Below are 51,900 nucleotides of genomic sequence, written 5' to 3' on the forward strand. Positions count from 1 at the left end.
ATTAATCAGTAATTTTGGATTATTGCCATGATTAAAGCCAATAGCTTGAAGTCTAAACACAATTTAGTATTCTTTCTACCATTATGTTAATATAGAAATGAAATAGGATGCAATTTTATAGGTATTTTTTTTGGCGTTATTCTTTAATTAAAACTAAAAGTTTATCTTAATAATATAAAAAGGTTTGCTCAAGAAATTAACTTGGATTATCGAAGTGGTATTCCCCCCCCCCACACACACACACACACACGTAGAAGTCGCCTTGTAACATTGAAAATGTAACCAACTTATTACATAGTTATCTTAGAAAAAAGATTTACACAATCATTAATTAGTAAATAAGTTTACTGACGTAATTATCTTAAATAATTTGATTGGATAAGACTGTTTTATGTTTTACTGTATAGATATTAAACTCGTCAATGTTTCTATCTTTCTATATTCATAATTTTAGTTTTCATATTTAATAAAAATATTTAATCCTATAATTATATAAAATTTACTATTTTAATTATTTCATTAAATTTAAAATATTGATCGGTGAAGAAATTAATCACGATTCAAATTTAGTGATATGATTTAAAATTATTTATTTAATTAATGTCATACTTAATATTAATGTATTAATAATTAATACTTTTAGTTTGACAGAAAGATTAAAATCATATATTTTATAAAATTGAGAAATAAATATCTCTATTTTAAAATAAGAGAATTAATATTATCGATTTTGAAAATACAACAACTAAATATCTTTATTTTAAAATAGAGATATCAAAATTATGAATTTTAAAAAATAAAAATATCAAAATTACATTTAACCGTAAAATATATAGAATTTCGATGTACAGAGAGTGGAAAGTTAATAAATAGACAAAGCAAGGAGTAATGGAAATATTAACATTCCATAATTTATTACTAGGCGCAGTAGGGTCTGAAAATGGAAAAAAAAATCATAAAAATATAAAACATACATGTCATTAAAACTCAGAACAAATAACATATTTTGGATATTCAAATAGTGACCGGACAAAAATATTAAATAAATTACTACCAATTTCTAATGGAAGGAAAAAAAATCACTCTTGAATCGTTACGTGTGTTCATAACCTATAAATGGATTCATAAATTTATAATTATAAATAGATTTGTGTATGTTGAAATATTTTTAAATTTTAAATTCTAACCTCACTCTTCAAAACTTATGAATGTAGTAATATTTCATAACTGAATCAAATGTTGACGAAACAACATATCATAAATATATGTTATTCAATCTTCTTTGTAGCTTATAAGTGTATTCTGAGCCTTGAAACTTTTTTATTGAATCACCACACATGTAATTTTAACTTATAAATTGATTCATAAATTTATAATTATAGATAGATTTGATTAGTTAAATTAAATTGGACTATATTAGATTATTTCACAAAAAATATTAGATTAGATTAAATTTAATATCAGATTATTAGATAATAATAGATATTAGATTTCTCAACTAAAAATAATCTAGTCTAAGTAATTCGACACTGGTCCGTAATTGAATTCAATTACCAATTGACGCAACTAGAAATTGGAATTTTTTCTAGAGAACGCGGCACATCACAAATGCACAATAACGATTACTATGCTTGGTTTTATCTTAAAATAAAAAAGATATGACATTATTTTAAATTAAATATATTTTTTTAAAAATCTAAATCTATTTTTTTAATACTATAAATAAGAGCAAAGTAATTAGAAAAAATCAATAACAGTCTAGTGTCCTGAAAGGTAGAAACATCAATCTCAAATCTCAAATGTGGATAGGCGTACATTTTTCACACACACTCGAAGAATAGTTCTAAATTTCTTTATTTATTATTGTTATTTGGAACATAAATAAATTTTTTATTCCACAGTACAGTAAGTATTATGAACACTTTATTAAAGTATCAATGAATTCCAAACAATGAAAAAAATTGATACAATTAGAAATTGGAGTTTAGGTGAAGAACACGTTGCATAAATAGTTGAAGTCACTGTTCTTCCAGTGTCCTCCTCGAGCCGAACGATCAACTCCCTGGTCTTTCTCTTTCTTTCAGTTTCCACATAAAAACAACAAAACATTGCATGTACTTACAACCATTACAGCCTGTCATCACAACGGTCACTTCTCCCACTTTTTCTTTTTATTATCAAATAAATAAAACAAAATTGCTACTTCCAATTTGAAGAAAGAGCTTTGCACTCTGAAGTCTAAACACTCCCTCTGCGTTTGTGGATGATGCCATTGCCATGACATGAAGACCTTATTGCCTTAGCCTTCTTCTTGTGCTCAACAATGGGTTGTTTTCTTCATTGCTTTGGTTCCTCCAAGAGCACAAAACCTAGGCGCAAGGCACACCATCACCATGTAACAACAAATACCCTTTACCTTCTCTTCTTCAAAGCTTCTATCTTTTTCTCAAATCCCATTACCCTTTTGTTCGTTTGATCCGAAACTGCATGGAAAAGGCCTTAATCGTTATTATTATTTATAAAGTTTAACACTTGCACCTTTCTCAATTTGGCTTTTGATTTTTTCTTTTAATTGGCCAAACAGAGCTTATTTGATGAGCATTTTTCTAACCTAATTGAATCTTTTCAATGTTGTTGCAGCGACTCGCTAGAGACAGGTTAGAGCAATGCTCTATTCAGGATTACTCCGAAACGGTGGTAATTGGCACTGCATCACAAGAAGTCCAGTAAGTAATTTACTAATTGAGTTTCTAATATTGTAATTTTTGTCCTCACAACAAAGCATGTTTGATTTTGGAATTGAAGTTTTTTTTTTATGATTCTGATAAATGGGTTTGGGGTCTAGGGCTAAACCTTTGGAGCAGATAAACGTGAGCCCCAAAAAGAAAGTAACTTTTGATGTCAATGTGAAAACGTACGAGCCTGATGAAGTTGCTGATTTCCAACTTGAGAAAAGTGAAGAGGGTGGAGAGGAAAGTGCTTTGGTTGAAAAGTTAAGCCGAACAAAGTCTTACTCTGAAGAAAGTTCGGTGACTTCAGCGGGGTCTTACACTACAAACCATAGGTACCACAATTGTACGTGTAGTGATGATGAAGATGGAGCAATGGAGTATTGGGATAGTGATGTTACTGATGAGGATGAGGATGAGGATGATGATGGTGGTGATAGTGACATGGGAGAAGAGTATGATGAAGTGGAAGAGGACTTTGAAGATGGAATAGTGTACTCAAGGTCAAGAAATGGTGATAATCAAGTGGTTGTTGGAGAGGTGGAAAGTCCAATTCTAATGCATGATAAGGATTTGAAGTCAATTGGGTTGAACCCAAATGTTCGAGATAGGAGTGTGTATGTTCTTTCTGTGATGAACCCTGTGGAGAACCTCACTCAATGGAAAGCAGTTAAGGCTAAAAGGGCACCCCCATTGGCGTCTCAGAAGGAGAATTTGGTTTTGAATCAAGAGTCTAGATCTGCATTTGCTGCAGAAACTCCTAAGAAGTTGAACCGAGAAATCGCGGTTGATGCTAGCCTTTCAAATTGGCTGGGTTCATCAGAAACTACACCTGTTAGCAAAGGTTTGTACGTGGGTACCCTGGAGAGGAGCAGCTCACAAGGCTCAAATTCAGTGGTGAGCCATGAAAATAGGCCTATTTTAGGTGCATTGACAGTTGAAGAGCTCAAACATTTTTCCGCTTCTTCTTCGCCAAGAAAATCACCAAAGGATGAGATGCCCATTATAGGCAGTGTTGGGGGCTATGCCGAGGATTCTGGCTCAGCAAATCGAGTAAGATCAAGAAGGGTACATTTGAAGTGAAGTTTGGATCAAGTATTGGTGGGGAGGGTCAATTTTGATTGTGCGGAATAACAGAGTGAATTGGCACTCAGCTCCATCTGAGACAGTATTAGAGAGAGAGAGAGTTGTTCCTTGTGAATGTTAGACAAGCTTCCAATGATGTGATTTTGTGGAGTGTGCTGTGTTGGGGGTGCATTTTTTTTTATTCTTTTGTGAATGTGATAGTGTGTTTGTTTGCTTTTCTTTTGTAATATGCGGTTGGATATACTATTTGTCATGTAGTTTTTATCTGTGCACTGTGCACTGTCTCCGCATTCTCTTCCAAGCTGATGATTGATGAAGTTATAGGGGAGAGAACAACGTTACATGTAGGGTGAACATAACTTACCCTGAGACATAATATGAAGGCATTGAATTAGGTTAAGTAACCTTGAAAAAGAAAAACTTATTATGATCTTCGGCTCAATTTACCGTAGACTATTTTATTTAGTACTAAAATAATAACTCAGGCTTAGGCAAGAAAAATCTAATTTAATTAGATAGGGTAATTCATATATTTTAAAATGGTTGATCTAACCTATAAGACTTACCATTTTTTTTTTTATACTCCCTGGGATAAGACTTGCCTATAAGTCTCTATACTCCCTGAAATACTGTTTTGACTTTTTATTATCGCTTCTCTGTATTTCAAACTTAGTTTAACGCTTCGACCTTTCCTCAGGTTGAAAAATATTTCATACACCCAAGATTCTCTTTGCTCTATACACACCTTGGAAATTTTAGTTCAAATTAATGATGAGACCTACCAACCACTTATATGTTTATTAACTCAATCTTATTATTACCTTGGCATTTTAGTTCAAATTAATGATGAGTCCTGCCACCCACTTATATATTTATTAAAACAGTCCCGTTTTGTATCTTAAAAAAAATGAAAAGTAATAAATATATTAGACAGTGATGAGTCTACGTCTTCCGCCAATTAGTTTTCAAATATCAAAATTTTAAACGAGTGACACCCCACAACGTGTAACAATTTCTCCCGTTATTAGAAATCACGTTCAGCTCTTGTTGTTCAATTATTTATTTTGTGATGGGATTTTTTTCCGCATCTCCCACTTTGAGATCAAGACTTTTTCCTCGGGCTTTCTTTGTGATACATGGAGGGTTCAAAATACATATAATTGTGTCTCTTTGATAAGAAAATTAAACAATGTGTACATGTCACTACAAGAGCTATTATATCTACAAACATTGAAAGTTAAATAAAAGTTGCTATCTCAATCTCACAGCCTAGTTGTGGAGTAGATTGTGCAGTGTGGACATGTTGAAAGCTAGGGACAGTGAGTGTTAGCAACTCTTGGGACACATAGTTCATGGTTGGTCGACACAAAGGATTTTTGTGAATACATTTTAGAATAAGTCTTAATACCAACATTAGGACTTGAGCTGCAGTACGTTCAGGAGGAACCCGCCTTTTATCTAGGAAATCTACGAAGTGTTGATCAAATTCCCCAGACTCTAAACACAAAAGGACCTCCCGAGGGTACCTCCCCACCAGAATTTCTAGTGCAACAATCCCAAAACTATAAACGTCACATTTTTCTGTCACCTTCATTGATAATGCAAGCTCTGCAAAACATTACACATAAAAATGCCAAAAGTATTAAGAGCAATACCAGTATATAAAATATTAACAAAGTAACAGTTTGTGATGTTTCTAGGGGAATGTTGTAGGCCTTAGATTGCTGCTAACTGATAATTCTCAAAAAAATATTTAATTGAAATATGTGAATTTAGATAATTATTTTATTTTTCTTCTCTTTTTTAGGACTTTAGTTGTCTCTTTTTGTTGTTAAATTTGTGATTGTATAGTTTTTTTTTCTTTTATTATCATTTTGGTAGGTTGCACATAGTCATGGATGGATTATTTTCTAGAAAATTTGACAAAGTTTGTAAAAGCTTGAAGTGAAAAATTGTAGCTCAAGCTAGGAAACGAGTGCCTAAACTGAAGTGTTCTTTTTGGATAGAGGCAAAGAAGCTGTAGAGGAGAAATTAGTTTAAGCCAAATAGCTTTTGACTTAAGCTGAGATAAGACAGAAATGTAGAATTGCAAAGCTGCAGAATTTACTTAAATGATAATAAAAGTTTAGATTTTTTTGGAATTATATAAATAGATTTCATGTCCATTTGTGGGCGTCACATTCTAAGCAGGTAAAAACAATTCCTTTGTCCATGTTTGTGCTCTTCAATTTCCTTTCTTTCATTTTCTTCCTTCCATCTTGCTTTTGGATGCTACCCATGGAGATGGGTAGCTAAAGATTATATCCGGACCTTATACTCTCATGTATTTCTTTTGAAATATTGTTATATATTTTCATTTTGTTCATCAGTGTTAGCTTTTTACTTCTATGTTTTATGCTTGTTATGGATTGACCACCGGTAGCTTGATTTTTAGATGAGATTGTGATTGAAGAATGATTTCTTTTTCTTGAACTATGGTAAAATATCCATTATACCTCGGAGTTGGGAATAAGATGAGGATTAATGGTTATCTTTAGGTCATTGAGCTTAAAGCAAGTTTCTTTGTTAAATGTACAAAAGATTGACATTTAATGAAGGAACTTAGGTCTTTTCACCTAAGGAATTAGAGATTAGAATACCGTTTTTAAACTACGACCGATATTAACATTGGATTACAAGTTGAGTATCATGTTTTAATGTAAAGAGAGTTTAGTTCGGGAAAATCTAACCAAACAATTTTTGTCATTTGAATTTCATATTGTTTTATTGTATGTTTATCTAAAATTCCAAAAATATTGTAACTTGTAATTTTGTTTTAATTTATTTTTATTGTTGAATGTTATGTTCAAATTCTCATTGTTCATTTGTTAGTTTAGATGGTAAAAACTTGTAAAAATTGTCAACTATTACACAAATCCTCGTGTGAACGATATCTCTTATTGAATACTATTTGATGACTTGATATGTTTGCCAATGAGTCATCACTAAGTTATTAGCAAAAAGAAGTTACTAAGGCTGACAACATGCCCTTATGAAAGTAGTCTATGCATTAACAGTATAAAAGATTTTACATTGTCATTTAATGATAAATTTGATATGTATGATAAGTTTATTGATTTTTATAATAACTTATTTTAAAATTCATATTTATTGTGATTTCTGATTGGTTGACCTTGTATTTTTTTTTATACTCATGATAGTACATAGAAATTAAGCTCAAAGAAGTTATGTTCCAAGTTTTGGACAAACCTGGTGCCATGTAGCCACATGAACCCGCTGGTGCTGTCCAATTTGATTCTCCACTTTATTATTGAATGTTATGTTCACATCCTCATTGTTCATTTGTTAGTTTAGATAATAAAAACTAGTGAAAATTGCTAAGTATTACGCAAGTCCTCATGGAAAAAATATCTCTTATTTATTGAATACTACTTGATGACTTGATATGTTTGCCAATGAGTCAACACTAAGTCATTAGCAAATAAAAGTTAATAAGGCCAACAACATGCCCTTATGAAAATAGTCTATCCATTAAGAGTATAAAAGCTTCTAGGTCTGGGAGGGGGCCTTCAAGTTTGTTGTGGGATATATCCATTGACTAAAGGCCGATTAGTCCTTTGAGACTAGGAGGTATTGTCCCAGAAAGCTGATTATGAGAAAGATTCAAGACCTCCAGTGATATCAAATTTTCCAGCTGTGTGATTATCTGCCCGGTTAGTGAGTTATGACTGAGATCTAACAGTCGCTGCAAGTTCACCAAATTCCGAAGCTCGTGTGACATATGTCCATCTAAGTTGTTCATACTTAGTTTCAAGAATATAAGTTTCCGGCAATTTCCTAGTTCTTTTGGAATTGGACCAGTCAGATTGTTTGCTGATAAGTCCAGATACTGGAGCCGTGAGAGTTTTCCTATCCCTGCTGGTATCTAACCTGAGAGATCATTGTTGCTCAAATTTAGCTTGTGTAGTTTTGAAGATGAGCTAAAAAGCTCCACTGGGATATTTTTGAGATTGCTTTCGGACAGGTCAAGATTTGGCAAACTTTGCAATTTTCCAAGCCCTGGAGGAATATTTCCTTGTAGCTTATTGGCAGCTAAGCTGAAACTTGGTTTAGAGCTGAACATTTCCACTGGCGTTGAATCAGGAACAAGCAAAGAAATTACAATTATTATGAGTTGTTTTGAGAGAATTTTGAATGATGGATATGATCTTGTATATATTATATAGTATGTTTCAATTCCTATATCTTCAGGTGACAACCTAAGATGAAGAAAGTTTAAATTGGTGTATGCAAATTGTAATTTTTTATTATTATATATTTGTAATTCATGTTAGATGGTTAGCTTATAATATTGTTACATTTTATAAATTTTGTCAGTAATCTATCTCCATTTAAGCAAGAAGCATAAATTATATTGTCAAGATGTGCTTGCTTTCTTATTAATGAGAAATTATATAATTTATTTATAATATATAAAAGTTAACCCTCTTAATATTATACTGTTACATTAATAAAATTAGTGATTTAAAGAAAGACGAATATTTTATATTTTATGTAATTATATTAATTCAAAATAACATTGATCAATGATCAATATATTTAAATAAAATCCACAACTTTTCATATTAATAATAATTTAAATTATTTATAATATTTAATTTTACATATTGAATTAATATGAAGGAAAAATTATTAAATAAAAAAAATGTAAAATTTTACATTAACTTAATATTACTATTCATACACAAATTTATTTATATTATAATTAGTAACTTTAAAATATATTTCTAAAAAAATAATAAATTAAATTCATCACATTAAAGTTACAATATAATATGAAAATAAAAAAATATAAAATTTTATATATATATATATATATAATTTTTTTTAAATATTAATAGTTATATTCAATATTAATTATTTAAATTCGAACTAATTAGATAAATGTAAATTAATCACAGAAGACTAATAGTTAATATAAATATAAGAATTTTTACATTATTTTTATTGAAAATTTTATTTTATAAAATAATTTTAAAAAAAATTATAAATGTAATAATTAGATAATAAATATTATTGTCTTCACTTTTATATAAAAATAAATATATTTAAAAATATATGTTACAAAATTTATTGCATGATAAAGTTAACAATATTTTTCAATTTTAAAATATGTTTTCTAAAATAATTTTTTGTTCAATGATAAAAAGAATTAATTATATTTTGAATTGTTTTAATACAATATTGAAGTTAAACAATGAATATCAATAAGATTTAACGGTTACATGTATTAAAATAATAATGAATTATATTAAACACAATTTATATATATATATATATATATAAAAGTTGAGTTTTTCAATATCACAATGTCATGTCACCAAGATTAGTGATTTGAAGGAAGAAGAACATTCTAAATTTTGTATTAGTATATTAATTCAGAGTAACATTGATCAATAATCATTGGTATATTTTAATAAAATCAATAACTTCTCATGTTAATAGTAGTTTAAATTATTTGTAATATTTAATTTTACACATTGAATTAATATGAAGGAAAAATTATTAAATAAAATAAATGTAAATTTTTACAATAATTTAATACTATTATCTATGCACAAATTTATTTATTTTTATATTTAGTTACTTTAAAATATATTTCTAAAAAATAATAAATTAAATTCATGACTTTAAATTTATAAAATAGAATAATATAAAATATTATTGACTTAAATTTTATATAAAATAACTATATGTAAAAATATATGATACAAAATTTTGTCTAATGATAAAATTAATAATATTTTCAATTTTAGATTATTTTAATATCACATTAAGTTACACAATGAATATCAATAAAATTTAACGGTCACATGTATTAAAATACTATTGAATCATATTAAATAAGATTGATAGAAAACTAATATTTATACATGAATGAGTTTTAAGATTAAATTTTATGTAAAATAAATAAATAAATCTAAACTCTAAATTTATTTATTTGTGAAATATTATTTTCAATTAAGTTAATCCATAATCATTTAAATTTATTAATCCTAATTATATAGTTTTAATATTATTTTAAATAATAATTTTCATATTAATAGTAAATTAAATAATATTTGACTATGCTTAATTTTATTTTATTCCAAAATAAGGTACATTAAAATATATATTTCACAAAATAACTAAAAATATTAATAATATTATATAATGTAAAATAATATATACTAAAATTTTCTAAGACATTATTATTAAATATAATAAAATAGTAGACATTATTATTATTATTATTATTATTATTATTATTATTATTATATATTAAAATGGTTTAATATATTATTTGTTTCTTGTTTTTTTTCACTTGGTTCTTTATATAAATTTACTATTATTTAAAGTTTTTAATAATAAAATTATTTTTAAAATCAATAAAATTTATAGTTATTGATTATAATTAAAATTTTATTATGGTTTTCATCATTCATTATCAAATTGAAGATTTTATTTTCTATATAAACTCTACTTCAAAGGGTTGTAAATATCAACCCAATTTCTTTTCAATGTGTTTTCTATCTTCTTCTTCTTTTCATTATTATAATATCATTTTTTTATTCTTTATTTTTAATTTTATGTATGAAAAATGATACTTGAATGTGTTATTTATCATCGTCAAAATTGAGAATTTAACTCTTTTAAATCGATAATGTATAAGGTGAATATATATTCACAATTGATAAAAAAATCATCTGTTTAGTGTTATTTATATTTATATTTTGATTTTAGGTCTAGATGTTTTTTTGAATGTTTTTTGTGAGATTGAATAAACATATGAATCAATATCATGTTTTTATTAGAAAGTTCTTATATAAATCATTCATCCAATACATTTTGTGAGAAATGAAAAGTGAAAATTAAAGACCATATTTAATCATGTATATCATCTAACTCTTTCTTTTATTGTTTTTTTTTGCTGTGTAAGTATCACTCTATGTTAGTTTGGTTTTCTTCATTTTATTGTTATGTTATTATATGTTTTGATATAATATCATTTCTTTTATTCTTCATTTTTATGTATGAAATGATTCTTTGAACGTGCTATCTATCAAAATTTAACTAGTTTAGATTGGTAAGATATAATGTGGATCTATATCATGATTGATAAAAAAAATTTGCTTAAATTTTTATTTTAATTGTTTTTTATATTTATATTTTGATTTTATGTCTAATTATTTCTTTAAATAATTTTTGTGAAATTCAATAGACATGTGAATCAATATCATGTTTTTATTAGAAAGTTTTACATGAATCGTATTTTTCTTAATCTTTTATTATTCTTTTTTTTTTGTACAAATTCCTTCTGTTTTTTTTCCTTTTTCATTTTAGTGTCATGTTATTATAAGTTTTAATTACTATTATTGTTAAGGTTTTTTATATATGTTTCATGTTTTTTCTTTGATTACTATTGTATTTTAAATCTAACTTTTACATTATATTGTGATAATTTTTATTTTTTTATCTATCATATTTTGAATAATTCCATTAAATTTTTTTATTTTTCCCACTCAAATCAATTGTCGAATGATATGAATGATAATTAGAAGAAGAAGAAGAAGTATCTTTACCCATAAAAGATAATAAATATCAATTAAATATCGTTAATTTAAAATAACTAACACATGTAACAATATAATTATTATTACAAAGAAATCAGTAATAGTTAATAGTATATTATAGATTAGTAATAAATACAAATGATTGGTAACATCTTTAATAAGTTAATAAATATGTAAACAATAATATTTAAAGTTTAAAATATATAATTATTTTTATAAATAACTTTTGAAAATTAGTAAGTAATAAAAATAAAACTAAAACTTAGGGAAAATAAATAATAATAATAATTATTAAATCAAGATTATTCAATTTATATTACGTCATAGTTAACTAATTCAAACTTTAAAACTTTAAAAATATTACAAAAAATTAATATATTCAAAATAAGTAAAATTATAGTTTTAAAAAATAATTGATAATCATATCTAATTAAAAAATATTTAAATTTTTATGGTAAACACAAAATTTAATTAAATATTGTACATTAATTATATATATATATATATATATATATTATATTTATTATTTTTTAATTTCTATGTTTCATATTAGTATTACATTAATATTATTAATTTTGGAGAAAAAATAAATTATAGTAAAATCTAACATATTTAATAAATTTAAAGAGAATAAGTGTTCATTAAAAATATAATATTTAACATTAATTTTCAATTTTAATATTTATATATTTTTTTCACTACTAGATAGTTCTTTAAAATGAATAATTTTATTTATGCACATTATTTTTCAAAAGATATTGCGTCATTATTATTATTTGAATGAAGAAAAAATTATAATATATTTAATTTTTAAGATAAAATTAACTCAATTGAAAATATAATTAATCAATTTTTTCATTAATAATATAATTATGTTTAACGTAATACTAAATATTTTAATTTTTTATTTATATAAATAAATCAATGTAAAATGATATATATAATTTAAAAAAACCAGTGGAACGCGGGTTCAAAGTCTAGTTTATTTCATACCTCATCTTAGAAAACTTCAAATAGTTGACTGACTGCTAAATGACCACAAAATGGTTTGGACTACAGAACTTTACACGAGAAAGGGAAGTCGAAGTTGCATCCTGTCATTTTGATTTGAAACTTTTTAGCGGGTGTAAAAATAAAGTAATTAATTTTGGCCTGAAAGACTAATGATTTTATCAATTAATCACAATTATTTTATAGTTGACTAACAAATAATGTGATTGGCCCAGTTAGCTTCTCTATTCTAAAGTTTATGTAACTGTTTGTAAGAATTGTTGAATTTTGCCTCGGACAGTTTAAACTTGATTTGTGAAGTTCAGAAATTATCTTGGCCTACTCTATACCAAATATGATCAAGTTGTATTGGACATAAAATAAAGCACTTAATGTAAATTTATATAAATATGTAAATTATATATGTTAATATGAATATAATTTTGACATAATATTTAGGCTCAAATTCAAATTTTGGTCTCCTATATTTTTCTTGCAATAAAAAGTGTTTGAAGTCTCCAGTAATTAAAAATAATCAAACCTTTTAATATTTTAATTTTTTTCCTAATATTTTTTACGACATCTTTAATTTTAAATTTTATTAAGATAATTAATATTAAAGTATTTACCAGAAGTTATGTTCCAATCCTTGTCAACTGGACCAATTTTTATTGACTGATTTTAAAATTTGACATTCAAATATATTTGAATTATGCATTTATTGCCTATGTTGGCAGCAAAAGAGAAAACTTTCAAGATAGGACATTTAAGAGGAAAAATGAAATAAGAAAAATAGTAAAAGAAGAAAAAAGTTATTTGATGTTGTTATTGTTTAAAAAATTCAAATCAAGATCGATTATACTTTATTAATATAATAATTACATTAAATGATAAAGTCAATAATAAAATAAATCAATTTCATATTGACAAGATCATTTAATGTCAATTGATTTTAAATTAAAATCTATAATATAAGGATTATCCTCCATCTATATACTTTATCTTAAAATTATCTCTAACAAATATAAGACTTAGATTTTTTTCAGTATAGACATGTTACACTCTATAAGTAAGTAAAACTTAACATAGAAGCCATGCCATATACTAAACATGACAACTTTTCAAAAGGTTCATGCTCTTCTTTTTCATATACTCTTGCTATCTCTGCTTCCATTGAAAATCACTTCATCACCAACAACAGAGGCAGAAGCCCTTATCAAATGGAAAAACAGTTTATCTCCTCCTCTTCCTCCTTCTCTAAACTCATCATGGTCCCTCACAAACCTTGGCAACCTTTGCAACTGGGATGCCATTGTTTGTGACAACACTAACACAACAGTCTCACAGATAAACTTGTCTGATGCCAATCTAACTGGGACTCTCACTGCCTTGGATTTTTCTTCCCTCCCTAACCTTACTCAACTCAACCTCAATGCCAACCATTTTGGAGGGTCAATACCATCAGCAATTGACAAACTATCCAAGCTCACTTTATTGGACTTTGGTAACAACTTATTTGAAGGCACACTGCCTTATGAACTGGGCCAGCTAAGGGAGCTTCAATATCTTAGCTTTTACAACAACAATCTCAATGGCACCATTCCTTATCAGCTCATGAATCTTCCTAAGGTATGGTACATGGACCTTGGATCAAACTACTTTATACCTCCTCCTGACTGGTCCCAATATTCATGCATGCCTTCCTTAACTCGCCTTGCTTTGCATCTCAATCCAACACTCACTAGTGAATTCCCAAGTTTCATACTGGGGTGCCATAACTTGACATACCTTGACATCTCTCAGAATCAATGGAAAGGCACAATACCAGAATCCATGTATAACAATTTGGTCAAGCTGGAATACCTCAACCTCTCCAGTTCTGGGCTAGAAGGAAAACTGTCTTCCAACTTGTCCAAGCTTTCTAATCTCAAAGATCTTCGTATAGGTAATAACATCTTTAATGGTTCTGTTCCCACTGAGATAGGATTGATATCGGGGCTTCAAATTCTTGAATTGAATAACATTTCTGCCCATGGTAATATTCCTTCTTCCTTAGGCCTACTCAGGGAGCTTTGGCATCTTGACCTAAGTAAGAATTTTTTTAACTCATCAATCCCTTCTGAGCTTGGCCAATGCACAAATCTATCCTTCCTGAGTTTAGCAGAGAATAATTTGACGGATCCTTTGCCTATGTCATTAGTTAATCTGGCTAAAATATCAGAATTGGGATTATCAGATAATTTCCTTTCTGGTCAACTTTCTGCTTCACTCATCTCTAATTGGATCCGGTTGATCTCCTTGCAACTCCAAAACAATAAATTTACAGGAAGGATTCCTACACAAATAGGCCTGTTGAAAAAAATTAACATCCTCTTTATGCGCAATAATCTTTTCTCTGGTCCCATTCCTGTAGAGATTGGAAACCTGAAAGAAATGACAAAGTTAGACCTTTCACTAAATGGATTCTCTGGTCCAATTCCATCAACACTTTGGAATCTGACAAACATTCGAGTCGTGAATCTTTATTTCAACGAGCTCTCTGGCACCATTCCTATGGATATTGGAAACTTGACCTCATTGGAAACCTTTGATGTCGACAACAATAAATTGTATGGGGAGTTGCCAGAAACCGTTGCTCAACTACCTGCTTTAAGTCATTTTTCTGTGTTCACCAATAACTTCACTGGCAGCATTCCCAGAGAATTTGGAAAGAATAATCCTTCTTTGACTCATGTGTATCTTTCACACAACAGCTTCTCTGGAGAACTACCTCCTGACTTGTGCAGTGATGGCAAGCTAGTTATTTTGGCAGTCAATAACAACAGCTTTTCAGGGCCAGTGCCAAAGTCCTTGAGGAATTGTTCATCACTGACTAGACTTCAGCTTCATGATAACCAGTTAACTGGAGACATCACAGATTCATTTGGGGTACTCCCAAATCTTGATTTTATTTCACTTAGTAGAAATTGGCTTGTTGGGGAGCTCTCCCCGGAGTGGGGCGAATGTATCAGTTTAACTCGGATGGATATGGGAAGCAACAATCTTTCTGGAAAAATTCCATCTGAGCTAGGTAAGTTGAGTCAATTAGGGTATCTGAGCCTGCATTCCAATGATTTCACCGGCAATATCCCACCTGAAATTGGAAATCTAGGCCTGCTTTTCATGTTCAACTTGAGCAGTAACCATTTATCAGGAGAAATCCCCAAGAGCTATGGCAGATTGGCTCAGCTAAATTTTCTTGATTTATCAAATAACAAGTTCAGTGGAAGCATTCCTAGAGAGCTCAGTGATTGCAATCGCTTACTGAGTCTGAATTTAAGCCAAAACAATCTATCTGGGGAGATACCATTTGAACTTGGCAATCTGTTCTCACTCCAAATCATGGTGGACCTCAGCCGCAACTCTCTTTCTGGAGCTATTCCCCCAAGCCTTGGAAAGTTAGCATCGTTGGAGGTTCTCAATGTCTCACACAACCATCTTACAGGAACAATCCCACAATCACTGTCAAGCATGATCAGCCTTCAATCCATTGATTTTTCTTACAACAACTTGAGTGGTTCAATCCCCATAGGTCGTGTTTTCCAGACCGCAACTGCCGAAGCCTATGTTGGGAACTCGGGTTTGTGTGGTGAGGTAAAAGGATTAACTTGCGCCAATGTATTTTCCCCACACAAATCCCGAGGGGTTAACAAAAAAGTACTTTTTGGTGTTATCATACCAGTTTGTGTCTTATTTATTGGGATGATTGGTGTTGGAATCCTACTTTGCCGGCGGCATTCCAAAAAAATAATTGAAGAAGAGTCCAAAAGAATTGAAAAAAGTGATCAGCCTATTAGCATGGTGTGGGGAAGAGATGGAAAATTCTCATTTTCTGATCTTGTCAAGGCCACCGATGACTTTGATGACAAGTACTGCATTGGAAATGGAGGATTTGGAAGTGTTTATAGAGCACAATTACTCACAGGCCAAGTTGTTGCTGTTAAAAGGCTCAACATATCAGACTCTGATGACATTCCAGCAGTGAACCGCCATAGCTTTCAGAATGAGATAGAATCACTTACAGGAGTGAGGCACCGCAATATAATAAAGCTTTATGGGTTCTGTTCTTGTAGGGGACAAATGTTCTTGGTTTATGAACATGTAGACAGAGGAAGTTTGGCAAAAGTATTGTATGCAGAGGAAGGAAAATCGGAGCTAAGTTGGGCCAGAAGGCTGAAAATTGTGCAGGGAATAGCTCATGCAATTTCATACCTGCACAGTGACTGCTCCCCACCAATTGTGCACCGGGACGTAACACTGAATAACATACTACTAGACTCCGACTTAGAACCTCGTGTTGCAGATTTTGGCACTGCAAAGCTGCTAAGCTCAAACACTTCAACATGGACCTCAGCCGCTGGATCCTTTGGCTACATGGCTCCAGGTACATCATCCAACCTATTTGAATTCTAGTGTATGCACTATATAGTACAAATTATCTTAATAAGTGGCATCAAAACTCTGGTTTATGCAGTATTAAAAATACTTAAATGTTTTCTAACAACTTAAATTATTTATATTTTAGATATAATAAATACCAATTTAATTAGAATTTCCCAAAATTTGTAGAAGTTTTTTATACAATAATTTATTAACAAGTCATCATGTATAAAAAATTTATTGGCTTTTATAATAACTACTTAAAAATTATGTAGTAAACATGATTTTTCATTGAGAGTGTAAAATTTCCACTTACAACGCATGACAGTTAAACTCAAACATATATTTTCTATCTTCATAACTTTTATTTATTTATTTCGTCAACCATTGTCTTAATTACACTCTTCTGTCATATAATGTGCCTTAAAGGGTGAGATTACTCTAACAAAATTTGGAATTTGCAGAACTAGCACAAACAATGAGGGTGACTGACAAGTGTGACGTGTATAGTTTTGGAGTGGTGGTGTTGGAGATAATGATGGGAAAGCATCCTGGAGAACTCCTGACTACAATGTCTTCAAACAAGTATTTGCCATCAATGGAGGAACCACAGGTGCTACTGAAGGATGTGCTTGATCAACGGCTTCCACCTCCAAGGGGCAGATTAGCAGAAGCAGTAGTGTTGATAGTGACCATAGCTTTGGCATGCACACGTTTGTCTCCAGAGTCCAGACCCGTGATGCGTTCTGTGGCTCAAGAACTGTCGTTGGCTACTACGCAGGCTTGTCTTGCAGAGCCATTTGGCATGATAACCTTGAGCAAGCTTGCAGGGTTCCACAAATACTGTGTCATGTAGGACAGTGGGATCTGTGTCCTAATTAGTTTTACAAATATGTTTTGTTTTTATTTTCCGCACACAGGTATGTATAATCGCTAGTAGAATTGTATTTGAAGTTGAAATTTAAAATTACAATAAAGGATGGGGTTGGTGATTCGACATTGGAGCATATGTTTCTAGGTTTGTACTACACTAGTCTTGCGTATTATTTCTAAATCTTTGAATGTTGCTATTCTGATATTTTGAACTTTGATTTAAGAAAAATTCCAGTTTTGAAAAATGTAGTGTCATTATGCTTTCTGGCAGAAAGTTGTTCTTTTAGTTCACATTGATTTCTATGGCGATATCTCGAGATATATTTAAATTTCATTTGTTGTCTAAAATTGAACTTTGTTATTATGGTTTTGTTACTGACGACATATGAGTGATATGAGGCTAGGAACAAACTCAACCTTTCAGTGAGCATTTTCATCTCGTGCATTCTTTCTACAGAACTTGACATTACAACCTTAGAGATTTATCAAGTATATGGTAGGGAAATGCTTGTTGATGATGATTGAGCATTTACATGAACCTTAAACACCGAGTAAAGCGTAAACATTTGATCTGATAAGGAAAGTGAAAACAATCTTGCATTACAAGGAAGTTAAATCCATTTTTTAGCATTGCATTGCTTAAATCATAAGCAATATCATAATTGAAATGCGAATTGATGCTGGGTAAGTTTACTTCAAATTATTTAATTGTGAAATTGGTCCATATTTCATAGAGCATATTTAATTCCCAAAATTGCTTGACTCTTTTCCTTTCCCTTGTCTTTTGCTTGAGAAAAACAAATCTTTAAGTTTACGGTTGTGATGAATCTTCAACTACAACTTATAAACAGACATTTTGTGCTATTTTAAGGGACCTTTTTGCAGATTTTCAAATTTGTGGTGGATTTCTCCAATTTCTCACAGCTTTTGTGTCTAGTGCAACAGCTTCTAATAAATTATTTGAGTTTTGTGTAAGCTTGGTGAGAGAGAGAGAGAGAGATAATGCCTTTGGTAAAGTGGAAACCAACCAATTGTAGCTAACTTAGAGTTAACACGGGAATGAGATTTTTGAGTTAGAGATATGAAAAACCAGAAATGATTTTCATAGGCTTTAGGAAGGAGGTACGCAAGTTATGTGCACTCTTAGAAAATCTGAAACATTATGCACCGGTGCTTAGCTAGTGCGCCTAAGGAATTAGGGAATTTGCTTTGACAACTAGGATACATTGCCAAGGAATTAGGAAGAATTTCCAAAGTGAATTTAAGTGTTGAACTATTGTGTGAGGTTTGGGGTTTGAGAGAGCAAGTCTAGGAGGTAGGAGTGGTGGGTGACACGAGTTACTTTGCATTTAATTTGTGTATTGTCTTCATGTTTTTGAGTATTTTTGGGTCAATTTGGTGGAATCTGAAGTCCAACTTAGGTTCAAACTAACATTCCACAACTAATTACAAGTAAGATCCGACCCAGTTGATGGATAGCCAAATTCTTTAAACATGTTGTTATAGGGCTTCAATTCTTAATCATGTGAATGGAATTGAGAGTACCTTTTGAAAGGAATTAGTCTTTGACTATTGATTTAGGAGTATATCCATGGTGCAAAAAATCTCTTTTAAGTGATGCAAATTTGCATACTTAATGAATAAAAAATATATTATTACTAGAGTTTGACTATTTAGTATGAGACGAAATTATACGGAACATAAAGGATGAGATAAAAAAAAATACTTTCCAATAATTGACTGGAAAAAGAATGTGAATTCGGTTCACTTATCGATTGACTAATTGGTTTTACATACTATTTAGTATTATCCTTGCAATAAAATAGCTTTCAAACTTCAAAGTCATCCGTAGGGAGATTAGAATATAGCGTATTGACTGACCAATTATGGTTCCATGGACTTGCTACGACCAATAAACTGAGAACAATAAATGAATGTTTAGAAACTTTTGAGCCACTGCGCCTTCAACCCCGTTTTTAGTCAAAGAGAAAGGGAGAAATTCTTAGTTCCAAACTGACAATTACTTTTCTTTGACTTTGAAAATATTTAGGGACACTTCGTTTAAATTTTAATAGAATTAATTTTGAAAATGTGATATTACATTAATCTATTAAAAAATATTAGTTTATGTTTAAAAATAACATTTTAATAATAAATTCACAAATTTATTTTTATATTAATAAAATATTGAAGATATATATTTTAAATATTAGAAAATTAGTTATGTTTGAAAATTAATCTTTAAAATAAATTAAGAAAATATTATTTTTTAAATAAAAAGAATAAAAGTTATTTTAAAATATAAGTGTATGTATATTTTAAAAATTATTGCACGTTTAATCTTACAATAAATTGTACTCACTAAAAATTATTTTATTATTTTTCTCAAAAAATAATTCTTTTCAAAGTATATGCATAGATCCGTTTGTTTGTACTTAAAAAAACTTTTTAATTAAATATATGTTTGAATAATTTTTAATAAATATGTAATTTATAAAAACAAAAATTATTTTAGCGCTCTTCTTTGAAATTAAAAATATGATAGTTTCTAAAAAAGATAAGAAAAATTATCATAAAATTATTTTTTAGTTTAAAAAATCGATTCATAATTGAACTTCAGAACTAAAAATTCAAACAAAACAAATATGAAAAGTGAAAGAAAAGTATGAAGCGACCATGGCAACAACTTGGACCAGAACCAAATAAATTTTAAATAATTTGATATATTTTTAGTGAATTCGATACAAACTTTCCATATAGAAGCTTCGTTGCAAGTGCGGCTAACACCGGCAATCGTTAAAGACGGAAACATGTAAAATATGAATACACTGCTTAAATACAAAATACAAATCATAGCTAAGTTGGGCTGCAAGGATTAAAATTGTACAGGGAATAGCACATGCTAAACTCAAGAAGGATAGATTTGTGCATAGGCCAAGCTCGGAAGGGATTGTAGAGTTAAAAAAACTTGTACTGAGATTAAGACGTCGTAGCTCCCTGAGTTGGCCTAAGGAAGAAGGAATTTTACCATGGACAGAAATGTTATTCTATTCAAGAATTTGAAGCCCGGATATCAATCCTATCTCGGTGGGAACAGAACCATTAAACTTGTTACTAGCCATACGAAGTTCTTTTGAGATTAGAAAGCATGGACAAGATGGAGCCACCAAAATGGTTGGCATTGAGGTTGATTTGGGTGAGGTTTGAGAGGGAAGCAAAATCCAAGACACCTATAGAGTTCCAAATCAAAAGATAAATGCATTTAATGCATAATGACAATTGAATTTTTATCACTAAGATTTAGGTGGTTTAAATATAAAATGAAATATTATATTTTATTAGATAAAATTTATTTGAATGAATATATTGGAAGTTATTTTTGTTTTAACTTCAAAGAGAACTTATTTATTATACTTAGCGATAATTTTCACTATAAATAGATAAAAGAATTAGTGGAAAAGATACACATGTAGAGAGAGCGTGTGAGAAGAGAGATTGTGAAATAAAATCACTTTATTGAGAAAAAAATATTTTTGTGTGAGAGAGAGTGTTATAATCTCTTATAACTATTGAGTGAAGTATTTGAGTTTGTAGAATGATACATAATTTAGGGTGAGTTACAATTTTATAATCATTTTTGTGATAATGAAATACTTTTGAAACGATTTTGTAGACGTAGACAAAAGGTGTCGAACCATATTAAATTTTTGTATTCACTAGTGTTGTCACAAACAATGGCATCCCAATTGCAAAAGTGACCAAGGTTTGTGAGGGACCATGATGAGTTTAGAGTGGGAGGAAGAGGTGGGGATATAATGTTTTTCCATTTGACAAGGGATTCTGGTGGAAGCAGAGATATCAAGATGAGTATATGAAAGAGAAGAGCCTGAACCTTCTGAAAAGTCGTCATCATGTCTAGCATATATGGCTTGGCCTATATGTTAATGTTTTACTCTCCTATATAGCACAATCCATTTCTGTTTTGGTTTCGGAAATGCCAAGCACATTCTGACATAAGAATCCAACTTAGTTAAGCCCGTTTCTGTTCACAAAAGGCAGAGAGGTAAAAATTTAAATATCGGTACTGATGTTTAGTGTGGAAAAAAAAGTTAAATTTGTTTTTTTCTTCTAATTTATTTTTTAGATTTAATTTAATTTTTTATTTTTTTTTTGTTTAGTTTGATCCTTTAATTTTTTTAAATTAATTTAATTTTCTCTTTTAATCTAAATCGTAAAAAATCATATTTTGTGATAATTTAAAATTATTACTAAATAGTTTTAAACTGCTACAAAATATATATTTTAAAAAAAATAATCAATTTTAAAAATTAAAAGATCAAATTGAATTAATTTTAAAAATTAAATAATACTAACTCTTGGTGTTTTACTCTCCCCCTTGAGCAACACCCCACACAATCTCATCCTTCATGTCATCACTTAGAAAGATATTAGCTACTTGTTTTCGATATTCCAAAGGAACCTGAGTAGCTAGCATATTCCAGTTCCAGACACCATCAAAGTAAATAGTATCTTTCAACAAGACCTGAGTGTCCTGAATGTTGATGATACTTGCCCGACAAAGCAATATTGTTCATATCTCTAGCATTGCGGATACCAACAAGGCCACCATTTCTTTTAGAGTTGGTAATCATATCTCGGTTCACCCAATGGCAAGTGGATTTATTCCATATGAATTTTCTAATGGTTGCATCAATCGTTGTTGCACACACCTTCAGGTATTCATATATAAAATTTGCATGGAATACACCTGGATAGATGAAAGCACAGACTTGGCTAGGGTAACACGCTCAGCTACCCAATAATGTTTATTTCCACCCTGTCAATCTATTGTCCATGCTGTCAATTATTAAGCCATTAACTCAATTCATTGTCATCATTCATTCTATATATTTTATGTATATTAAAAAGTTAAAAAGACATATAGGAGGAGCAAAGTGGCCTTAATGGCCAAACCTTGTACACAGCCCCTGCACTTTCTTATTTATCCATCGGTACACTTGTCAAATTAGGTTGTGATAATTCATTATTGACATACAATTATGTTCACCATATTACTAATTAGTGCACCAACAAGTCTATGATGGAATTTACTTATCATTATTTATTGGCATTATTTAGTTCTCTTTAAAAATAAATACGGTTGTACTGTGCCTAAGGAAGCAATGACAATATAAGGGATGAGTTTATCGTAATTGGGATTAGAATGACCATATGTAAGAGTTCTTAGAGGATTAAATTGAGGTTTATTTTGAGATGTTTATTGAATTATAATTCTCTTTTACGATTATAAATACAATATTGTTGTGTGTGACAAACCAATTGATGTTCTGATGTGAATTGGTAGATAAACTTGAGTGTTCTTGATGTTTTCGTATTTTTTACTTATGATTTTGATTCATTGATTTTAATATGATTGTGTGGAATTGTTTGAGGGATTTTACTCCCCATGTTGTGAGAAACATTTTCTATAAATTGTTATATTGAGATTATGAGATGGTGATTCAAATTGTGAGTAAGTGATAAATTGAACCTGTAATGAATGGTAAGATACATGTGTATTGAGATGTTATATGTATTAAGTTAGGAGCTATGAACTGTGTAATTACACAATTGTAAGACCCTTTAAGGGTAATGAGTTTTTGCGCGAGGAGTATTGTGATGAGATCCATTGTGGGAACCTGACGAGTTGAATCACTTTGAGGCGCGACGAGTTAAAATAATTTTGAAAACAATTGAGTAGTTGTGTGTATTGCATAATTCATAGGTAAAGTGTATATTATTCATGAGGTGTGATAACATGTTACTTTGGAATTATATCATTGTGATTGAGACCGAGTGTATGATAAATTGAGTATGTATTGACTTGCAATATATATATGTGTATTGAGATGTTGTGTGCATTGAGTTGTGAGCTAAGAATCGTACAATCACACGACTACAAGACCCTTTAAGAGCGACGAGTATTGTGATGAGAACCACTATGGAGACCTGACGAGTTTAATCACAAGCGCAACGAGATAAAACTATTTTGAGAACAATTGAGGAGTCGTGTATTTTATACAATTTATAGATAGAGTCTGTGTGCTAAAATGTTTTTTGGGTTGGACTTGAATTAGGAGGGAGAGACCCTAATAGACTCTTCGGAGTGTAGACCTTGGGGGTAAATACATCTGGTTTGAGTGCTCCTTTAAATCTGTGTTGATCCCACATGGTTGGAACATTCTTGCAAAACAACATGACCGTAACTGGTCTCCTTATGATTTTATCTAGTGAGAGTGACTTGACTTATTAGTGTGTGGTTTGTCTTGTCATGTACTCTTAGGTGTCCGACGAGGTTTTTAACTGACATAATACCACATTGCATATAAGATTGAATCTTAGTGTATTTGTTGCATAACGCTTATGTATTGATCGATATTGATTGATTTAGTAATATTGTATTTTGATCCTTCAGTACGTGAATGTTGCAAAAATGAATGAGACATGTTGTGTTGTGATGTGATGTTACACGACAAAGTGGTGAAATGACGTGAGTTATGTTTAAGTAAGTTGTATCTCATTTATATGAAATGTATATCTATGTTGTTTCGTTTCTCTCTATTAGCTAGGAATGTGATAACTCACTCCCCGTATTCTATTTGTGTTTGGATCTTGTGATGATCTTGAACTTTGTGTTTGTGGGAGCAGATGATTAAGTGGATGACTATGAAGAACCTAGAGGACGCGAGAATACAATGCTTTGATAGAATGTGACATTGAGATATAAATTTTTATATTAATTGCATGAAGTCTTGGACGACCTTGTTTTGAGTCAAGATGATTTATTAATTATTTGGACAAGTTTTATTATAATGTTAAAAAAGTGAATATGAACCTTTTATCCTTTTGAAATACTTTTATTTAAATGTGTTTTAAATTTTTTTAATTAATTATAATTTCTTATTCTTTTTATTATTAGTACATATATGTGAAGGGTAAAGGACATTACAAAAAGTCAAAAGGAATATATATGAAGCGACCATGCATGGCAACGAGTTGGAGGACCGGCAACGAGTTGGAGGACCGGAACCAAATAAACGTTCAATAATTTGACATTTTAGTGAGATCCAAACAGAGCACAATCCTCTACAGTTGTGATATAACGTTACTGCACCTTCATGCAGTTCCATCTTCTAACGTTAATAATTTATAAACAAGCATTTAGTTTTATAATTTTAATGAATAGAAAATATTTTAGACGGTGAAGATTAGTGCAGTTGAAATTTCAACCATAGATAATCCAATTCTGATCCACAATGTCCTACATATGGAAGCTTCGTTGCACATGCTCCAAACACTGCCATTCTCTTTAGACTGAAACATGTGAAATATATATAGTATCAACTATCAAATATGAATAGACTCTTTGGATGGTGGAAAATAAAATCGAATTGTGCTTGTTTAAATAACATTAAACGATAAAAGCCAACCACATAAATCAACTCCAAGTAAGACTATTTAGCTTGCAATGCATTTCTTTGATTAAAAAACATGGGACACAATTATGATCACACCACTACAAGCCACATACCTGGACCAAACGATATAGTTACGTTTTCCCTATATTTACATTTAACTCTGTCTTTTACGAACAGAAACATGCTACTAATTTTATATGTCAGAATGTTTGACAACTCCAAAACCTAAAACAGAAATTCATTGTGCTATATAAGAGAGTAAAACAATTAACATAAAGGCCACGCCATAAGCTGAACATGACAACTTTTCAAAAGGTTCATGCTCTTCTATTTCATATATTCTTCTTCATATCGTTGCTTCCATTGAAAATAACTTCATCACCAACAACAGAAGCAGAAGCCCTTGTCAAATGGAAAAACAGTTTATCCCTTCTTCCTCCCTCTCTAAACTCATCATGGTCTCTCACAAACCTTGGCAACCTTTGCAATTGGGATGCCATTGCTTGTGACAACACTAACAATACAGTCTTGGAGATAAACTTGTCTGATGCCAATATCACCGGGACTCTCACTCCCTTGGATTTTGCTTCCCTCCCTAACCTCACCAAACTCAACCTTAATCACAACAATTTTGAAGGGTCAATACCATCAGCAATTGGCAACCTCTCCAAGCTCAGTTTATTGGACTTGGGAAACAACTTATTTGAAGAAACACTGCCTAATGAGCTAGGCCAGCTAAGGGAACTTCAATATCTTAGTTTTTACAACAACAATCTCAATGGAACCATTCCTTATCAGCTCATGAATCTTCCTAAGGTATGGTACATGGACCTTGGCTCAAACTACTTTATAACTCCTCCAGACTGGTCCCAATATTCAGGCATGCCTTCCTTAACTCGCCTTGGTTTGCATCTCAATGTCTTCACTGGTGAATTCCCAAGTTTCATACTTGAGTGCCAGAACTTGTCATACCTTGACATCTCACAGAATCACTGGACTGGCACAATACCAGAATCCATGTATAGCAATTTGCCCAAGCTTGAATACCTCAACCTCACCAACACAGGGCTAATAGGAAAACTGTCACCCAACTTGTCTATGCTTTCTAATCTCAAAGAACTTCGTATGGGTAATAACATGTTTAATGGTTCTGTTCCCACTGAGATAGGATTGATATCTGGGCTTCAAATTCTTGAATTGAATAACATTTTTGCCCATGGTAAAATTCCTTCTTCCTTAGGCCAACTCAGGGAGCTATGGCGTCTTGATCTCAGTATAAATTTTTTGAACTCTACAATTCCTTCTGAGCTTGGCCTATGTGCAAATCTATCCTTCTTGAGTTTAGCAGTGAATAGTTTGTCTGGTCCTTTACCTTTGTCGTTAGCTAATCTGGCTAAAATATCAGAATTGGGATTATCAGATAATTCCTTTTCTGGTCAATTTTCTGCTTCGCTCATCTCTAATTGGACTCAATTGATTTCCTTGCAAGTCCAAAACAATAGTTTTACAGGAAGGATTCCTCCACAAATTGGCCTGTTGAAAAAAATTAACTTCCTCTATCTCTACAATAATCAGTTCTCTGGTCCCATTCCTGTAGAGATTGGAAATCTGAAGGAAATGATAGAGTTAGACCTTTCACAAAACCAATTCTCAGGTCCAATTCCATTAACACTTTGGAATCTGACAAACATTCAAGTGCTGAATCTTTTCTTCAATGATCTCTCTGGAACCATTCCCATGGATATTGGAAACCTAACCTCACTGCAAATCTTTGATGTCAACACCAATAACTTGCATGGGGAGTTGCCAGAAACCATTGCTCAACTAACTGCTCTAAAAAAATTTTCTGTGTTCACCAATAACTTCACTGGAAGCCTTCCAAGAGAATTTGGAAAGAGTAATCCTTCTTTGACTCATATCTACCTTTCAAACAACAGTTTCTCTGGAGAACTGCCTCCTGGCTTGTGCAGTGATGGCAAGCTAACTATTTTGGCAGTCAACAACAACAGCTTTTCAGGGCCACTGCCAAAGTCCTTGAGAAATTGTTCGTCACTAATTAGAATTCGGCTTGATGATAACCAGTTCACTGGAAACATCACAGATTCATTTGGAGTACTCTCAAATCTTGTTTTTATCTCACTTAGTGGAAATCAGCTTGTCGGGGAGCTCTCCCCGGAGTGGGGTGAATGTGTCAATTTAACTGAGATGGAGATGGGAAGCAACAAACTTTCTGGAAAAATTCCATCTGAGCTAGGAAAGTTGATTCAATTAGGGCATCTAAGCCTACATTCAAATGAATTCACTGGCAATATCCCACCTGAAATTGGAAATCTAAGCCAACTTTTCAAGTTGAACTTGAGCAATAACCATTTATCAGGAGAAATCCCAAAGAGTTATGGGAGATTGGCTAAGCTAAATTTTCTTGATTTATCAAATAACAACTTCATTGGAAGCATTCCTAGAGAGCTCAGTGATTGCAAAAACTTATTGAGTATGAACTTAAGCCATAACAATCTATCTGGGGAGATTCCATATGAACTTGGCAATCTGTTCTCACTCCAAATCTTGTTGGACCTCAGCAGCAACTCTCTTTCGGGAGACCTTCCGCAGAACCTTGGAAAGTTAGCATCATTGGAGATTCTCAATGTCTCACACAACCATCTATCAGGGCCAATCCCACAATCATTTTCAAGCATGATCAGTCTTCAATCTATTGATTTTTCTCACAACAACTTGAGCGGTTTGATCCCCACAGGTGGTATTTTCCAGACAGCAACAGCTGAAGCCTATGTAGGGAACACAGGTTTGTGTGGTGAGGTAAAAGGATTAACTTGTCCCAAAGTGTTTTCCCCAGACAATTCTGGAGGGGTTAACAAAAAAGTTCTTCTTGGTGTTATCATACCAGTTTGTGTCTTATTTATTGGGATGATTGGTGTTGGAATCCTACTTTGCCAGCGGCTGAGGCACGCCAATAAACACCTTGATGAAGAATCCAAAAGAATTGAAAAAAGTGATGAGTCTACTAGCATGGTGTGGGGAAGAGATGGAAAATTCACATTTTCTGATCTTGTTAAGGCCACCGATGATTTCAATGAAAAGTACTGCATTGGAAAGGGAGGATTTGGAAGTGTTTATAGAGCAAAGTTACTCACAGGTCAAGTTGTTGCTGTTAAAAGGCTCAACATATTAGACTCTGACGACATTCCCGCTGTGAACCGCCAGAGCTTTCAGAATGAGATAAGATCTCTTACAGGAGTGAGGCACCGCAATATAATCAAGCTTTTTGGGTTCTGTACTTGGAGGGGACAAATGTTCTTGGTTTATGAACATGTAGACAGAGGAAGTTTGGCAAAAGTATTGTATGGAGAGGAAGGGAAATTGAAGCTAAGTTGGGCTACAAGGCTGAAAATTGTGCAGGGAGTAGCACATGCAATTTCATACCTGCACACTGATTGCTCCCCACCCATTGTGCACCGGGATGTTACATTGAATAACATACTACTAGACTCGGACTTAGAACCTCGTCTTGCAGATTTTGGCACTGCAAAACTGCTAAGCTCCAACACTTCAACATGGACCTCAGTTGCTGGTTCTTATGGCTACATGGCTCCAGGTACATGATCCAACAACTTTAAATTCTAGTGTATATACTATATAGTCTATGTTATTAATGTTTCTAATAATTTAAAAACATATGTATTAAATGGTTTATATTTTAGGTACAATGAATAGTTTATTTCTTACTACAATTTTTTTTTTATTTCATTTCTTTAAACAATGTGTTAATATACTCGTGTCATATACAGTGGTTTAGAGTTGCATTCAGCATGTTTATACTCTTGGTATACATATATAAATTAAAGGGTTAGATCAGTCACAAATAAAATTTGAAATTTGCAGAACTAGCACAAACAATGAGAGTCACTGACAAGTGTGACGTGTATAGTTTTGGAGTGGTGGTGTTGGAGATATTGATGGGAAAGCATCCTGGAGAACTCTTGACTATGCTGTCTTCAAACAAGTATTTGTCATCAATGGAGGAACCTCAGATGCTACTGAAGGATGTGCTTGACCAACGGCTTCGACTACCAACGGACCAATTAGCAGAAGCAGTAGTGTTCACAATGACCATAGCTTTGGCATGCACACGTGCGGCTCCAGAGTCCAGACCCATGATGCGTGCTGTGGCACAAGAACTATCGGCTACTACACAGGCTTGTCTTGCAGAGCCATTTGGCATGATAACAATGAGCAAGCTTGCAGGGTTCCAGAAATAGTGTCATGTAAGACTGTATTTAAAATTACAATAAAGGATAGGTTTGATGATTGGAGTATCTGCTATCTATGTTTAAATTAGTCATGCTCCAATACACTAGTCATGTGAAGCACGGACACTCCAGTCCCTTGTCGTGTTCGGTGTCCGACACGCGTCCGTGTCAATGTTCGACACCGACACAACACCCGTATTACGTTCTATATTTTGGACATTACAGGTGTCCACGTGTCCGTATCCGTGTCGTGTCCGGTGTCCGTGTCGGTGTTGGTGCTTCATAGGGTGAAGCAAACTTGCTGATGTAGTGATGTGTGTGCATATATATTTTAGCCTTATAGATAAAAGAGCATTTTGCATACAGAAAACTTTATTTCTGTCCTTTATTTTTTATTTTCTTTGTTCTGAGTCATGAATGTCTTTCACTTCACTGATAAAAGAGTACTTTGTATTCATGTTGTGATGCATGACTGTCTTTTATTTTTTATTTTCTTTGTTGTGATGCATGACTGTCCTTTATTTTTGTGATGTATAACTGCTGATGGTCTATGGAAATTTTACCCGTAGGGAGATTGAATACAAATTTTCCTATTAAATAATCATTCTCCCACATATAAACGCACCAAAGCCTTACGTTACTACACCAAACCTATGAGTTTCTATCTTTTGTTTATTTATTTATAGTTGCCCTTTAATTTTTTAGTTATTTAAAAAAGGTTAAAGTATTTATTTGGTCACAATTTTTATTTTTTTAGTTCCTATAGTTAAAAAGTGGTTTTTTTAGTCTTATAATTTATATTTTAATTATCTTTTAATCCCTATAGTTATGAAAGTGATTTTTTTAATCCTTATCATTTGTATTTTAATTCCTTTTTAATTCCTATAGTTTAAAAGTGATTTTTTTAGTCCTTATACTTTATATTTTAATTTTATTTTAGTCCTTAACATCAAAATATAAATAATATTATCAACTACAATTAAATATAAAAATATTAATAAGTAATTCGTAACTAATTTATCATAAGATAATTTATAATAAAAAAATAGTTGATAATTTATAATTAATTTATAACTAATTATTTTTATATTTTTTAAAGTAAAGATTAAAAGGTAATTAAAATACAAATTATAAAGACTAAAAAGATCACTTTCAAACTATAAGGACTAAAATATAAATTATAAAGACTAAAAATAACACTTTTAAATTATAAGGACTAAAAGAGAATTAAAGTATAAATTATAGAACTAAAACGCAAATGATTAATTTAACCTTTTAAAAAAACTGAAATCTGGCGTGAATAATATTGGGACAGATTCGGCCCTCACTCACTCTTTAAGATTTAATGGCTTTAAGTTTTTGGTGAAGTGTTTATGCTTAGAAGTTCCTTTGAATTGAAATTCAAATGTTAAGAGTTGACTTTGACATATGTAGAATGCATAAGGTGGGAGAGATAAGTGGGATACGTCTGAATCAATAAGTGTGATGGAAAAATAACTTTATATATCCTACTAGTTAATCAAAGGAGATATCATATTGCACTTCAGAATTTATGTAATATTATTGATATAATTGAGAATAGTATTCCTAAAACTCTGATTTGTCTTTGCCCAGCAGTGGCTTCAACACATGGTATTTTCTTCGATGTACCTGTTTTCTGTGGTCTATTTCAATTACAACCACCAAGAAAAGAACACCGGCATTTACATCAAATCAGTCTTTTAAAACAAGAGGACACATAAGGAGAAGAGACTGATCATTTTTAATGGTGTCATGATAATATATATATATATATATATATATATATATATATATATATATATATATATATATATATATATATATATATATAGATTCATATTTGTATTGAATTATAATAGATTATATAAAATAAATGATATATTTATTCGACTTGACTGATATTTTTAATATGATCATTTCTAACAGTATTATGATAATAAAAATATATATACAGATTCATCTTCATATTGAATTAAAGGAAAATGGTGTTATATCTTATTTTTAAGAATTTAAATATTATCTGTTTGGTTTCAAAGATACCAACCAAAAAATGAACCGAACCAATAAATTTCACTAAAAAACAGTCCAATAAAATTTTTAAAAAAATAATTTCCTCTGGTTTTCAGTTTTTCTTTTCTTTTTTAATGGATTAGATTTGAATATCTCCACTTAAAAATTATATCATAGATAATTTCTTATTGGTTTACAGTGATAACCATTAAACTATTTAAGAAAACACTAACGTAAATGTTTCATTTAAAAGTAACCATTTAAGAAACTGTTACAAAATTCTATCTAATATGTAATGCAATTTATCAGATACATTGCGTGCTATGAGATTTCTCCGCTCTCTCAAGTCTCACCCGATCCATAGTGTTGACCCCTGAAACATGAAAAGTCAAAGGACAATCAAAGCATGAAGGGACCATGGCAACGGGCAACCACTTGGACCAGAACAAAATAAATGTTCAATAATTTCATATTTTCAGTGAAACCTAATTCCGATCCAAACTGTCCATATGGAAGCATCGTTGCAAGTGAGGCAAACATATGAATACACTATTTGGATTGTGGGTAAACTGATTCAAAATAAAAATCATACTAAAAAGTCAACAAAACAAATCAACTCCAACTCCAAGTAAGACTATCCAGCTTGCATGCATTTCATTGTAACAACAATGCATTCCTTATTCCTTATATTTACATTTACTTCTGTGCCTTTTATCAACAAAAAACTGACTCTAGTGATAACTAGTTGGATTATCATGTCAGAATATGTTTGACAATTCCGAAACCTTCCCAGAAATTATACAATTACGCTATATAAGCGAGTAAAACATTAACAGAGGCCATATGCCATATGCTAAACATGACTAGTTTTCAAAAGGTTCATGCTCTTCTCTTTCATATACTCTTGCTATCCTTGCTTCCATTGAAAATCACTTCATCTCCAACAACAGAAGCAGAAGCCCTTGTCGAATGGAAAAACAGTCTATCGCCTCTTCTTCCTCTCTCTCTACACTCATCATGGTCCCTCACAAACATTGGCAACCTTTACAATTGGGGTGTCATCGTTTGTGACAACAATAACAATAGTCTCAGAGATAAGCTTGTCTGGTGCCAATCTCACTGGGACTCTCACGACCTTGGATTTTGCTTCCCTCCCTAACCTCACCAAACTCAACCTCAATCACAACAATTTTGATGGGTCAATACCATCAGCAATTGACAATGTGACATTTTATTTTTAAAAAGACTTTTTAATAAAAAAAATAATCAATAAAGTTTTAGAAAATGATAAGATTTTTATAATTAAATAAATAAAGAAAAATAGCTATATTAAAATAATGATCTGAAGAAGAAAAAAAATATATGATTTATTCTAGGAAATAAAATAGAGTTTGTTTTTATAAACTAATAAAAATAAATAATAGGATATGAGTATTCTAATAGGCGTAGTTTTCACATGTCTCCTCTTTCTCTCAATTTTGTTTTCCTCTCCCCCTTCCAAAACTCTCTCATTTTCCTGCATACCACCAAACTTGTTTCAGAAAAACAACGATCTCGAACTCATCCACCGTTAGATCGTCATGAAATTTTAGCACCAGGTTTGGAACTCATTTTCAAAAATTCTCACAATTGGGAATTTCGAAATCGAAATCATGTCAGAGCTAAGAGAAATACATTTTGCATCGTAGCCTTTTCTTTTCCCGTAGAAACCAAAAACGTTTTTGGTAAAACTACAATCTCGGATTCTTTAACCGTTGGATTGTCATAAAATTATAATATGTGGTTAGTGATTCAATTCCTCACACCTTCACCTTTGGGATTTTCCCAATAATATCCATGGAGAGAAAAAACAAAATCGCACAAAGACAGTATAAAATGGAAGTTTCAATCTCTTCTTCTCTTTGACGTTTGGGAACCCTATCAAAGCAATCAGAGAAAAAAGAACTTGCTAGAGATGCCGCTATCGCTATTGGAAGACACGTGAGCCCGCTTAGAGGTAAGGGACAATTGGGATGAAAATGAACATGTGTAAGGATCCTTAGAAAATTAAATTGAGTTTATTTTGAGATGTTTATTAAATTATAATTTTTCTTTTATTATTATAAATACAATATTGATGTCTTGATGCAAATTTGTTGATAAAATAGAGTGATCTTGGTGTTTTTATTTTTTTTATATCTATGATTTTGATTAATTGATTTTGGTATAATTGTGTGAAATTATTTGAGGGGTTTTACTCCTCATGTTGTGATAAACTTTTTGTATCAATTGTTATATTGAGATTATGAAATGGTAATTCAAATTGTGAGTATATGATAATTTGAACCTGTGATTAATGGCAAAATAGATGTGTATTGAGATGTGGTATTGAGCTGTGAGCTATGAACTGTGCAATCACACAATTGTAAGACCCTTTAAGGGCGACGAGTATTATGATGGGATTCACTGTGAGAACCCGACGAGTTAAAATAATTTTGAAAACAATTGAGTAGTTATGTGTATTGCATAGTTCATAGGTAAAGTGTATATGATTTATGAGGTGTGATAACATGTTAATTGAGATTATACCATTGTGATTGAGATCGAATATATGTGATAAATTATGTATATATGTATGTGATTGAGATGTTGTGTGCATTGGGTTATGAACTATGGATTGTATAATCATACGACTATAAGACCTTTTAAGGACGACGAGTTAATACTAAGTCCCTTCAAGGGCGACGAGTTAATGCTAAGACCCTTTAAGGGCGCCGAGTTAATGTTAATACCCTTTAAGGGTGACGAGATAAACTATTTAAGAACAATTGAGGAGTCATGTGTTTTGTACAGTTCATAGATAGAGTCTGTGTGCTAAAATATTTTCTGGATTGAAATGTGTTTTGTTTTTATTTTCTGACAAATATGTTATTCGGTAGTAGAATTGTATTTGAAGTTGAAATTTAAAATTACAATAAAGGATAGGTTTGATGATTGAAGCATCTGTATCTATGTTTCTATTTTACATGCTTGGTTACACCAGTCTTGCGTGAAGCAAACTAGCTTGGATGTGTGTATTTATTTTTGCCATATAGATAGAGCATTTTACATTGAGCACATTTTGTTTTTGCCTTTTGCTTATATGTATTGGCTATAAGTTTTTGGTTAACTATTTTTGCTTAAAAGATGCTTTGAACTGAAATTCTATTGCTAATCAAGAGATGACTTTGTTGTGTAGAATGCAACAAGGTGGGGGAGTGGCATGCGTCTCAAGAATCAGAAAGAAAAATAACCTCATAACTGCTTCGCAAACATGTAACAATCGAAAGAATGATTCTATTCCAAGTGAAACAAATGGCCAAATAATAACAGAGGATATGCTGACATTCCTAGGCTACCTGCAAATATGCACTTCAGCACTATTTGTTAAAAACAAACTTAAGAACTAGAATTGTACCCTTCTTTTATTATTTTGGTACAGTTAAAATAAACAATTCATATTGGAGATGTACGCACTAACATAGAATTTTGGGTGGTAGTATTTGGTAAGATACTGTCCTAGTTCAATCCTCACTTATGATTTGAGTTGTAGCCATTATCTGTACTGTACACTAGAATCTCATCCTAACATGGATGCTAAATAAGAAGTTCGAAGAACGTCTTGGTCAAAAATTTGACTCATCATTTTTGTAACAAAATGACAGACACACATGCAAGTCCTCATTGATCACAACAGGACAGGGGGAACTCAAGCTATGGAGCTCTAGACATTAATCTACCAAGTCTTCCTTACTAAATAAAAATCTTAAATGAATCAGTATCGTCTTGTCAGTTCAATGCTGATTCAGTAGACCATATGGCTTACTCCTCTGTCCTTGGACGCTTTGAGGCTTTAGCACTATCTTCACTAGCATGTTGCTCAGGATTCTCAGAAGCTTGACTTTCAGGAGCATCCTGCTTCTCACCCACTTCCAATGCGCTTTCCTCAACTGTGGTAATGCCATTAGCCTGATCAGCTCCTGACTTGCAATGGTCCACCTTGATGGTTTCTGATTCAGTTTTGGCTGGAGAATCTTTGATGGCATCAGAAGACACTCCAGATTGACTTTCGATGGCAGACGATGATGCCTTAAATGTTTCAATGCCAGGTTTGCACTGCTTCTCAAACATCATTTGAAGGTACCTTCCTTGTTCTTCTATTCGCAACTGTAGATTTCTTTGAATCTAACATAGAAAATAGGAGAGAACTGTATCAGATCATACCGTGGAAAAAGGAACAACCATAAGAGAGAAGTGAGTATGCCTTGGAAATTTCATGCATGGGATATAACAAAAGTCCCATACCCCGAAATTCTATTAGGCATAACCTATATGCCAAATAATATTACAGAAATTAGTTTCATGCTCAAAGAAGAAACAAAAGTTCTCACCATTGTAGTCAGGGATACCCATAGTCCACATGGCAAACTATAGTAACCATATTCTTTTATTCCTCTTAAAATTAAAAGGGTAAAAAAAAAAAAGGTTCAAAAGAAAGTTTGCAAGACTTAATGAGCATAGTTCTATCTGTTCTACAAGTAGTCAAGGGTATGGGCATCACCTATAAATTAACATGCTGTGTTTATGTTTAGTATCTAATTTTTAAGCAATAGCAAAGAGAAACAACCTAATTGATAAGAACATAAAGAAAATTAATATCACCTCTTTTTGTTTTGTGAGGTAGCGTGGCAAGTTTGTTGCAAGGCTGTAAGCCATTTCGGCTGTTCAGAAATTACCAAATGTTGCAGGTTATGAAGGTTTCTGGAGTAGAAAGAACAAATCAATGCTATGGAAGTGTCCACTTTTCGAAAGAACCCAGTGTATTATGTTAGAGTTTAATTCCTCCTCAACTTTTATGGGACGCACTTTCATAGCCTCTTCGCAGGTTTCCCTTGTGGTTTTTTAAGTGTAATTCTAAGAATCCAAGACTTGCAAAGGGGATGGGTTGTTCTTTTGAGCTGATTTTTTCACTCACTCTCTTTGCTGTTGTTTGCTTTGTAGCTTTTGGAAGATTCAGGATTCTCCTGATTTCTACCATTTCCTTTCTTAATGAATTTATTGGAAAAGCCACCTTAATTGTGGAAACTCCTTAGCCCGCCTTAGTTGCAGCCCCTTTGGGGGTTTTGCCTGAAGTGCAACACTAAGGGTGGTGGTTTAATGGTTTAGTCCCACATCAACTAGAGATAAGGCCAAATTAAAGTATATAAGTGGGGGGCAACCCTTACCTTACAAGTCGGTTTTGCAAGGTTGAATTAAGTTCAAATTCACATTCTAAGACGATACCAGAGCTTATCCTAGATCCATTAAAAGAGCCACCCACCATATTATCCATGCACCAAGCCCAAAAGTATTAGGTGGAGGGGATGTTTTGAGAAAAATCCAAGTCTTACATCGGCTAAAGATAGTGTCAAGATAGAGTATATATGTGGGGGGGCAACCCTCCCCCTATAAGCTAACTTTTTGGGGTTAAGTTAAGCCCAAACCCACATTCTAAGAGAATTCTTCTCTACTTAAAAGGTACCGCAATTATCTACAATGATATGAAACTAATCTAATGATTATATATTGAGACTGGTCATTTATTGAGATTTTGAGAATGATATGCCACTAAGAAATTAGACAACTTTTGTACTTAAACAAAAAAATAAGAATAAACAGTAAACAATATTAACTCCTTTCTTTATAGGCAAGTTACTTTCCTCAATTCCTTTCACCATGCTCACAAACATCGGTTGAAGTTCATAATGCTAGTAAGTCCTAAAAGTTCATTCTCACTATTTCCATTAAGTTATAAATGATGAATTTTGATAGCCATGACAACTGTGGCAGAAATGCAGCTTGCAAACGAGCCTTTGAATCAAATTTCTAGTCTTTTAACAATCAATGAACACATCAGAAGGAAATTCCTAAAAGATCAGAGTTCATACCTCAAGCTGTTCATGCAACCGCTTCTGAACCTCCATCTGCAGCCTCAGAGCTTCAGTGATCTCAATACCACTGTCAACAATTCAGTCATAAAGTCAGCATAAAAATTAGTATTCATGTCTCTGCATGTCAAATATGCCCAAAAAACTTTACATAGTGCCATTAAATATTAATCCTCTCATAGCCCTAATCCGGGATGGCTCCTTGAAAATACTCAAAGTTCTTTCATGATTCTTACATCATAACCCACTAAGAACCTTGATGAAGACTGTATTGACGGTCTATCTAAAATCCTCCTCTTTTATTTTATTCCTTATATAAGTTATATTCATCGATAAAGCTTCCCCTACCTTTTTGTCCATCTATCTGTTCTCTTCTCCAGTTAAGTGATAAGATTTGGATAATTACTGCCAATAGAAGAAACAAAGCATACAGGGCTAAAACTCCATTAAAGTTGCATGCCAGTGCTGTGAGTGTTAGTGTCAGTCTCTAGGATGCAATCACTAGCTAGCATGATTGGATATGCAACTTTTCCCGCCAAACAGAACAAATAACTAACATCAATGATGAATGGAAAACTTAAGCCCACATTTCAAGTTTTAAAAGCCATGTTTTCTCATACCTTTAGATTGATTTGGACGGTGATGGTAAAATTTAAAGATAAATGTATAAAATACTTAACATCAGAGGAGAATACTCGTATTAGCAAAGTCACATCAGAGAACAAAATGTTGCCAAACAGTTTGATGTATCAATTTCCATGGAAATACAACACGACATAAGAGAAGTTACTTAAATTAAATAGTAATAGAATCGTTTACGTACGTTTTCAAATCCAGAGATGACATCTCTTCAATTGGACTTAGTTTTTTCTCTGCAGCTCCTGCCAACAGTATTCAACAAATTGTGCATTATAGGACTACATAGAGAAGGAGCATTGCTCTAGATTTCAAGGAAGAGATTTAAGGCAAACTACTTCAACACATCAAATGCAGAAAACCAGATCAATAACAGACACCAATAGAGTTAAGTCTCACAATCTCTCCAATTTATCTTAGCCTAAAACTAAAATAAAGGAAATACAGTTAATGTGCACTTGGGTAGTTATTTGAAAGTTCAAAAACTCTTCTATTCTCTTTGATTTTCATATAAAAAAAAAAAACAAGTATTATTACATATGTGCTGGAGCATACCAAAATACTTGAATGTGAGTTCATATACATGGCGTTGTATCCTAATTTTCACCATATTGCCAAATTCCACTGTCTTACTTTACTGGATACAAAACTTGTATCTGTATTGGTCATACATGTGCAACATTCACTTCTAAACATGTTCACAACTAGGTTATGCAGAATATAGGAAACGATTCCATGGGAACTTGCATCTTAAACGGTTTCATAATACAGTAATTAGGAGGGGGAAAGGAAGGAAAAAAAGTCTGATACCATAAACAAAAGGAGAAGCCAAAAACATATAATCAAAATATTACAGACAAAGGGCTTAAGATCCACTAGAAACAATGTAAGACTTCACTTACACCATTCAATAACTTACTATATAACTAATATAAGGTGAATAGATGATTTTCTTTCTTGTTTGTTTGAAAAGCATATTTTATGTAAATTCCAATTTTTTTTATATACACCAAACTAGTATCCAATTAATATGAAATTTGATGAGAATTATCAACTTGGCATACATCCAAAATTTATTCAATAGCCAATGATCTCCTCATCCTAACTAACACGCAAAACATTACCTATACAGTATACATAAGGAATATATAATACAATGCATATGTTACTTGAGTACCTTCAGATGACTCAGGTCTATATCTAGCTGTCCTGTACTTCTGCATTTCATGGAGCAATATTTTTCAACAAAAGCACGAAAGGAAACAAACTTATGAAGACAAAACGAATTGTTTATACCTGTAGGTGGCTTTTAACATGGTATATAGTTAATCCATCAACTTTCATGAGCTTCAGCACACCTTTAGGGGTAGCTCCTGTAAAAAGATAATGGGGAAAAATAAGGAGGCAGAAGTTTAAGAAACTAAGGCCTTGCATTGAAAAGAGAGAAAGATAGACATACTTTCACTCCCACCAAGTTGGTTGACAGCCTCCACAAATGCCTCATGAAGCTCAGGTGTCCAGCGCATCCGTGGCTTGGCAGGTGCAGAATTTGTTGAGGAAGTTGGGGCAACACCAACACGATTTTCTCCAGATGAAGCAGGAAGTTGTTGATGGCTTTGGGATTGGTGTCCTATTGGAAGTTGAGAAGATGATTTTGCGACCTGGTACATCGCCTTAAGAAACAAATGAGTTTCTAACATATTGCTTGAATAAATTGCTAATAAGTATACTCTGCAAGCTCATATTGGTTTGAGAAATTAAAAACTTAACCTTTGGTTCAAGATCTTGAATGTTGTCAGCAAGAAGATCATTCCAATTAGAAGTCAAAGGATCAACATCACTGATTAATTGGTCAGCCCACTCCTGCCAATCATTTCGCTTAGAATACTCTTCAGTTGCCATGATATTGCAGTCACTGCTTTCTACTTGACTATTACCAATGGAGGTATTGGCAGGGAAATCGAGAAAGCTAGGCAAGGAATCTGTATGCCAGGAAACACTGTTTCCATTGGAATAAGGGGTTGATGTTGTAGAAGGTATCGGTTCACTATTTGAAGAATAAGATAATGGCAATGAAGCCATGTTACTTAATGACTGTGAAATAAAATGAGTATTTCTAGGTTGTTTTTCATGAGATGAAAAGGATGAGTGATGAAGATCAGTTGAATATCCAGGAGAAGATGAAAACATATGCCCAACTGCTCCGCTGGAAGTTAAATGACTTGAATGTGTATAAGGTTTTGTTTTAAGCTCTTTTTCCATAAAAACTGGTTTAGAATCAGATAATTTAGGGTATGTCTCTTCTAGAGGCGATGGAAGGGCAGGCAATGATGAGGGAAATGCTTCAGACATCCCCATGTTATTGAGTTGCTTAGCATTTGATCTGTCAATAGAGAAAGCAGAACGTGCTTCCATAATTTTCCTAAATTGTTAGTTGAAAAGATAAAAGTGTCAGTTATCTAGTCAAACTAGTAAAAGCTTTAGACTTTTCATTTTCCCTTGGATGGCAATGCTCACCAGTAAAATTCTACAAAGCTTGTTTTTTGTTCTTGATGCCCAAACCAGACAAGTTGTCATCAATCTTCACAATTATGAAAGAAAAAAAGCTACTTTAGCATCAAAAGTTAACCAAAAAGAAAGCAACTTGCTTGTGAGAACATCGTTTCTTTAGATTATAAAACCTCGTCATGAATGTAAGACTATAAACAGAATGGGTAATCTTAAACACAAATCTAAACTTGATAAAAGGAACATATGAACAATTTAAAAACCTTAAACCACATAGCTGTTAATCATAAACCTAAAAGTTGAGTATAAGATAATATTCAATGCATTGGGTTTGCAATATGAAAAATAACTTTCTGGAAGTTAGTGTTGATTACACTTACACCCTTCTTGATTGGAAAATAAAACCTACCTCATTTGCACCTCCCTTGCTTTGTACTATGTGTACGGTTCAGATATAAAAATTGGGAGGTATGGCTAATTTACTTAAAACAATGATTGTCAATGTGTAAGAATAATATATAAAGTAAAGGAGTTACACTTCTATTGGAGATACAATAGTTTAAATTATGACTCCAAATAATGCATTGGTACAATTCTATTTGGCACAATAAGCTGCAAAACTTTGATACATGATACAATAAAACCAGACATCTTTGAAATGCTACAGCAATCAACAAGGAAAAAAATAAACTCCTTGCTTCCAAGTATCACAACATGAAATGAAAAAGAAGGGGGGTAAGTGAAAATTTTGGGAGCATGCTTAATGATTCCTTTAGTATGATAAAACACCAGCCAAAAGAACAAGAAAAAAAACATTACAATCATCATGCAATACAAACCGAAGTCTGAAAATTACACATCCCATTGAAATGTTCATATAAGTAAGAACATCTTTGTTCATAATAAATTTTGCCATTGATATTGCTCAGTACAGGTTTAGTTTACTAACCAAACACATCAAGAATGACGAGCTTAAGCAGAAAAACAAAAGCTGCAAATATATATTATTCATGATAGACAACCAATAAGTAACACGAAATGCTCTCAGTATCAAACTCTACCAATTTTCAGTTTCATCCCCACTATTTTCACACAGTTCAAACTTCAAAGGGTTGGTCAAGACTCAGAAAACAACACATACACCCAACATCTAAGCCACCACTACCAGGCTCCCAACAACAGGCACAGCACGCAAGGAAGCATAATTTATTAAAAATAATCTAAAAAAATGTGAAAACTGGTGATTAAACATCTCCTTAACCAATAATAAACCAGCAGAAGAAGAAAAATTCCTTAGAAAGCAATTCATACTACACAAACAAATCTTCAGACGATGTACATAACAACACGCATGCAAACGAATAACCCATTGAATTGACAAAAAAAATTGGGTAAATTAGGAACGGAATTCCTGCCAACGCTAAAGGGTGAAACCAAAAACACGAAGAAAAGGAATAGAAGTGACCCAATGCAAATTGGACCCAAAATCAACAAAAAAAAAGGGGGGGAAATTGAAGAAAAGGGTGTTTTCGCAAATAACAGACAAGACAGAATACAACCGAAATTTCACGAAATCAGTCGCGTCAAAAATCTTACCCGAGAAGGGTTTCACGTGAAGCTGAAGAATTCGATGCAGACTAGGGCGGGTGCTTTTAATTCCGTCACCGGCAAGGCGAAGAAGGTTGGGTGCTCGCGAGAGTGAACGGTGACGAACGAATGCGCTTTGGCTTTGGCCTCTTTTGGTTGGAGGAATAGCCGCTGGCAACCCTACGCGCCAATGTGGCGCGTGAAGCTCACTCTCGGTGATTGGATTGGTGGTGGTGTTGTTGTAGTAGTCGTAGTACCATGTACATTCCCCAATGTAATAATTTACTAACGTACGACTTTGTTTGAGGTGGTGATGTGCTGTAATGGTGATTAGAGTGAGTGCGAACAGAAAAATATCTAACGGTGTACACGTGAGGTTTGCTTTGCACCGTATGATTAAGAAAAATGTTCTTTCATTTTCCTCAAAAGGCAAAAACCAGACCCAAATTACCATGCTTGGAATTTGGAAATACCTTTTCGGAAAGATTGAAATTAAAAAAAAAAACCTCAAAAATAAGGAATTATTAAAGATTAAAGATAAGTATATTTTAAAGATGTACTCCATTCATTAAAATCTTAGTTACTATTTTTGAAGTGTATTTTCTAAAAAAGTAATAAAATCTGTTTTTTTTTTTAAAATTGAGTTGCTTCTATTTTAAGCAATATAGTAATTTTCTAGCACAAAATGCATGCAGGTGGGAGGCTCCGATTAGCTGTCTTTTATTTTTTTTAACTGCGTGATTTTATGTGATTTAAAAATGTTAATCAGAGGTCAAAGAAATCCAGAGTGGAACCCATCAATTTTTCTGTTAGTTTTTTCTTCCTATGGTCACTTTTACTTGATCAAATAGTTAATTACTGAAAATATATAACACATTTGCAAACTATTAAACTTTTTAATAGCACCAATTTAGTTTAATTGGTTAAACATGCGTAAATCATTGTAAATTTTATTATAACTTTTTTCAATTTTTACTAACAAAAAAAACTATTATTTTTTTATGGCAACGACAGATTGAAAAATATTAAATGTATCTCATTTGTTAGGTGAAGGGAAAAGAAACAGAAAATTCGAAAAAAAAATAAAGGAAAAGGAAAAAAAAACTGGTACGTGTAATTAATAATATAATAAAAATAAAAAGATTAAATTATCCGGTTGGTACCTATAATTGTCCCTAAACAGTTAGAAAATTTTACCCTGTGTTAGTAATAGAGACTAAAACTAACTTTTGTGAATACAAAATAACTGATTTATATGTAAGGACTAAAATTTGTAACTTATATATATATATATATATACTAAAACTTAAAATGAGAAATTTTAAAAACAAGTCAACAGTTTAACCTGAAAAAAAAATAGGATTGAAATCAAACTAATATAATAACTATTCTGCTTTATGTTGTCATCATTAAGACCCTCGCCCACCTTCCATTGGGCATTTTTGTTTTCTTATAAATAATGCTTTGACAATGAGAGAGAGTGCACTTTGTTTAGCTAGCCTAGAAAACAAGACTAGGACAATTAGCAATTTGACATGGTGAGAAACATTTGGGCCATGGTGTCCTCATTGTTTCCACATTTTATTAGTATCGTTAATTGTCAATGTTAACCTTTTTAGAATCCAATTAATTTTTTAATTATTCTTTTACAACATCAAATAGGTTATTGAAGAACATGTCAGCAACCATGTGACACTTGAAAGATGCTTTTATATTATTTTGTTTTACGGGCATCTATTCCGACTGAAGAAAATAGATACTACGAGTTATGTTACTTTGTCGTAGCAAAGAAATAAAGCTGTCAACAGCGTCATGACCCTTTTAAATAGCCTTTTCTCTTCCCACATAAAAGCCCATTTTGATTTTGTGCAATGGGGTAAGTAATAGAATATCAAAAGTTCCATAATTCATAAACCTTTGCAATGATGAAGGGACAATAGCTTATGGGTATTATGGCCTCATGCTTATGCTAATGCCAATAAAGTTAAAAGTATGTTCATATAATAGGCAAACAGTGAGAAATTAATTTATGCTTTATAGTAAATGGAGTTGGGTAGTTTGAATGTTCTCTTGGCCATTGGAAGTCCATCAAAAGTGCTCCATTGATCTCCCACAATACCCCATATGTTGTAACCTTCATCAACCAATTGTTGCCTCACCATGGAATGGTATTTTTTCACTTCCACCAATTCATCATCAAAACCCCTGCCGACATAATAAAGGTAATTTATTAAGAATTGTTAGGGAAATTTTATTAAGTGGTTTATACTTTAGACCACTACCCGTTTATAGACCGATCAATCTTTATATCACATGTACTCAAAAAAATTAATTTATAAAAAAATAATAACTCTCAATTATATATTATGTAAAAATCAATGGAAATCATCCAAACCACTTAACTTAATGAATAAATATTGAGTGGACACAATAACCGCGGTCTACATTCAAGAACTAGTAAATTGATATCATTGTATAAATATGAGATTGTTTAAATAATTAGATGCATATTTTAAGTCTGATTTATATAAGAGGGTAAAATAGTTTTACACTAACAACATATAATTATTAAATTCAATAGTCATCTTATCTTTATCGGACAGTTAATTAGTTTGCCGTATAAATGTGTTAAATTTCTGATTGTATGAAATTTGGCCCCATAACTCATTCTCAATTGCTGATAAAAGGAGAAAAAAATACAATAAATTAATTACCTCAATGTAAGCCTAGTCCATCCATGGTATCCAACACTCACAAGGTTGTCTACGGTGGGAGATCTTAGGTTTTCCTTTCTTGAAGAAATCAGAAAGATTTTGAACCCTTTGTTCTTGATTTCATGGAAGAGCTCGAGTGTGTGATCAAGAGCTGGTGCCTTGCTTTTCTTCATCCATTCTTCTAAAGATGTTACGTTCAGCTTTTCTCCCCTAGAGTTTTTATTCCAATAGAGTATTTAATATTAATATAAGACTATAAAATTAATATCCGGGTATTTCAAAATTAAATATCCCAAGACTAACAAGTAACAAAATTCAATATACATCCCCCACCCCCCAATAAAAAAAAATCAATATAGTCTTTTAAAACACTATATTTTTGTATTTTGGGTGGAAGTTGACACAATCATAAGTGATGCACATAATTACAATGTTGTGATTAAGATAATTGTTCTTCACGAGTCAAATGTAAGTTGATTGATTGCCCCAGTTACATCAGATTAGCTAGTTACCTAACTCACAGCTTTTTTCATTCTTTGAATAATAATCTTCACAAAGACGGGATTTTGGCTTAAATTCTTGAAACTTGAAACAACTTTGAGAAGGAACCTTCGTCAATGGAAATAAAAGAAGGTTAGAGTGACTTACACACGTCACTAAATGACGCATCCCAGATTGCACTTCCTAGCTAAAAGACAGAGCATAAAATAAAGAAATTGAATCCACAAAATTGAATTGATTCCGTTAAATCTTAACTATTAATGTCATGAACCAGTTTTGCACCACTTGGACAAAAATAGCACCAACTAAATCTACTCAACATTCAACAATCAACATGACAACATATCCTAAGTAACCCATCTGATAAAAGTAGCCTAAACATTATTTTTTTTTATTGAATAAAGTTTCCATGCGTTTTTCTTAGAAGTCTCATAATGTCAGGACATGTCTCAAAATTTATTAAGTGTTTATAGAAATACATATAAATTACTTACTAATAAAGTTTTCACATTGATAATAAGATTTAAACTCACATTTTTATAAAATATAAATTCAATCCTTACCAATCGGAATAATATTTATTGGTAAACATTATTATTCGGACTAGTAAACAACAATAGCAAGAACTTTTTGGTGAGACTAATCCAATATCTCCTTATTGCATCGTGGACACCTAGTCGTAGTCATCATGGTTACTAAAAACTAGCTAATGTCTGAACGGTTCCCATGATTCTAGATTATAGAGTAAAATAAAACCAAAAACTAGTTACATGTGTGTGCACTATATATATAATAATAAAAACATTAGGCACTTACCCAAAACCATGCTTCTTATAATAAGGAATTGTGGACAAAAGGGTCTCATCAATATCAAAAATCCAGGAATCTTTGCCATCATCTTTTAAAGTGCAGAATCCACTCATGTAGAGCCTAATCTCCTCCACTGCCCTCACAGAATCAACATTGTATTGAGATGAAGTCATGTACTTCTTCACATGGTCCACACATTCTTGAGGCACAACACTGAACCCTCTAATGTTGTTTAGTTCAACATTTATCCTCCAACTCTCGCAGTAGTTCTTCAAGTTGTCTCCAACAACCCCTTTTCTCAATCTTTGATTCAAGATGTTCCATTCTGGACGATTCACTACTTCAACACTTTTTCCCCATTTTGGGTTCAATATGTTCCATTGTGGACTCACCAAGCCAATGAAGAGGCCTGCCATGATTAGTGAGAGTGCCAAACATTTGGCCATTTGCACAAAAGAGATGAAGAGGGAGAGGGATTGAAGAGTTGTGTGAAAAGGGGTAATGGGTGAAGAAATTACATATAGGCGTGAAATGGAGTGTGGGACATACCGTGATGACCTTCCTCTTTCCTATACCGAAAATCATACTATTATTCCTATGTTTCCCAATTCTGCTAGGTGATATTCTTGTCCAACACGTTAATACACAATTTGTATGAAAATATTCAAGACTTAAGTATAATACATTGAAATGTCTAGCTAGTTGAAGCATAAGTTTTTATAAACTTTTGGAGTTATAAAATTAACTTAATGATTGAAAGGAGAAGGAAGAAAGGAAGAGATTGTGAATTCAAATATTTTTCAGTAATAAAATACTTATAATTAACATTTATTGATAAAAAAAATTATAATTTTTCTATTACCTACTTTTGATTCTTAGGGTAAAATGTCTAATTACATGCCTCTTTAAGGATGTGACTAATATCGTATCCATTAAATTGTTGTAGGGGAAAGCATACAAAAAGGTGATAATCAAATTGTGCTATGCATATAATTTTAATCAGTGGTAAATGTAATATACAAAATGTATGAAAGTCCGAAAAACTAATGTGGATGACATTATACTCTAGTAAATTACTACTACTATACTGGTGGCTTTGTAATTCAACGTTTGGGGGTCAAAAGTACTACCACTGCTTACAGTTGGAAAATAGACAACTTAGGTTGTCCCCCACTTGTGGATACGTATTATTATTTAGTTTTACTGAGCTATAATTACAATGCATTAACTTCAATAGCACTGCATTAAATGACATGCATGTGATCCTTAATTATTATTTCATTCCACTTTATTGGTTGTATGAGAATATGTATCTAATCATATTGGTTTAGTATGTCAATCCTTAGTTTGAGATAGGGAATTTTACAAGAACCGTGTCCTCTTCAGTATACTTGTCTTAGACCGTTTGTGCGTTTGAGTCGTATAACACTATGACCTATCAATGTCATGCTATAAACCATGTTGTAACATACATAAAATTAATGTAAAAATAATAGTTTTAATGTTTTTATATGTAAATACAAGAGATGGGTATATTTTACTAATTAATTAGTAAATAAACTACCGTTATATACGTTTTTATATGAAATCCATTTTTCTTTATGCTCGCAATACAAGATTCAGTTTAAAAGCTCTAGATCATGTTTGAAGATGAATATCAATATTTCTTGTATGTTAGATGTGCTTTACTTTTATATGGATTTTATTTTTTATATCCAAGCGCAAAATATCTATACATTATAACAAGTCAGGCATGTAACGTACATACTTAACCTTGAAAATAGGCTAACTTTATTTAGATATAAGATAAAAGAACATATTTAATAACTTTAATCATACCTTATTGCACCTCACTTATTAGTAAAGATTTAAATTCTTGATCTGTCTATTCATCAATATTCCAGGTTGGAAGAGAAACTTCTTTCGGCTAATGTTACTAATAAGAATATAGGTACATCATCATTGCCACACATCACGGGCTCCTTATTTTAGATTTTTAATTAGGTAAGACGTGAAATTTTATCATCCATATAGACATATCATGGTACTTCATTAAGCTATTTTCAAAATGTATCATTTTTTTCCTCCACAACGTCTTAAACAGTTATATGTATTAGTATTACTTCATTGCAGAGAGAGAAATTAAAGGCTTAGATATTAGAAAAAGTTTAAAAATAAAAGCAAGTTGAATATGTAATTATGCATAAGGATGAAAAAAACACATTCCGGTCTTGTTTTACAGGAATGCTCGGAAAGTTTGCATCGATTCTTTCTAGGTAAGACTCTTTTAAATTATTTACTATCATTTTTCTTAAAAAAATAATCTTAACTATTTAATATTTTTTTTAGTTTAATGATCTTGACAGTATAAATCATATTTATATTGTTATTCAATAATCAGTATTTATATAATTTTTAAGATAATTATTATAAAAATCAACATATTTATTATACATGTGATTTGTAATTTAATATACTGTAAAATTGTTTTACATTATCAATTGAATATGTATTTTTTTAGTTAATAAATAATATTTAATAAATTAATTTTTTAAATTCTTATTTTTATAAGGATAAAAACTTAAATAGATACATTAATTAATTAAATATAAAGAGATTGTGAGTTTTTTTAAATAAAATGGGATAGTTTGCTTTTAAAACTACCAAGTAGTGTATTTTAAAAATAAAACTTACACGAGATAAGTCCTACATTTTTAATAGGAGTTCGCATTCATGGACCTATTTTTTTATGGCTTATATACAGCTTAAAAATTTATAGCTATTTTTAACTTCTACAAAATAAATAAGAAAAACAAAATCATAGTTAATAGTTTACCAAAAAAAATCCATATTTACGAAAGTGACTTATCTCATTTGGATAAAAAAATTAATAAAAAAAAACTATTACTTACAAGTAAATTACTACTCTATCCTAATAAAAAGGTCAAAAATTAGAAAAATTATTAAAGTAGTCTTCAACCACCACTCATTTATGATATCAACTCATTTTTATGTGACACATATTTAATTTATTAGTTTACAAGAAAAAAGTTAATAATACTTAATTAATTGTGTATCATGTAAAGATTGATTAAAAGTTGAAATCAAAAATCCAGTGATAGTATAAAATTATCTAATAATTTCTTAAAAAATAGAATCGTAATGATATATTTGATGGATAATTTTAAGGCAACAATACAAATCATTAATAAATTTAATATTACTACTTAAATTAATTAAATTTCTTAATTCATTTTAATATTACTCGAATAGTATTATTTTTGCCATGCATGCATCCACTATATCCCTCATCCGAATCCTGCCTGATTCTGTTTGATAATATGTGTATAGGTGGGGGCATAAAGGAAACAAATTAAGCTAAATAATGTGTGTTCCAGCTATGGGGAGCCGTTTTGCCAACTTTTTTTACCTTTATTTTGTTGAAAAACGAACAAGGTACTTATCTTGGCTAGTCAGTCTTTACTCTATTTTCTTATCATTAAGTTTCCAGATCCTGCCTAAAATGTAGATATGAAAAACAAAAAATAAACTGCATAAAATAAAAAGGCTATGAAAGTGGTTAAGTGGATAATCAAGAGGACAACTCATCCATGTGGTCACTTGGAGTGAAAGGCATACCACTAAAATAAATCGAGGACAGATCCCAAAAAGAAGAAAAAAGGATGTAAATGATGACTAACACACTGAAAACATGCAGTTCTATAATCACAATGGCAGAAACTGAACAAGATTGTTTATAAATATATATATAACTCAACAAGATTAAAAATCATGTGCCATGTGCCTTATTCCAAATCTTAACTTATGAACCGACGTTCATGATAAGAAAAGATCGAGTGACAAGTGGGTGAAGCAAGCTTACAATTATGCAATTTGCAAAATATTATCATATGACTATAGAATGACAATGAACTGCAGAGATTATTCATAGGGTAAAATGTAATTTACGCTACTCAAGATTTAATTAGCGTAAAAAAATGTTTTAATCCCTATCTTTTTAAAAATAATTATTTTGATTATATTTTTAAAATGTGATGGATCTCATTCGCATGTGTGTGTTTAGAAAGCAATTGAATCCAATATTAATGAGCTTTCAGATAAAAATTACAATATAATTTTTACATTATAAAGAACTCAATTTCTCGTTTCAACGTGATTTTAACACTGATTCAAACATAATATTTCATCTTAACTTGATCAAGAGCGAAATTCACTATATTTTTAAAAACATGATGATTAAAATCACCATTTTTAAAATATAAAAGACTGGAACTAATTTTGACCAAAAACTTAAAATACATTTTATCCTTCTATGGCCAAAGGAGAAGGTTACAAAGAAAAGATATATCTTCATGCAAGATAAGGAGGGATATGAATATGGTCGTTTGAAGGACCATCACTGAAGTTAAGACAATAACTGAGAAAATCATAGCTGTATTGTGGACCTCTCTTGCGCCATCCCATGGTTTGCTTCCAGCCACGCTTCAACTTGCAAACTAGCTGTCTCAGAACGCTTGATGAAGAAGGGCCATAGCCAAGTAACCTCTTTCTTGGAACATTACCAAGTGTCACTAAAGGGCTAACTCTCATTTTTGCTATGAATAGAAGCTTCAAGAACTGGGTGATTTGAGATATATAAAACTATATGGTGTTTTCATTCTGTTGTGCTAGCTAGCTATCTTGACACTTAAGGTCAAGTGAGATGTGAGATGTGAGATGTGAGAGTGTTGCTATAACAAAATAATGCATCGTGAGGAATTGGACTGGATGAAAGCTTGTTATCAATTGTACACCGCACAAGGAAGGAACCAAGTATAGGATGTCAATTTTTGATTTGTTGGGAATGAAAAGCATTATTATCATGAACAAATGCATCAATTATTTGGTGCAGAGTGATGTAAGATCTTATTGTATTTTTATATTATATAAAATTTTCTTAGATTAATAGCGGTCATACATCACAAGTAGAATTAGTCTCTGATCCAATAGATTAAAAGACATTTGTCTCTTACCCAATAAAAAAAATGCATCAAGTAATCATACTTTAGTTTATTGCCTTTTTAAAGATTAATAATGGCCCAGATTGGAGTGGATTGAAAAGATGCCCTTTAGTGGTGTAAATGGGGTGCTCAAGCACTTTTTGAAGAGTCTTCTATACGAGTTGCTACCTACTAGCTAGTGTGCATCATTTGTGATTTCCTCAAAGGTTTGGCGAATTTCCTTGGATGCTTTGTGGTCCTTAGACACGACATATCTAAAAGTATATATATAAAAAAAAAAAAAAAAAACAGATCAGAAATCGCTAGCTTTTTCTTCGTTTTATATAATGATGTAAATGAAATAAAGTCCACCAATAAGGGTAGGATTGAACTACCTCAAAACAAAGGTCTTGTCCATTTGCTATTTGAGTTCAATTTCTGCTACTTATCCTTCGTGAATATATCACTTAAAATTTGAAGTTTGTGGCATAGAAGTCATGTCGGCAACCTTCCCTCTCATAACCTTTTGATTACCAAAAGATAAATTAAGTCCCAATGAATTCATAGTTTAATTTGAGGGACAGATCATGTCATGCTTACATAGATATTAAAGGTAGCTAACATTTCTTTTGCTAGTGGTTTTTTAATAGTAAAGTTTTCTCGTATGGGCTAAGGCCCTCTTATTTACAAAAACCAAAGTGTAAAACTAAAT

At 31.6% G+C, this 51,900-nt stretch overlaps 5 protein-coding genes across 5 annotated transcripts; 3 read left to right on the top strand and 2 right to left on the bottom strand.

The window, feature by feature from the left end:
- Window positions 1-1,956: 1,956 nt before the first annotated feature.
- LOC100808067 (uncharacterized) lies at window positions 1,957-4,081 on the top strand. The gene is made up of 3 exons (XM_003553457.5): window positions 1,957-2,395; window positions 2,641-2,726; window positions 2,846-4,081. The coding sequence occupies exons 1-3, from the start codon at window positions 2,324-2,326 to the stop codon at window positions 3,810-3,812; spliced, it is 1,125 nt and encodes a 374-aa protein (XP_003553505.1). The 5' UTR covers window positions 1,957-2,323; the 3' UTR covers window positions 3,813-4,081.
- A 9,976-nt stretch (window positions 4,082-14,057) lies between these two features.
- On the top strand, window positions 14,058-17,826 carry LOC100808600 (MDIS1-interacting receptor like kinase 2). The gene is made up of 2 exons (XM_003553458.5): window positions 14,058-16,841; window positions 17,302-17,826. Exons 1-2 carry the CDS (start codon window positions 14,114-14,116, stop codon window positions 17,691-17,693), a joined length of 3,120 nt encoding a protein of 1,039 aa, XP_003553506.3. The 5' UTR covers window positions 14,058-14,113; the 3' UTR covers window positions 17,694-17,826.
- A 7,625-nt stretch (window positions 17,827-25,451) lies between these two features.
- Window positions 25,452-30,196, top strand: LOC100809137 (MDIS1-interacting receptor like kinase 2). The gene is made up of 2 exons (XM_003553459.5): window positions 25,452-28,801; window positions 29,089-30,196. The coding sequence occupies exons 1-2, from the start codon at window positions 25,486-25,488 to the stop codon at window positions 29,463-29,465; spliced, it is 3,693 nt and encodes a 1,230-aa protein (XP_003553507.1). The 5' UTR covers window positions 25,452-25,485; the 3' UTR covers window positions 29,466-30,196.
- Window positions 30,197-34,904: 4,708 nt separating this feature from the next.
- PHR32 (MYB-CC domain-containing transcription factor PHR32) lies at window positions 34,905-42,452 on the bottom strand. Its single transcript, XM_003554250.5, has 9 exons — window positions 42,173-42,452; window positions 40,586-40,649; window positions 39,839-40,490; window positions 39,528-39,729; window positions 39,365-39,441; window positions 39,246-39,285; window positions 38,256-38,313; window positions 37,433-37,502; window positions 34,905-35,690 (listed from the first exon to the last, which is right to left on the bottom strand). Exons 3-9 carry the CDS (start codon window positions 40,481-40,483, stop codon window positions 35,328-35,330), a joined length of 1,455 nt encoding a protein of 484 aa, XP_003554298.1. The 5' UTR covers window positions 40,484-40,490; window positions 40,586-40,649; window positions 42,173-42,452; the 3' UTR covers window positions 34,905-35,327.
- Window positions 42,453-43,976: 1,524 nt separating this feature from the next.
- LOC100811100 (haloacid dehalogenase-like hydrolase) lies at window positions 43,977-46,678 on the bottom strand. The gene is made up of 3 exons (NM_001255316.2): window positions 46,195-46,678; window positions 44,878-45,087; window positions 43,977-44,368 (listed from the first exon to the last, which is right to left on the bottom strand). The coding sequence occupies exons 1-3, from the start codon at window positions 46,632-46,634 to the stop codon at window positions 44,191-44,193; spliced, it is 828 nt and encodes a 275-aa protein (NP_001242245.2). The 5' UTR covers window positions 46,635-46,678; the 3' UTR covers window positions 43,977-44,190.
- Window positions 46,679-51,900: the final 5,222 nt, after the last annotated feature.

The sequence above is a fragment of the Glycine max genome, chromosome 19 (assembly GCF_000004515.6).
Source record: "Glycine max cultivar Williams 82 chromosome 19, Glycine_max_v4.0, whole genome shotgun sequence".
NCBI lineage: Eukaryota > Viridiplantae > Streptophyta > Magnoliopsida > Fabales > Fabaceae > Glycine > Glycine max.

What these genes read in the sequence shown, in the direction of transcription:
- PHR32 (XM_003554250.5), bottom strand. Translation starts at nt 40,483, where the DNA reads ATGGAAGCACGTTCTGCTTTCTCTATTGACAGATCAAATGCTAAGCAA. An exon ending in ATGTTAAAAGCCACCTACAG is followed by an intron (nt 39,286 to 39,364) that starts GTATAAACAATT and finishes CATGAAATGCAG; the next exon opens with AAGTACAGGACAGCTAGATA. An exon ending in GGTTGCATGAACAGCTTGAG is followed by an intron (nt 35,691 to 37,432) that starts GTATGAACTCTG and finishes TTTCTATGTTAG; the next exon opens with ATTCAAAGAAATCTACAGTT.
- LOC100808067 (XM_003553457.5), top strand. Translation starts at nt 2,324, where the DNA reads ATGGGTTGTTTTCTTCATTGCTTTGGTTCCTCCAAGAGCACAAAACCT. An exon ending in GCAAGGCACACCATCACCAT is followed by an intron (nt 2,396 to 2,640) that starts GTAACAACAAAT and finishes ATGTTGTTGCAG; the next exon opens with CGACTCGCTAGAGACAGGTT. An exon ending in ACTGCATCACAAGAAGTCCA is followed by an intron (nt 2,727 to 2,845) that starts GTAAGTAATTTA and finishes TTTGGGGTCTAG; the next exon opens with GGCTAAACCTTTGGAGCAGA.
- LOC100809137 (XM_003553459.5), top strand. Translation starts at nt 25,486, where the DNA reads ATGACAACTTTTCAAAAGGTTCATGCTCTTCTATTTCATATATTCTTC. An exon ending in TTATGGCTACATGGCTCCAG is followed by an intron (nt 28,802 to 29,088) that starts GTACATGATCCA and finishes TGAAATTTGCAG; the next exon opens with AACTAGCACAAACAATGAGA.
- LOC100811100 (NM_001255316.2), bottom strand. Translation starts at nt 46,634, where the DNA reads ATGGCCAAATGTTTGGCACTCTCACTAATCATGGCAGGCCTCTTCATT. An exon ending in TATAAGAAGCATGGTTTTGG is followed by an intron (nt 45,088 to 46,194) that starts GTAAGTGCCTAA and finishes TAAAAACTCTAG; the next exon opens with GGGAGAAAAGCTGAACGTAA. An exon ending in TGGACTAGGCTTACATTGAG is followed by an intron (nt 44,369 to 44,877) that starts GTAATTAATTTA and finishes TTATGTCGGCAG; the next exon opens with GGGTTTTGATGATGAATTGG.
- LOC100808600 (XM_003553458.5), top strand. Translation starts at nt 14,114, where the DNA reads ATGCCTTCCTTAACTCGCCTTGCTTTGCATCTCAATCCAACACTCACT. An exon ending in CTTTGGCTACATGGCTCCAG is followed by an intron (nt 16,842 to 17,301) that starts GTACATCATCCA and finishes TGGAATTTGCAG; the next exon opens with AACTAGCACAAACAATGAGG.